Source organism: Salvia miltiorrhiza, chromosome 2, assembly GCF_028751815.1.
Source record: "Salvia miltiorrhiza cultivar Shanhuang (shh) chromosome 2, IMPLAD_Smil_shh, whole genome shotgun sequence".
Lineage (NCBI taxonomy): Eukaryota > Viridiplantae > Streptophyta > Magnoliopsida > Lamiales > Lamiaceae > Salvia > Salvia miltiorrhiza.
The window spans coordinates 59,712,349-59,773,395 of NC_080388.1; the positions used below are offsets into that span (position 1 = coordinate 59,712,349).

At 35.2% G+C, this 61,047-nt stretch overlaps 8 protein-coding genes and 1 pseudogene across 8 annotated transcripts; all 9 read right to left on the bottom strand.

Annotated features, from left to right (window-relative positions):
• Nucleotides 1-616: 616 nt before the first annotated feature.
• On the bottom strand, nucleotides 617-1,375 carry LOC131009820 (uncharacterized). The gene is made up of 2 exons (XM_057937227.1): nucleotides 919-1,375; nucleotides 617-819 (listed from the first exon to the last, which is right to left on the bottom strand). The coding sequence occupies exons 1-2, from the start codon at nucleotides 1,373-1,375 to the stop codon at nucleotides 617-619; spliced, it is 660 nt and encodes a 219-aa protein (XP_057793210.1).
• A 2,098-nt stretch (nucleotides 1,376-3,473) lies between these two features.
• LOC131010752 (uncharacterized) lies at nucleotides 3,474-5,972 on the bottom strand. The gene is made up of 3 exons (XM_057938416.1): nucleotides 5,439-5,972; nucleotides 4,313-4,651; nucleotides 3,474-4,234 (listed from the first exon to the last, which is right to left on the bottom strand). The coding sequence occupies exons 1-3, from the start codon at nucleotides 5,847-5,849 to the stop codon at nucleotides 3,623-3,625; spliced, it is 1,362 nt and encodes a 453-aa protein (XP_057794399.1). The 5' UTR covers nucleotides 5,850-5,972; the 3' UTR covers nucleotides 3,474-3,622.
• An 8,363-nt stretch (nucleotides 5,973-14,335) lies between these two features.
• On the bottom strand, nucleotides 14,336-15,117 carry LOC131010753 (uncharacterized). Its single transcript, XM_057938417.1, has one exon. It carries the CDS (start codon nucleotides 14,874-14,876, stop codon nucleotides 14,496-14,498), a length of 381 nt encoding a protein of 126 aa, XP_057794400.1. The 5' UTR covers nucleotides 14,877-15,117; the 3' UTR covers nucleotides 14,336-14,495.
• Nucleotides 15,118-23,247: 8,130 nt separating this feature from the next.
• LOC131010754 (peamaclein-like) lies at nucleotides 23,248-23,728 on the bottom strand. The gene is made up of 2 exons (XM_057938418.1): nucleotides 23,624-23,728; nucleotides 23,248-23,558 (listed from the first exon to the last, which is right to left on the bottom strand). Exons 1-2 carry the CDS (start codon nucleotides 23,688-23,690, stop codon nucleotides 23,374-23,376), a joined length of 252 nt encoding a protein of 83 aa, XP_057794401.1. The 5' UTR covers nucleotides 23,691-23,728; the 3' UTR covers nucleotides 23,248-23,373.
• Nucleotides 23,729-27,799: 4,071 nt separating this feature from the next.
• On the bottom strand, nucleotides 27,800-31,656 carry LOC131010755 (pumilio homolog 12-like). Its single transcript, XM_057938419.1, has 5 exons — nucleotides 30,711-31,656; nucleotides 30,460-30,622; nucleotides 29,305-29,468; nucleotides 28,953-29,208; nucleotides 27,800-27,949 (listed from the first exon to the last, which is right to left on the bottom strand). Exons 1-5 carry the CDS (start codon nucleotides 31,595-31,597, stop codon nucleotides 27,839-27,841), a joined length of 1,581 nt encoding a protein of 526 aa, XP_057794402.1. The 5' UTR covers nucleotides 31,598-31,656; the 3' UTR covers nucleotides 27,800-27,838.
• Nucleotides 31,657-41,532: 9,876 nt separating this feature from the next.
• Nucleotides 41,533-43,587, bottom strand: LOC131010756 (metal transporter Nramp3.1-like). The gene is made up of 4 exons (XM_057938420.1): nucleotides 42,882-43,587; nucleotides 42,641-42,777; nucleotides 41,908-42,560; nucleotides 41,533-41,842 (listed from the first exon to the last, which is right to left on the bottom strand). The coding sequence occupies exons 1-4, from the start codon at nucleotides 43,502-43,504 to the stop codon at nucleotides 41,633-41,635; spliced, it is 1,623 nt and encodes a 540-aa protein (XP_057794403.1). The 5' UTR covers nucleotides 43,505-43,587; the 3' UTR covers nucleotides 41,533-41,632.
• Nucleotides 43,588-44,829: 1,242 nt separating this feature from the next.
• Nucleotides 44,830-46,883, bottom strand: LOC131009821 (FCS-Like Zinc finger 13-like; annotated as a pseudogene).
• LOC131010757 (cytochrome P450 81Q32-like) lies at nucleotides 46,826-49,184 on the bottom strand. Its single transcript, XM_057938421.1, has 2 exons — nucleotides 48,161-49,184; nucleotides 46,826-47,625 (listed from the first exon to the last, which is right to left on the bottom strand). The coding sequence occupies exons 1-2, from the start codon at nucleotides 49,040-49,042 to the stop codon at nucleotides 47,011-47,013; spliced, it is 1,497 nt and encodes a 498-aa protein (XP_057794404.1). The 5' UTR covers nucleotides 49,043-49,184; the 3' UTR covers nucleotides 46,826-47,010.
• A 1,965-nt stretch (nucleotides 49,185-51,149) lies between these two features.
• LOC131010758 (cytochrome P450 81Q32-like) lies at nucleotides 51,150-54,318 on the bottom strand. Its single transcript, XM_057938422.1, has 2 exons — nucleotides 53,326-54,318; nucleotides 51,150-52,079 (listed from the first exon to the last, which is right to left on the bottom strand). Exons 1-2 carry the CDS (start codon nucleotides 54,226-54,228, stop codon nucleotides 51,459-51,461), a joined length of 1,524 nt encoding a protein of 507 aa, XP_057794405.1. The 5' UTR covers nucleotides 54,229-54,318; the 3' UTR covers nucleotides 51,150-51,458.
• Nucleotides 54,319-61,047: the final 6,729 nt, after the last annotated feature.

The following is a 61,047-nucleotide window of genomic DNA, read 5'->3' on the forward strand; positions in this document are numbered from 1 at the left end:
AAAATAAACAAGTAATACATATAGTCACATGAACTTAATTAAAATTTTAGAAAAAAAATCCACTAGACACTATCGTTATTACGCATTACGTATATCAACGGGAGAAACCGAACCGAAAAAAAAAAAGAAAAAGGGAGAAACCGACTACAAACACAAAGCCTCGACAAAAAGTTCTTATTATTCTTCTTTTCTTTGTAATTCCAAGTTATGTGGGCATTTTGCTCGTTTGAAACCCTTTTTGAATTAGGCTTGGGCTAAGGTTCAAGTGCTCAGAAATTAATTGAAGTTTAGGTTTCAAACTTCAAAAATGGGTTAAATATACGGATAACTGTCTATAATAAGAGCATCCACAATGCTTGCACCCATAGTGGGTGCAATACCATGGGTCCCACTTTTATTGCACCCACTCCCACAATGGTATTGCACCCACCCGGGTGCAATAGATTTTAATTTCATTTTCTCTTTACTTTTATTCATTTTTCAATTTAAATTAAACAACTTCAATTTTAACAACATAAAATTCATTCAATTAAAAATCCAAACATTACAAATAAAATTAAAAAAAAACAACAAATATTTAAAACATCCAATTTTCGAATAATTTAAAGCCGTCGAACTACGGGTCAACCGGACCAAAGCGTGCCCATATATGCTCAACCAAATCGTCGCGGAGGCGAGCATGCAATCGTGCATCCTTCAAGCTTGCATTCCGTGCCAAATAGGCGGCGAACTCCGGTGGTGCTCCGGAATTGAATTGTGTTTGAGGAGTAGAACTTGGTCCCTCGCCGTCGTCACCGTCGAAATTACTTGCATTTCCACCTTCTTCCTCAATGATCATGTTGTGCAATATGATGCATGCAAACATGATCGAACTCATTTGCTCCGACTTCCACAAACGTGACGGTCCCTTAATTATACCCCACCGAGCCTGAAGAACACCGAAAGCGCGTTCCACATCCTTCCTTGCAGCTTCTTGCATCACCTTGAACCTCCGCTTCTTCTCATCGTTCGGAAACTGGAAGCTCTTCACGAACACCGGCCAGTCCGGATAGATGCCGTCTGTTAAGTAGTATCCTCGAGTGTGGTGAGAATTGTTGGCGAGGAATTGCACAGCCGCTGCATGCCCCGCTAAAACATCGTTGAATAGCGTGGACTGGTGGAGCACGTTGATGTCGTTGTTGGACCCAGCGACTCCAAAGAATGCATGCCAGATCCATAAATCTTGTGAAGCAACGGCCTCTAATATAATTGTTGGCTCGCCTTGATCCCCTCGAGTGTAGGCGCCGTGCCAAGCAACGGGGCAATTCTTCCATCCCCAATGCATGCAGTCTAGGCTCCCCAACATTCCCGGGAACCCATGGCGGGCTTCGTGCATTGCAGTGATGCGTTGCACATCGGCAGTTGTTGGCCGGGCGTTGTGGAGGTGGATCGAACCGATATGAACTTGCTACTTGCATAAAATTCACAGCACATCTCATAAAAAATAAATCGGGGGCTTGAGTAGGATCGGGAAGAGGAGGAAGTTGTGCGGGATCAACATGAACTTCTTCTTCGGATGAAGAATTTGAAGAAGAATTATTGTTGGAAGAATTGGTGGATGAAGACATTTTTTAGGAGTTGAAGAGAATTGTTGGATGAATTGTGTTTGTGATTGAAGGGGATATATATAGGTGAAAAAGAAAAGAAAAAAAAATAAAAAAAAATAAAAAAATTCGGCCGAAGACCGTTGAGCAACGGTCTTTTGACCGTTAAAATTAAATTTTTTTTTTTTTTAATTTCGGAAAGGGGCGCGTGTTTACACGCCCCCTCCTTCGCTCCCACATTCGACGAGTGCGAGCGCTCGCCTCCCCTCCATCGCACCCGGGAGCAACAACGGTGGTGGGTGCGATAGGCCGGGTTCGATCCGGCCATCGCACCCACCATTGTGGATGCTTATAATTATAAAATTCACTTACATGACATAATTGATATTTGGACATAACTTTTTTGGTTTATATAATACACTTTGTTTTTCCCTTATAAAATTTACCTTGATTAATAAGTCATAAAATAGTAGTGCTAGCAGGCTACGAAGGAGTTAACCGCACAAATTGACCCATAAAGCTCATCGGGACTGATGAGTTGGAGCTAGCAGGCTAGTACAAGGCTTTCAACAAATTGAGGGCTTTAATCTGATCATTAATTAATGGTCTCTTGTGAGTTGAGATGTTTGTGGTTTCATCTTATCTGCATTATCAAAGCTTCGAATCCCTTTTCTTTACTTTTTTAAATTATTTTGTTGAAAAAGAATATGGGCAAATGAGTTGGACTGGATTGGCCCATGCTGGGATGGGCTAAAGTTTAGAGAGACCCGATCACTTTCGGGCCAAGCTGACCCAACCTTATTGTAGCGCAAGCCTGCAAGGTGTTTGTACACTACGCACGTTTTGGCAAATTTTCTGGAATCTCTTTTGATTCGATTGTGACGGCAGATTTTCATAAATACACATACTTTTTTTTTTGATGTTGTAAATACACATACTTAAATTATATATATATATATATATATAGGGGGCCGCTCCAATGAGACCCCCTAATTTTAGTGAGATCTAGGACATGATCTGATGCGTTTATTTTATCAATCCTATGGCTGATATTGTATCTGGAGGGTGATTATTTTTCGCAGGGTTCGAATCCTGGAGGGAGCAGAATATTTTAAATTTTGTTATTCATCAGTATATACTGCATTGTTCATCAGTATATACGGCCCTGTTCATCAGTATATATGTCTTATTCATTACGAATTTTTTAAATTTTATTTTTCATCAGTATATACATCTTGTTCATTAGATATACGTTTTGTTCATTAGTATTATATGTCTTATTCATTGTCCTAGTGTTTCACGAAAAATATGGGGTCTCACTGGAGCGCGCCCCTATATATATATATATATATATATATATATATATATATATATATATTTTTTTCAGAAAAAATTATTAAAAAAAAAAGATAAGAAGAAACATAGTGTTTTCTTAAGTTAAAATACAATATATTGGTAGCATAAAATATGAAATTTAGTAGTATGAAAATATAATAAAATTAATGTGCACAGCTCCAGACAAATAAAAAGGGTCATGCACTAGCGTAATAATTAATGAGCCATATTCATACACGCAATTAGAGATATAATTAGTTGATTGGAATACAGGGAGGAATTAAACATCATTCCCTCACAAATTTAAACAATATCTCAAAACTCCCTTTCTGCAGAAGCTCTCATTGCCATAATCATAACCACCCAACCACGCTTAATCATCATCCCACTCCTAGTTCCCAATTTTCACACACACAGCAAATGTCTAAACAATCATACAATTTTGTTTAATTCAAATCAGTATTACAGGTGCCATTAGATTTATATAAATAATAGGGGGGGGGGGGGGGGGAAAAAGTTAGACAATTATGGAGCTCCAGACAGGGAGAGAACCAATGACTCATTTCCAACATATATACAAATTAAGATAGATAAGAGAATCTATGGTACAAAAAGCTCCTCAAATTGGCAAAATTTTCCAACTTGACTACTTATCTCCGTTGGTCTGCCTAGGCTAATAATTTCCTTGAAATGAAAGCCCTGAGCTACACATTCATCCTGACCACAATGCCGTCGTGGGAGCTCCCCAGAGCGGCCACCTTGGCCCTATAAGCCGCGGCGGCCACGGCACTCTTCACCCTATCCTCCTGAGGGAGGTCACACGCCTCGCTCATGGAGGTGAACCTGAGCTCAGCAGGAGGGATGAAGCAGTCCATGGACAGCCCCGGCACGTTGAAGGCGACCTCCTCGATGGTCCACGCCTCCTCCATCCTGGTCTTGGTGTGGCTCATGGCCGTCTCACCGAACCTGAAGAGGGTGACCACGGAGCGCCCCGAGTGGGCGATCATGATCCCCTCGACGGGCTTGTAGTCGTCGAGGAAGGAGCTGATGGTGGTCTCCCAGTAGACGGCGTCCCCTCCATTGGTCTGAATCCGCGTCAAGTGCGAGTCCTCCAAGTGCACGAGGAGGCCCGTCTTCTGGCTGAAGTAGCCGAACAAGACGTGCCTGATGATCTCCGCGGGCCCCTCGCTCCTCGCCTTGAGCGTGTGGGGGTCTGCGCAGAGCTTCAGGGTGAAGCAATCCTCGCCGTTGATCTGCTTCTCCCCCGTGCATCTGGCGTTCACGAACATGCTCGCCGTCGTCCCCGGATCCAGCCCCTACAAATTAAAAATCCCATTCAAAATGAATCCCACTACGACCATCTACTCGAAACGTATATATTACAAAGCACACACCTGCAGGGCACGGCGAAGAGGCCTAACGGGGCCTTTGGCAGCGTGGGCGCCGAGCCAGGGGGTGTGGCGCCACACGAGGGTCCCGTTGCAGCCAGCGTGGACCTTGCTCCCTCCGAGGGCTAGCTCGACGTACCACATGTCGGGATTCATCTGCCACAGCACGAAGCTCCCCGACTCGGCCGAGTTCCTGCTCTTCAACACCTTGGTGGCCGTCTCTATGTCGGAGGTCACCATCTTCACACTCCCCATTGCATAAGCATTCTGAACTGAGCTCTGCACCTTCTGACCGCCGGATGCCGCCAGATACTGCTGTAATATGTACTGCGCCGACGAACATTCCTGCATTCATAAAACGACATTATATATTGGACCACCACCATGTGCTCTTCATCTTCATTCATTCATCAACAAACTAGCTGTCTACCAACCCAACGAATGTGTCTCACTCCTCAAATTAAACACCATTTATTTTCTACTACTTTTTTTTTATTGGCCTCATTAATGGATGCGAATATTCACCTACACATTAGTAAATTGCTTGTTACATTTAGTGAAGTTTTGGATGTACCATAAAATTGCACAAAAGTAAATATACATGGGCAATTGTGGAGTCATGGATGAGATCTAGTACAAATGGTAAAATTGAGGTGCAAAAGTTCCTCTTTACTAAAAAAAACGTTTTGGTTCAAGTCTCACCAATTTAAGTTGTATTTCCATTTTATTGGTAGCTAGAATTCTTTGTATTCTCTAGTTCCTTTAAAATAGTCTCGTTTTATTTTAAGATAATTCAGATTAAGAAAGTGAACCATAATTTGGAACATTCCAAAAACATAAAACTTAAAATATAGGCACCAAATTTCATGGGACGGAGGATAATATAGGTAAACTGTATCTAAAAAAAGATACTCCTACTTGTGGAGTCACAAAATTTTGGTATCATAAAACTTAATCACGTATGAAAATTAACTTTTTTTAAAACCAATTATAGCGAAAATAAATTCAGCAAATGAAGAATTTGAAGAAAATGAGTTTGATAGATAGCGAGTGGAGTTAAACATGAAGACAAATTAGAGTGATTTGAAAACAGCAAAAATCCAAAAACATAGGCAGAGAGAGAGGGACTAACAATGGGGGTATCTTTGATGCAGAGGTGAGGCAGAGGTTCGTTGTTGGTAACGTGCACGGGGCCGAGCGGCGCACCCAAAACGCCGAGAAGCAGCCGCAGATCGGAGCCGGCGGTGGAGACGGAAGGGGCGCGGCAGAGCCAATGGGCCCACCTCTCGCTCTTCGGGTCGGAAGAATCCGGGCCGCTTGGATCCGGGCCCTCCCTCAACGGCGAGAGGGCCTCAACCCCGGGCCTGAAACTGCCCGATCTCATCATGTATATATCTGGCGGGCCCAGGCTGCTGCCTCTCCTCCGACGGAGCAGGCCCGAAGCGGACGGCGACTGGCTCCGGCCACTCCTCGACCGCGCCGGCGAGAGCCCGCGAACCACCTCCTCCTTGAGAGCTGAGAAAAACCCCTGCTTTCGCTCCATGTTGGCAGCAATGCGAGGCGAATTACACAGCGCCGCTGCTGCTAGTATGTAATGTAAAAGGGAGGAGAGAGAAAGTGGAAAAGGAGAGAGAATGACGTTTGGAAGAAGCAGAGCATTTTTCTTTTTTGTTTCGCTCTTTATATACAGTGTCCAACTCAGAGAGTGAGAAACAGAGTAACCACTAACTACTGTCTTTTTTTTCCTTCTTTCCTTTTGTTTTATCTATTTTTGTAAATTCCAATCTAATGACTAATGGGAATGCTTATTTCTATGCATATTTTTTTTATTGCTTCATTCTTTAGTACTAGTAAATAGTAATATACTAATAATCTTATTTCTACTCACTCGTAGTATAATATTAATTATTATATGCATTCCTGGTCAAGAAAAATATTATATATATTCCAAACAATATTTATTACTACTATTAGATTAGTTAATCCAAGATCAAATTTGTCATTCTCACATGACACTTAAAAAAATTTAATTATAATTTTTTCGGATTACAACTCAAACACTCACACATCATGACATTATTTGAACATCTAACCTATTTAGAAAAGAAATATCTTATCAATTAAATTACACTTGCCGTCATATTATAATTATAATACTCCCCTCGTCCATCAAAAATATGCCACAATTTCCTTTTTCATCCGTCCACAAAAAATATGCCACATCTATTTTTAGTAATATGGTCCACATCATTCCACTCACATTTAAAGTGGGACCCTTACTCCACTATCAACTTCACTCACATTTTATTAAAATCCGTGCCGAAAGTAAAGTGGCATATTTTTTATGGACAGAGAGAGTATTACATTAGTCTTGTGCTTTATATGATGCCGATGCCATAAAGCACTATCATGATTATTGATAAAGCATATCACCCATTTGTGTGTATTTAGCATACATAAGTTTAAATTCCTTATCCAATAATTTTTTTGTATTTTATCGTGTTTGATTATTATTTTTATTACTTGAATATGTATAAAATTACAAGAGAAAATTATGTATGAATCATGATTAATATTATTACTTACTAAAAATATTTAAAAATTGGAATGTAATGAATCCCAAAGGATACACACACATGTACTTCCTCCGTCCTACAAATCTTGACACGCATTTCTTTTTGAGTCGTTCCACGAATCTTGACACATTTCCAAATAAGGTAATAATTAGTCCAAAAATAAGGGGTCTTAATTATATTTTCTCTCCTACTTTACTTTCTCTCTTCTACTTTATCAATTTTATAATTTATTACTTACACACTTAAAAACAAATACACTAATCTACAACTCCTTAATTCTTGTGCTGAAATCAAACGTGTCAAAATTCGTGGGACGGATGGACATTTTTAAATATTGTCAACAAAAGTCATACATTTAATTACTTAAATTGATCGTTAAGTCTCAAATGATGAAGGTTGACATCTTCACATCATGTCGGGCCCAAGGATTTTATTTAAGCTTCGTACGTTTTCACTAGTCACGGTTTGTACATACTTAATGAAGAATTCATTGGATTCAGTTATCCATTTAATGAGAAAGGTAACATAAATCACAAAATATTTTCCAAGATTATGGATAAATTTAATTTTCTTTTAAATTTTAATTACTAAAGAAAAAATAAACACTCACACACTAATTCTTTTTTCTTTTTTCTATTTTGAAAAGTACTCACACACTAATTCTTTTGAAGACTCAAACTTTAACTTATTAACTGGAGAATAAATATCTTATCAACATATTGCATTTTACCATCTATAGTAAATGTCCAAGCTCACTGCATGCCAATTGGGGGTTAAAAAGAAAAGGAGAGAAAATAAATTAAAATAATAAATGAAAAAGACTAAAGTCAAGGTCAACCGCTCCAATGAAGATTGAGATTCTCAAAAAAGAATCAAGTTAGATGGTTAAATGCCAAAGAGGAAAAACGGAGCAAGATCACATGCTCGCTTCAATATCCAACTCATTATTCCATTATATTGCGCCTTCTATTTCTAACAATAAAAAACGGCCAAATTTGATACAAATTGGACAAGTTAATTATGTTATTGAATTATTATTTACATCGATTGAGTCGTTTACAAAAGGCATTAACACTTAATTCAATGACCAATTACTCTCTCCCCATTATCTATCTTGGGATAAAAATTTTAGACACGATATTTTGAACACAAAATTAGCATGTTAGATGTGGTAAGTGAAAAATATAAAAAGATAAATAAAGTGTAAAACTTTTGTTAAATAAGCAAATGTCTCAAGATAGATGAGACGTCCAAAATAGAAATTGTCTCAAGATAGATGGAATGTGGGGAGTATTAAATTTTGATGATTTTACCGAGCGTTGAGAATCTATTACTCGGTTTACAGTCATACTATAATAACTAAATTTTTTTATTATTAAGGAATATTAGGGTGTATTCTCTTTTATTGATAAATTTATAATGGGATAAAGAGGGATAATAAAAAATTATCCCTTTAAATCTTATATTTATTTTTCTTCATTTTTTATAAAGAAGAATTTCACCATTTTTCATTAACCTTTTTCCACTTTAAGAAAGGATAATAAACAAAAAAATGAAGGGATAATATCATTCCTTTTTGTGAAAAGAATGAATAAAAAATTGTGATATTCACTTTTATATAAAATGAGGGGGAAAAATGGGGCATTTAAAGAAATAAATTTTTGTTATTTTTTATTTTCTCATGATAAATTAATTGAGAATACCCTTAATAGTTTTCCAATTTTTTTTCGATGGTGACTCAAAATTTCTATTAATTAAAAAAGAAACGTCTTCTCAATGAATTACACACCATTGCTCATATCTATTTGACTCTTGAACTCCTATGGTGACAATGTACAATTAGGTGGTCTTAATTTTATTTTATTTATTCTTGATATGTTTCCTTTTATTTATTTGTTTGAAGTTAAGTAGAAAATAAATAAATTGAAATATGTATTAATTTATTTAACTAATGATGATAATAATACTCCCTCCGTCCACTAAATATTGTCTTAAGGAAGGGAGACACAGATTTTAAGAAAAATTGTGTTGATTATTTATTGAGTGGAGAAATTAATGAACCTACAAATTATTACTAAAAATAGATTATGACAATTTTTTGTGGACGAATGGAGTACTTTTTATGCACTGGAACTAAAAATATATACATAATAAAAGGAATAAGAGTAATGCATAATAAACATTAGTAGTGCTCACGAAAAGTACACATACTTTAAAAAAAATACAAGAGGTATTTATTACACAATCAAATAAGTCACCCGCACACATGGGGAACCTCTAAACTATACATAGGTGAATCTAAGATTTCTCACCGACGAGAGTCTTTGAATGTCTCACTTTTGCAATTTGAGTTATGCTTGATTGACTAAAGTATCCATATTTTATTTTAAATCTTAGGAAGCTAATTTTTAAAATTCATGGTTTATTTGAAATGAAACACACTTGACACTACCTAACTAATCATGATGTAAAATTAGTCAAACTCCAAACTGACTTTGGTGGTAATTATAAGGAATACGAGTTTCTTCACACCATTTCGACTAAAGGTTTATTTATCGACTACGAAATTCGTGTTTGACAATAAATAAATAATAGTCATATAATGCTAGTTGTAAGATTAAATAATGAAAATCAATTAGAATATAAGTAGTATGTGAGAAAATCATGTCGGGCGGTGAGATAGTTGATGCCGCGGATGGCGGGGGTATAATTTACACTTGTTTTCTCTAAATCTATGCTTCAATAGTCTTTTTTGTCTTCTTGTTTGAAAATTTAAAGTTATTCAAATTATTGACCTTTTAACAAGAATGTCCCAAACTATTTATAATTATAATTGAGTAATGAACTATTGATCTTTTAACGAAAATGTCTTATATAAATTAAATATTCAATATATATATATATAGGGTCGCATTCAATGGAGACCATTTCTTATATAGAGAATGAAGACCAAATCAAGGCCATTCATCTCAATCCAATCAATGATCCAGATTAATTCATGATTTGATTTTTCATGTAATTAAATAATGGTTAATTACATTTATTTAATCCAGAAAGGGCAAAAACGTCCACTCAAATCTACTGAAATATGGGATCTCATTGAACAAATCCCGAAAATTCATCTTTTTCCATTCTGGGACCTAATCCGTCAATGAACATAATAGATGAACATTAGTATGTTCATTGTTTTCCTACGAACATTTCGAACATCAGTATGTTCATTGGTTTTTCTACGAACATATCGACGAATATCAGTATGTTCATTGGTTTTTCTACGAACATATCGACGAACATCAGTATGTTCATTGGTTTTCTACGAACATATTAACGAACATCAGAATGTTCATTGATATTTTCTACGAACACTTCATTGACGATATGCAGATCTGCAAATCCGGCGACGGCGCGGCACGACGGTGGAAGGGAGAATGGAGGGGATGGCAGCGGAGCAGAAGCGGCGGAGCAGCAGAGATGGGGAGGCGACGAAGCAACAGGGGATTGGGGGAGGCGGCGGGAGAGGGGGGAGAGTGATTGAGAGAGAGAGATAGAGAGAGAGCGTGAATGAGAGTGAGTGAGTGAGATTAGGGTTAAATAGAAAATGACATGCTTAACCTTTTGATTATAAAATAAATTAAAATTAATAAATTTAATCAATTAAATTACCACCATTAGATTAAGTTAAATCAAGGAACCAGATTTGGTCTTCATTCTCTATATAGGGGAGTGGTCTCCATTGAACTCTCCCCTATATATATATATATATATATATATAGGGGAAGACTAAAATAAGAACGCTTCTTAAAATATAAATTAGGAACCATTTTCAGCCCTTAGATCATCAATATCTACGGTTGATTCATCACCTTGTTGGATAAATTCATGGTCCTGAGTTCGAATCCCGAAGGTAGCAAAAAATTATTTTTCGCAATTCATGCCTTTATACAGTTTATTCATGCGTGTTATACATAAAATTCATGCATTTTTGCTGGTTCGTAATTCTTAAAATAAGGGTGGTTTATTGAATAACCGCCCCCTATATATATATATATATATATATATATATATATATATATATATATATATCACAAAATTAACAAAAATGTTCTGAAATTCAAATTTTGATTACGGAAAGATCACAGTGCTCATCAGAAATTATTAGTAGTATTTTTATTTTAAATTTTAGACAGAAAATGGTGTCTCTTTGATGTTAGCTCAAGTTTGAAATATATGTGCCAAAGTCCATGTGAGCATCTGAAGAGCTATGTAATATTTTCTTGACCAAACATTATTGGGGTATTTTTATAAGTTTTGTCGTATTTTGGGCATATAATTGCAATCTAGCTATATATACTTCGAGATATAGTTTTTCAAATGTCAATAATTCAGATAGTATTTAATTATAATTATGCATATATAGTTCATAATTTTTTCATAAATGTCAATAGTTTAAATATTAAAGTATATTTTCCCATTTCAATTTAAACCGGACAAAATACTATTGATGGGAAGTGATCGGCTCCGTTTAGTAGGGATAGAAAGTAGAAAGCAGTCTAGGAATTTTGGAATTGAAATTATAAATTGACTTAGGTGTTTGATTAGTCGTGTTGGTGCAGTAACAGTTGTTAATGTTGGCTTAGGAAATTTGGATTGGATTGACGATAGAAGTACGTCCCTTCGTAGATTAACTATTAGAAATTGAATTTTGATCATCATATTTAAGTTAAGTGGGACATGGTGTTGTGTTCACCTGCGAGACGTGACATAATATTTAAGTGTTGAACCTTCACGGTAATAATTTTTTTTTTCGGTTATTCGGTAATTTGATTTTGGTAAATTATGTGTATACCTTTACGTAATTAAAGCATAAAAGTAAATGTAATTTAGATTTTACTAAGCCGATTTTTACGGCGTTGAAGGCACTCATGCTTCTTAATGTGTGCGTGTATTGACCTAGGGGTAAAAAGTTAATGTTTAAAATCTGAGGTCTCTGGTTTGAGTCCTTCGTCGCGCGCTCTTAAAAATTTATTTATTTACTTATGTAATTTATTAAAAAAAATGGATGAATAGTGGGATTTTGCCATTCCAGATATAATCATCGTGTGTTGGAGTTTGGCCGTGTTCCTTCGATTGTTTTGTTTAGATTAGGAGTGATTGGTTTGAATTTTTTTCAAATTTTTGGTGCGTTAAAATCTTGTTTTGAATTGGTCTTGTTTCTTTGGTGGTTCTTTCATTCTTAAAGTTAGCTGTTTTTACGGCTGCTCTTTTTCTCATTCGTTGTTTTTGTTTTCTTATATTTTGTAGTAGATGGATATTCTTTTTCTTTTACCGGCGTTTTTCTCGGCTCTTACAGATTATCTTCTCTGTGCTATCAATGAGTTACTAATTTTTTTTCTTTTCTTTTTTTCAATAAAATTCTCAATTTAGCGGTGCATATAAAGCTTCTTGTTCGTTTACAATGTATAAATGTTCTCTTAATATCAATTTCCATCACAATTCTCAAAAAAAAAAATCCATTTCCATCACTAGACAATGAGCTGCATTTTGTTCGTCTTCAAACATAAAGATCGCTAATAATGTCTCAATATTTTAAATGGGTCCATATTAATAGCCCGACCCCGGGAAACATATTTGGGCTTCAATTTCCATACATGAGAGCCCAAAATACGCAACACTTGATACTCAGCTTACAAAACAACATTCCTTTCTCACAAATTACTCAAATAAACACAAGGATGAACGGAAAATGACACTTCACTCACTTAAACCCCAATTCCCAATTTATGTTATCTAGATTCGGTAAACACAAATTTATATTTGTAAATTTGAATTTTACAATCAAATTTTGGAATATAATTTTTTTTCTTTTTTTTCGATTTGATTCAGTTTTAATTCTTAAAATTTCAATTAATTTGGTTCATTTTGATATTTTTTTATAGCTAAATATAAATCTGATTTTGGTTTAATTTTAGCAAAAAACATAAATCGAATACACACCCTAAGCCCAACCAACCAAAGAAAGGAACAATTTAAATGTGAGCAAAGCTTTATAGAGTTGCGAGGGGAGTTTTGTGGTATTAAACCAATGAAGATCTATCAGCAGCCAGGTGAAGACAATCACCATCAAAACACAATATATAGAATTGTTAAATGAATGAATATAGATCATCAGCCGAGACAAGAGAATCAGTTTGAATTTTACACTTAACAAACGGACAATTTTGCTTATTAACACTTAAAGAAAACTAATTACCCCGCACAAGTTTTTTTATGATGTTTGTGCATATTTTGATTTCTAAATCTGCTAAAACTTATAGATATATGAAAAATAATACGATATGAATGCACGTCTCGTCCAAATTCAATTCTTTTATTTTGATTGAACTCAATTGAACAAGGCACCTTTCAAGTTAAACCAAACCATCTTTAGTATAATAAATATTCAAAAATCAAGCGTGTTATGAATGAAATGTGTGAATGTTCATACTTAAAAAAAGAAGCCATTAATCTTGCCTATAGGTTAGCATTATGTTATTCTCTATTTCAATAGTACGAAGAATTCTTATGTATAAATAGTGTTTAAAAAGAGAGTTGTTGTTCTAAGTTTTTGTTGCTTATTTATCTTCATCTTTATCTTTATCTTATAATAAGTTGTCAACACGAATTCTAACCAAATGAGAATATTTTTATGAGGTAAAAAAAAATAATCATTTTATTTAAAATAAAAAAAAATCATTTTATTAAAATAAAAAAAGGTTATACGCACTAGAAGCGAATCTTCATAGGAGCTGCATTGGGCTAGAGCCCAGTGTAAGTCCAAAATTTCGTCATATATATATTAAATATATTTAGTCCAATATCTACACAGTTCAACTCTTAGCCTAGTGCAATTTTCAAAAAAATATATAGAAGTGATTTTTTATATCCTTTCAATGTATATGTTATTGAATGAATAAAAAAAAATAATTAATCGGTAATCGAATTCGAATCCTAAGTCCATTCAAAATCTTAAAAATAAAAATAAACTATACGAATTATCCAAAAATTTGGCTCGAAAGCTATTGCCCAGGAACCCTGGTGCAATACCTTCATCTTCAATGTTTTAGCAAGTTCCAAGGCTACCTTCAGCTTCAATGCTTTGGCAAGTTTAGCCCCGATAAATTCTGGATCCGCTCCTCTGATACGCACTCTTATCAAAATGTCCTTTTGTTATTTTAACATAGAAATGATTTAAAATTTGAACATCTGAATTTTATTTTATAAAAATTACTCCCCCAGCGGGCCCAGCTCCCTCAGCAGCTTTGCTACCTAGACGGCCAGAGACAAGCTGACGCCGCTGCACAAGCAGCGTCGCCCTGCATCATTGCCGTCGACACCCACCATTTGCATCATTAATTCTCAAAATTCCCAAATAGAATCAAATAATTTCACAAACTCACACATATAAAAAACAAAATTAAATTAAAACTATAAATTGAAATTACCTGAACAAAGATATCAGTTCTTGAGATTTACATACGCATGTAAATATGATCGCACACGTGTAACTAAAAGTAAAAAATCTACCAAAAAAAAGAAAAAAGAAAAAAGAAGAGGCATTTACAGTAGAGAAATCATCAAGTCTGAGAAGTAACGAGCAAAGCTTTATTCTTGAACCTATACCTAGGGTTTCTAGGAATAGCCTGGCTCGGCCCGAAGCCGAATTGGCCGATGCCGTTGGTCAACGGAGGGCCGTCGTCGTAGATGTAGCCGACCAGCTTCCCGCAGCTATTGCACTTGATCTTGGTGCGCTTCCTCTGGATCCCCCAATAATTAAGCGTCTCGAAAAAGGGGCGGATCTTGTCCTCCTTCTCGAATCGGAACTTGGACGAATCCACGGCGGCGAAGGACAGGGTGTTCTTGTTGCCGGCCTCGAAGTAGAAGTCCGCCGAGAAGAGGTCGGCCGGCTGGAGGTTCAGATTCGCGCCGCACTCTCTGCAGCAGTAGATCGTTGCCATTATATTTATGTTTTGATTGAATTTGGAGGCGGTGGTGGTGGGCTGAGGTTTATGTATTTGAGGAAGAGAGAAGATCTAATAGCGCGTAAGGGTTAAAATTTCCGCCATTCTAGATCAATCTTGTGAAATTAAAATTGTTGAATTTTGAATCTGACTTGAAACTTGGAGGTGAAACAGGAGAGGATAGGACCATTAAATTTAATTGAATTTTTTGAGGAGATCTAAATTGAATTTGGCACTGGCCTATATCTAAAACTGTAAAACATTTATCAAATTGATACTAGTAGAAATTAGAGACAAATATTAAAATAATATTTTTATTTAAGTAAATATTAATTATACTAATATTAATTGTAGACACTATTACTAATTTTTCTTTTATTTTTGATTTAATATTAATTACTTATTACAATAAATAAATTGAGGGTTGTGTTTAGAATCACCTTTTATTTATTTATTTATTACTATAAAGCAAACCCATGGGCTTCTAGTTTTAGTTTCCTCATTGGGCTCAAGGCCCATATAATAACCCCAAATGTTACTGAACCAATCATGGAAGTTTTTTAGGATATGTTTACTGAATAAATTTATCATGAGAAAATCAGGGTTAATAAAAATTTATCCTTTTAAATATCTTATTTACTTCCTATATTTTATATAAAAGAGAAGTTCATCATTTTTTCTTTCTTATTTTCACTTCTTGGAGGGATAATATTATCCTTCTTGAAGTGAAAATAAGGAAGGAAAAATGGTGAACTTATCTTTTGTATAAAATAAAAGGGAAAAAAGGAGGCATTTAAAGTTATAAATTTTTGTTATCCCTCATTTTTCTATAATAAATTTATCCCTCAAAATAAACGCACATTTAATTCAATTCTTAGCCCCTATTTTAGTCTTTATAGCCATTATCTAAAATAATAATTAGAAATTTATCTTATATCTAAATATGAAACTATAAAAAATAAAATAGGGATTATGAATAGAATCACGCTTTTTTTAAAAGATTCATATTTTCTAAAGTTTACCCAACATCTCATGTGCATGCTTGCACACACTTCTCGTTTTGAAAGCAAAATTGTTCAAGTGTATCAACAAGCACTACAAAAAAATCGTTGATTACCGACGGCGAAATGCCGTCGGTAACAAAAGACGGTCGCCGGTAAAAAGTGTTACCGGCGGCGATAACGGCGGCAAGCTCCCGCCGTTAAACGGTTCGTCGGCAACGACATTAACGGCGGCGAACATCCGCCGTCGGTAGGTAAAGGCGGCGATGCCGCCGGAATTGTCGCCGTTAAACGGCGGAGCCTTGCCGGAGAATTAGCGGCGGTGTCTACCGCCGCTAGTTACCGAGGGCTATTTTGCCGTCGGTAGAGAGCCACCGGAGTCCGGCAGACCCTGCCGGAAACCTAGCGACGGCGATTGCCGCCGCTAGCTAGCGGCGGCAAAACGCCGTCGGTAACTGACTGCCGCCGTCCGGTGGTACTTCGCCGGAGGATGGGCGTTTTGCCCACGGTAATGTTTTTAATTTTATTTTTTAATTTTATTTTATTTTATTTTATTTATTTATTTATTTATTTATTTTATTGTATATTGTATATCCACAATTTATTTCCGTATTTATATGGTATTGCATACTTTAGACGAACTTCCCAGTCGGCGACCCGACTTCCCAGTGGGTCACCCATCTTGCTTGTGCTCTGTGTCAAGCACGCTTAACTTTGAAATTCTTTTCGAGTGATCACCAGTACAGAACACTCGTATTATTGATATATCTACATCTATTAATTCATATAAATGCTATATACTGACTCATATAATTATAATCTTTGAATATGTGGAGATAATACCTGAAATATGTTGTTAATTAGTGATCGAGTTCGTTTCGGTCTTTATTTTTATCGTCGGTTAATTATTTAATTAATATTTAATAATTAATTAATTAATTAATTTTTTTTTTTTTTACATTAATACACCAAAAGTCATGTTTTAATTTGGTTATTATAATGTGATTTGAATTTATTTGTTTATGTTAAATGCAATCATCATCATCATTGCCATAAATATATAAAACATATATAGTTTTAATAATTAAAGTACTTGAAATATATAGTTCAATAAAACATAAATTTGAAAAGAAAGTGCAAATGTAATTTTGTTTGAAAACATAAATATATAGTTTTAATAATTCTAAGCATCATCATCATCATCATCGGCATCAGGCCCTGGAGGTGGCTGAGCATTATACATCCTCATAAACGCCTCCAATTCCGCCATGCGGTCCTCCATCTGTTGGCGTTGTGCTTGCTCTGCCGCCATGCGGTCCTCCAGCGTGGAGATCCGTGTCTCATAAAGCTGCTGAGACACCGCAGAACTGCCCGTGTTGCGGATAGACCCCCTACTAGCCTGACTCTGCCCGGCACTTTCGACGCCGTAGATCCGTGACCTATCCGGATGCACCACCTCCAAATACACCTCGTCTAGCCGCTCATGTCGTCCTGTGGCAGCGGCCAGTCGATGAACCTCGGCCTAATTCATACATAACAATGCATAATTGTTAGAAAATAAATACATTCATTAAATATTTGAATAAACTTAAACACTTACGTCAATTCTTGCATCTCTCTCCGACGTATAACTTCCGTCGGCGTACATGTGGAGGCGGAGGAAGGTGGCATAGTTCGGTGCATCCTGGGGAGTACCAGGATCCAAGCTCTGTAGATGCATTTATATAAGATAAATAAGTTATATTAGTCAATATATTAATTTAATTTATATACTTAATTATTTGTTAATTACATACCATATACTGCTGCAGGATACGAGTCGACTGGGACCCGCCCACGTGCCTACTGATCCCTGTACCCTCCCCATCGGGCTCGGACATCCGGTTGGCACGTGCTCGATTTGAAACAGCCTTAACCTCGGGCTGATGCCAGTAATCCCGGAGTCCAGTCCAAAAATCGGGAGTCATCCAAACGGGCCTAGACATCTCTCTCCCTTGGCGGATACACTGCTTGAGATCTGTCTTGTAGTCGCTCATCATGTCGGAGTACCTTTTGCGGCCTTTTGTCTCCCACATTTTCCTCACGTCACGCTCATCATCGGACTGCCACATAAACTCTTTCTGTTGAAAGAAAGAGAATTAATTTAATATCAAACATTTTAACAATTTAATATGATATATTTATATGTATTATAAATTTAATTGTACCTGTAATTCATCAAAAAATTTCTCCTTCATCGCCGGGGGCGTCAACTTCCATGTGTACCCGCCTGAGTTATCAAACATCTTAAATGTGCGCGTGCAAGCTTTGGACAAGCCAGTGGGCTCCAACAAAACACTGTGTACAAGTAATTTTATCACTTAATCATGGTGTACGAGAAACAGTAATTTTAACTAAAATACTTACCCAGTCGTAGGATGCCTCTGAAATACCGTCCTCCCATCAGGTGCCTTAACCTCTCTCTCTCTGATAGCGGCAGCTGTAGGGCCCCTAGGCCTTCTAGCCCGTGAACTACTAGAAGCCTGGGGAGTCTCGGGAGTCCCAGAAATATGCGTCCCAGACCCATCAGATGTATCTGCTGTAGCTTCTGGCGCATTAACGCCAGATCGCCTCCCAAATCCCAAGAAACCTCGAGAGGTAGACATGATGCCTGTTGCATACAATTAAATTAACAAATATATAGCGAAACATAACATTAACAATAACTAACAAACATAACAAATTTTCAATCAAATTCAACCAAAATGTGCATTTACATTTATTCATAAGCATCACTACTATCATCATCACTATCGTTAGATGTCAACGGGGAATCATCGTCTTCTGCTTCATCGTCATCTTCAATCTCAACGACTCCACCGAGGGGATGAAGGAGAAGTGGTTGTTCAATGCCTACACTTGTGTGAGTAGGCATAATAGTAACCACTTCTTCTTGAAATGGTTGATCTAATGTTGATGTAGATGCTGCAGTAGACACTTCAACCTTTGATCTTGCGTTGACTTTGCATGCTGACCACCAATTTTTCTTTGATTGGTTCGTACTGGGATAGGGACGGTAAAACACTTGAACTACTTGACTCGCCAAAATAAAGGGATCATACTTCTTATATCTTCGTGTGTGGTTCAGTGAAACTAACTTGAAGTCTGTATCAATAGAAGTTCCCTGAGCCGACAAGTCAAACCATTCACAGTTGAACAAGACTGTCTGCTTAATTGGATACCCCGGATACTCCAGCACGCAAACCTCTTGCAGACGGCCATAAAAGTCTAGCACATCTCTATCACTACCATAGACCGAGCCTTTTATGCAAACGCCACTGTTCACAGTCGCACATAACATTTAATTTAACAAAATTATCCAACATATATAAATTATTCTAACAAACAATTCTTAAACTAATTGATTAAAATTAATATAATTTAAAATTAATCATGCTTCATAATTTAAAATTAATCATGCTTCATAATTTAAAATTAAACTAACAACATATATTAAATAGATTAATATAATTTAAAATTAATCATGCTTCATATAATTTAGTTATAAACAAAATCAATTATAAATTAATTAACTATATATAACAAATAAATCTATTTAATTAATATATAATTAAATACATAAATAAATTCATAATTAAATAAATAAATAAATAAGAGAGCGTACGGTGGTGGTTTCCGGTGGGTGTCGTGAAGAAGGCGGTGAAACGAGGTCGTCGAACTACAATAAATAATACTATAAGTGAAAATTATATAATTATATATATAATTAAAATTAATGAGATATATATATATATATATATATATATATATATATATATAGATATAGAGAGAGAGAGAGAGAGAGATACCTGCTTGGGCGGCGGCGGGCGGCGGCGGCGGCGGCGAAGCAGCAGCAGGCAGGGGAGGGGGGGTGGATTTTCGTGTGTGTGTGCGGCGCAGAAACTGAAAAAAGAAGGAACCCGCTGCCCTATATTTAAACGGTTACCGACGGTAGCGGCGGCAACTTTGCCGCCGTTAATTCTATAAAATAAATTATTTAATGCGTATTTTAACATTAACGGCGGCGTCGCCGCCGCTAGCTAACGGCGGGGAATTTGCCGTCGGTAGATGGCCGGTAAATTCGAAAGTTCGGGTCGCCTGGACTGCCGCCGCCGTGCCGCCGTTAGCTACTGACGGCAAAATAGCCGCCGGTAGTTTTCGCCGGTAAAAACGCGTTTTTTTGTAGTGAAGATAGAATGTCAAAATTAAGAATAAAATCGCAAAAACAGTTATAATTAAGTAAAAGGGCTTTGTAAAATAAAATCTTTAACTAATTTTTTTTTTACACAGGATCATCATTATATCTTAAGAAAAAGGTAAATGATAATATAAATAATCTGTCACGTAATCGTTGTTAGAGCCGATAATTATCGATTGGCCACATCGCAGGAGTCATTGTTTCTACACATTTTTTAGTTAATTAATAATCAATAAATAGATTCAAACTTCACCGCTCCCCTTCTCTCCAAAATAATAATAATAATTAGGTGACGCACATATAAAAAATACATAATCATATTGGCTAAGTTTATTTTAAAAAGCTTATAAGTTCCAACAACTTATAATATGTTTTAAAAGTTTTTAAGATGTAATTTTTAAAAAGCTTTTTAATTGTCAAAGTGTTTGATAATTGAGCTTATAAGTTAGAGATAGAAAATATTTGTTAGATAGAGAAAATCGAAAAGATGTGAACTAGAAATGATATATAATGAAAATAATAAATTATAGTAGAATAATATTGGTCAATGTTCTCCTTGCGCAGGTAGCAACGACACTTGGATTTGGCTGGCTGCACCGGACGGGATTTTCAGTACCAAGTCGGCATACACAACGATCAAAACCAGAAGCAGCGAACCAATTAGGCAGTTCATTGACGCAAAGATCCTCAATTCTGTTTGGAAGGCTAAAACTCCACATAAAGCCACGATGACGGCATGGAGAATGCTGAAAAATCGACTCCCGACATGCGATAACTTGAGGAAAAGGAATTCCGGTGAGCGAGGAAGAATCGAAGTGTGGAGAGTGCGGTGGGGTCGAAGAATCGATCAACCACCTCTTTCTTCTCTGCGCAAAGACGGAGGAGGTGTGGAATGAAATTCAAAAATGGCTAGGCATCACAACAGCTAGGCCATTTTCGATCGACAAGCATCTTGGTATGTTTACGAGTTTCAGAAATGATAAGAAGATTCAAAATTTACTCTTGGCTATTTGGGTGGGATGCATTTGAATTTTGTGGAAAAAAAGAAATGAGAGACGTTTTCATAGTCAAGATTGGGTGACAAAAACTTTTGTTTGGGAGATTAAGACTAGAGTGTGGTGTTGGAATAGGATTTTGAAGATCGTTGACAAAGAGATCGAGTTGGACTCATGGTGTTCCAACGATTTAATTTGTAAACTGTTGTAAGCCCTTCTTGGTACTGCTGGTACATTCCTTAATATTATCTCTTTTTCTGATAAAAAAAAAAAGTAGAATAATATTTATAAAATAATTATTGCATATAAAATAACGAAAAAATCAATTGGGATATATGAACTTAATTTTTGGAGAGCTTATAAGTTTTGAGAGCTTATTTTTAAGATTTATAAACTGTTTAAAAGTTTATTTTGTCAAACATCTTGAAAGAGTTTATAAGATTCTAAACAACTTATAAATTATTTAAAAGAGCTTTATAAGCTCAACCAAACACCCCCTCAATTGAGAAAGCCAAAAAATCCCTAACATTTCATGTGTAGATGTTGGTGGTGTCCACAGAAAGTTGACATAAACATATATAGTACGTCCTTGAAAAATGAAATTACTATATACTCCCTCCGTCCACCAAAAATATGCCACAATTTCATTTTTCGTCCGTCCACAAAAAATATGTCACATCTATTTTTGGTAGTATAGGGTTCACACCATTCCACTCACATTTAAAGTGGGACCTTTATTCCACTACCAACTTCACTCATATTTTATTAAAACTCGTGCCGAAAGTAAAGTGGCATATTTTTGGTGGACGGATGGAGTATATCATAATCATCATCATCAACAACAAAATCATGCGTTGGTGACCTTTTATCACCAACAATATCATTGTACCTCAAAATAGCATCTCACAATTTAAATTATTGAGACGTATAATTGAGATCTGCGACGTCTATGCAATATGTTTATCCCAAAATATGCTCACTTTCGTCCTCCTCCTATTGGTATTAATTACTAAATTTTTTGTTATTGTTCATCTTGTATAGTAAAGAAACGATATAATCAAGTCATTTTAATTTTAAAGTAGTACTGCTATGAAAATCACAATCTTTGCACTTAGTTGTATCACGATTTTTAACGTAGTCTCAATTGTGACACCACATTTCGATTCTCGACAATTGCGTTGTTTCCTCATAACAATATTAACAATATTGGACAAACTAAATTGGAGAAAATTTAAACTATTACAAACAAAAAAATGGTTGTAACTGAAACATTTTAAACATATATATCGATAAAAACTGACGTTTGTGTTTCAAATTATATAAACTCATGAGTCATCAACAAGTTTTTCAATCAACCTAATAAAATCTACTCTTTTCTCCCCCCCCACCCCCCCACCCCCACAAACTTATACTATAAGGGAACTAATTGATAAAATAGGACCGTAACTTTCAGTATTTTTAGAAAGATATGTTATGAAATTTGAATGAGGACTATAGCTGTCATTTTTTTACATTTACATTCATATTTAACACATCAAAATGATGATTATAGTTTCCGTCATGGCCCAAAATAGGAGTACAAATATAAAAAATGAAAGCTATAGTCCTCATTTTCAAATTCTGCAAATATAATACTTAAACACTACGGTCATTTTTAACAATTAAGTGGATACAAGTAGTGGAATAATACCACAAATTAAATGAGGTCTGAAAATCAGCCGTAAAAATCATCAATATACAGGCGTATTTTTCTTCACGTTATTTAATAGATGTACTTTCATTGCATGTGGATTTTGTTTCGGTTCCAAGGGCAAATGATTTTATAACACATACCTCTTTTTTGTTGTACTAATCATCATAATAATATCTTAATTGATTATATAAAAAAAAATTGATTAGGTTGAGAGAAATAATAGTGTAGGATCCTTCACAGAACTAAAAAGAAAAGTGTACATCCAAATTCACTTTAAATCTTTTCTCACAGAAAGATTAAAGTGTTAGTTTTGTCAGATTATTAAGGTTTATATCTTCCATAAGTAATGAGGCATACCAGACCAGACCAGCATAGACTTATTGGGAATATTAATTAATTTCAACCTAATAATCAAAGTTTTGGGCCAAAAAAGGAGAGTAAATTAGTAACAATATAAGAAACTCATAGATATTAATCGCAGTAGGAGCGTACATCAGATCAAGGCCATCTATATTATAGGATTTGCAACAACACAAATATATATAATATTGTAGGTAATTAGTAGAATTCAAGGGCATTTAGGTTTGCCTTTGGAGTTGGTCTTGTCTCTATAGCAAGGGCACTCATGCTTGTTCCCGAAGGTTCCAGAAGGCACACATTTGCAGTCGGCGCAGCAGATGCCGCAGTATTTCAAGCAGCGGTCTTTGACGCCCGCCTTGGCGCATCGATCCCCGCATTTCGACTCGCAGTAGCCTACTGTTTTATTTTTCATTAATATAATAAATAAAAGCAATTATATTACTATTAGGGTGACTTACTTGAATCTGCCATTGCCATTGTGGCGAGAAAGAGGGTCAGTAGGAGCAATGCTGGAAGCAGCTTCATCTTAATTATGTCAGCTGAGAGAGACAGGAAAGAATGAAGAAGGTATATATATAGAGAGGAATAGTGGTTGGGAGGTAGTGAATTAATGCCGTCAAAATAAGGTAGGTCAGGAAATAGAGGAATACAGCTGTCAGGTGATTTCTGTTTATCCAAATGCTTAATTATACTTAATTGCTGATTTGCGTCATATCATATCAAAGTCTCCGCCATTCCCTCCCTCCAACATGGAATTAATATACCACACTTTATGTCTCACTTTGTGTCCCGCTTTTAATTTTATTTAATTTTTTATGTAATTTTTTTTTTCATTTTCAACTTTATATGCTTTAGTTTAATTTTGTGATTATTAATTAGGATTTATTCCATCAATTTAGGGTATATAATTATTTTTTATCATTTAATTTCACTTTTATTAACTAATAATAGATTGATAAATTCAAAGTCATGGTATATACTTTTTAAAAAAATTTATTTTTTGAAATAAAACTTCAATATAATTCATAGTATTATAATAAATTTTATTTTTATAAAAAATATTTTTAAAATAATAGATATAAGCATGAGACATAGTGACACACATAAAATTGTGGGACACTGGATCTCATCTCCCCTCCACATACTCAACAATTATACCATCGTCTAATATAGGGCTATAAAATCAGGTTGCAGGTATCGGGTATACCCTCACCCGCCCCGATACTCGCGCGAATATCGGGTACCCGATACCCGCAAATTTAAAGAGGAGGGTCAGGTGCGGGTAGCATATTCTCAAAAATCGCGGGTAGAGGGTACATGCGGGTATACCCGAGGGTACCCGCAATATAATATTTAAAAATTAAAATTAAATAATTTTATTTAGGAATTTTAGGAATTAAAATTCCCAAAACCTCCAAGCCCTAATCATTTTCGTTCGTCTCTCTCTCTCTCTCATCTAATTTTATTTAGGAATTTTAGGAATAATTTTGATTGTTGTGCTTGTTTGTCACCTGTTTATTTATTATTTATTCGTCACAGGTTTTATGGATAATCGATGAAATAGAAATGATATTTTCAATTTTTTTATGAAATGCGGGACAAAATACCCTCTCGCGGGATAAAATACCCTTCAGCGGGACCAAAAACCCGCAAAATTACAATTAAAAAAAAAATTACGGGACTGTGAGGGTATACCCACTGCAGGTATTCAGGTACCTGCAGTATGCAGGAGGGTCGGGTAAGAGTGGGGATTTCGACGAATTTTGTCCCGCGGGTACCCGAATTTACAGCCCTAGTCTAATCCAACTTAGCTCACCTCAATACTGTCTTACCCAATTAACTTACTTCATTTATCAATATCATGCTCAACCACAATCAATAATCCCAATGTCAAATTCTTTCTCCACAATTAATACATTCAACAATCTTTACCAAAAAAAATCCTGCATAATTTTAGGGGAGGAGGGAATAGTATTTATTTAGTTAAAAAAAATATATTTAGTTATATCAAATAAAGTTAATTAGAGATTAGATATAACTATATATTACTTACTATAATATATAAATTTAAATTGTATCTATCTAATAATTTTATATATATTTTAAGTAAAAGTATTTAACGAGTTAATTAAATAAGTTGAATATTATATATTAAGCTCAAGCTTGATTAATTTAGCTAATAGCATCCATATATATGGGTCTTACATAAACTCCAACACGTTTAAAGTTAGTGGAATTGTTATTGATGTGCACATGGGTTTGATCTTTGTCGGAGCTGATTGAAGTTTTGATGGGATAAGATTTAATCGACTATAAAGTTCGGTGCACCTAATAGTTATCCATAGCCATGAAAATGCGATACTAAGACTATATGCCGACCTAATGGATGGTAGATTGAAAAACAAAAAAATGTAGCTAAAAATTGTGAGATCGATTTTTTTAGAAAATAAAGTGTTATTACATTAGAAGTTGTGACCTAATACCTTATTTAGATCAGATTGACGCCAACATGAGTCGTGGTCATTGTTTCCCCCTTATGGGTTCGTAGCAATTACGAAAAATATTAGGCTGCGTTTATTTTGATGAATAAATTTATTCATAGAAAATGATAGATAACACAAATTTATGTCTTTAAATGTCTTCTTCCTTTTCTAATATTTGACACAAAAGATATGCTCACCATTTTTGTTTTCTTATTTTCACTTCAAAGATGAATCCCTTCATTTTTGGTGTGATAATATTATCCATCCTTGAAGTTAAAATAAGGAAAAAAAAAATGATGAACATCTCTTTTGTGTCAAATATTGAAAAAGAAATGAGACATTTATATTATTCAATATTTTTCATGAATAAATTTATCCATAAAAGTAAACGCAGCCATACTCTCTAACTAGCTATAGTATTGGAGCATGTACCCTCATGAAATTTGAAGAAGTTAGTTCCAACTACAAAAGATACTACCATCTATCAATTGTGAGCATGTGATAATGTGTCTATTAATGATACGACACGCCATACTAATTATTCTCCCATTCTCATAGAAATAATTTAATATTATTTCTCTTTTGTTTGTCCTGAAAAATTATACTCTTGCTCTCTTAGTATGTGATTTAAATTTTCTTTTTTCATATATATACACATTCATAGCTAAATCAAATTTAAAATTATAAAATATTATTTTTTTTATAAGTAAATAAGAGAATAATATGATATTTGAATGTCCCTTCACTAATACATTAAGTGCTCGTTTATGCGATATGGGATAAGGTGTGATATGTTTGACTGAGATGTCTTTTAGTAATATCATATTTGGTAGAATGTATTAAAATATCTATAAAATATAAAGGGTGTTCTTAGCACATTTTTTTAGTATTAATAATCGTAAAAGGGCGTGTTCTCCTTGATGGAAAATATATATTTATTATTTTTTCACTTTTTCACATATTATGAATATATTTCCCTAAGCAGCATGGAAGAAATTAAAATCCAAGCATCCATTTTTTCATCTTTTTACTCTAATCATGATAATATTACCTTGAGCATTTGTGTAATAATATTTTCACCATAGAGAATATGAGATAAAAAAGTGTGGAATGATAAAATTTTCTATATTTTCTGATTATCTTATCTTCTTATAATATACTCCCTCCGTCCCAGCTTAAATGTCCTGTTTCTTTTCGGCACGGAGATTAAGAAATGTGTATAAAATAGATAAAGTGGGTTGGTGGAAATTATTTAAATATTAAGTATAGAGAGAGAGTGTATAGCCAAAAAAGGAAACAAGACATTTCAAGTGGGACAACCCAAAAAGGAAAGCAGGACATTTCAGCTGGGACAGAGGGAGTATTTGCAATTAAAGAGAAAGCACCATAAAGAGCTAAAAATAACTATAAACCCAAATATGAACCCTAATATTAATATCAACCATAAAATAAAACTTAATTATTAACAACTATAAACTATTTTCAACCCCGAATCATGAGCATGATATATATTAGAGGAAAATATCATCGGGAAGTATATCCAACTTTTATGAGAAACACTATATGGAGAAGGGGAAAAAAAACAATATATGGAGATACACTGATATATGCATAATTTAGTTGGATATACTTTAACGAGGCATCGCCAAAATCCCGATAGTTATGGGATTGGAACAAAAACTTCTGAATAATATAATTAGGAAATTAATATGAAAAAAAGAAATAAGCCAAATGAGTTAGCACTTACATATATTATTCGTAATGTAGCCTAGCAAATCGCAAGTTCAATGCTTGGCTTAATTACTTATTATCAAAGTAAGGAAATCATAGAATGTAACTCAACATACAAAGATGGGGAAAAACCATAATGAATGTGCAAACTTCAGCTATAGTAACTGAGTTAATAATACGTGTAGCTGCTTCAAATTTACAATTTATGTACAACACTCTCTACATTGCTTAGCTTAGTTGAATCCGAAGGGCTACTTCAAAAATATGCAGTTGGATGGAAATACCTATGAATTAGACAAACAATTAAACAAGTAGAAAAACAACAAAATATACACCACCATCTTTATAATGTAAGAAGCTAGCTAGAGGCATTTTAAGGCTTCTTCTTGTCAAACCAAGCAAGGATCTTTTTCCTATACACCACCATCTTTATAATGTAAGAAGCTAGCTAGAGGCATTTTAAGGCTTCTTCTTGTCAAACCAAGCAAGGATCTTTTTCCCATAAAGATTGCTTTGCATGGATGCTGCATTAACTTGGATCAATTTCACCAAAGAATCAAAGACTCTTCCCTGTGTAAATTAGGAACAAACGAGACATATGCATTACGAAAACCCCGTGTATTAAGGCTGAACAGTTCACATCCATTGAAAATATTGGAAGGCGTTTATGCTGATATCTATTCAAATTTCAACTTCAAGAAATCCCAGTAAAATTGGTACATTCAAGTCATTAGGCAATGGCAAATAGAAATTCATGATAGCTTCTCTCGCTAAGACCTTAAACAAGGGCATATCTGGTTATCCAGCTATAGTTACTTGACCAATTATATATCCAGCCACAATGAAATTAATAGGATTTTCCTATAAAATATTCTGGCTAGGGTCATCAAGGATACTACTTTTTATTTAAGCATGCAATATCTTTATCTATTTATGTGTTACTTGTATTGTTAAGGGGCGTTTACTAAATACTCCCTCCGTCCACCAAATGAGTACTCATTTCCTTTTTTAGTAAGTGTACCTCACACAGCCCACTCACAATAAAAATGGGCCTTTTTATTCCACTTACACACACTTAATCAATTCTTAAAACTCGTGTCACTCCCAAATGGGTACTCATTTCATGGACGGAGGGAGTAGATTAAAATAGTACTATATGCTAATCTATTGTTTATTAAGATGGATTAGAAACTATGATAATCTATTGTTTATTAAGATAGATTAGAAACCTGAGATATCCTAAGGCCCTTGATAATTTCTAGAATTTGGGATAACTTGCTGGAGTCATATCCAATTGAAAGGGGTAGGATTGGAGACATCCTAATAATTATGATAAAGATACTCAACAATGTATATTGTGAATCCTGAATAGTAAACACCCTCCTTAGAGTAGTAATATGTTGATCTCCGAGGCCCGAGTAATTTTAGTGCTATAGAGCACAAATAAATGTTATTGGGGATGAAGATGAACTCATGCACAATTTAAGGACTAGCAGAGTGAATGGTTCCAAGATACGAAACTATAGAAACCTAAAGCAAAAAAAACATTGAAACGCAAAGTGGGATATCTCACCTTTGTTGCCGACAATGCATTTTGAATGACAAAATTTCCAAAGGGATCTACTAAAAGCATCGAGGCATTTGGGCTTCTCAGCAGTTCCAAGACAATAGTTGCAGAAACCACTTCTCCCGATTGTAAGAGCTTCTCCACTACATTGCTGGCATACTTGTTGCAGGAAAGAGACACAAAACAGCCTTGGAACTGTCTCAGAAGATATATCGTGACTTTTTGCATCTTCATCCCGAGAAGATGTTGCACCACATAGTTTCTACATGTCAAAAGAATGAACAATAAAATGATTCAATAATGCTGCAGATATTAGTTGAGCCTCAATGAAATAAATCAGATAGGTTTGGAATCATACCCATAAGGATCTTCAGCAAGCTGCACAGCATTCTCTATTATCTCACTTACTAATCTTTCTCTTGTTTCTCCACGAGAATTTTCCACGCATGATTGTATCACACAACATCCACTTTTATTAGTTGCAATTCTAAAGCAGTTTTCTGCAATCACTTTCAGAAGGTGCTGCCATTTAAAATTCAATATTAGATATATGATTGAGCCGCACAGTGACATAATAATAGATCAATAAAATATCCACCATTTCTAGGTCTATCTAAAAAAACACTACAATTCCCAGGGAAGATTCATTACTGTATGCTGAGAAGCACGAAAAAAAAAAAAAGATAACAACAAAAACAAGATTCAAGTTGTTTCACACGAGGACATATAGGAATGGGAAGTTTTCTTTACAAAATAAATAAAATCCGATTATGGACCAAGTTACATGGAATTGCATTCCACCTCTAAGTTCGGTCATAGTTTACTGATTGATCTGAGAGACCATAATGCGAAGTCAGTTGGGAAATGGTAGGAGTAGGAAATTAGGTATTGAATGATATTTTGTGTGTGAAATGAAGGACTTTACTTTTACTGTATAGCTAGATTAAAGTAAGGCCTAAAAGCACCCTACATTAGACATTCAAGAGTTCTAAGATAAAGCTCCAGATGGTCGAGTATATAATAAGAAAAGTTGTCGTGACATTCGCAATGCTTTGCGTGTTTAACATGACAAAAGTTTCCTAGAAGCATCAGTCTACCACAAGCTTTAGCACAAACAAGCACGAGCCTCGTTTATATAAGACCATCACTATTGACCACTAAAACATCAAAACGAGTAATTAAATCTTCAACTTCTCCCCTGTATAAAGGCTGCTTAGACCAATACTAGTTCATATATAGGATACAACATTGATCCCAAGAATTGGCAAGTTATTAACCCTATGTACTTTGTAATCAGAACCAAAGGATAGAATCCCTAAAACTTAACAGGAAATGAGACAACTAGACAATTACTAGTACTCAAACAATTAACTGAGGAGCATTTGAACACATAGAATCTTCAAGTAAACACAATAATTGAACAAGTCAAACCAAGTAATCCCATGCATAATGGGCCAAATTGTACATGACAATCAATAGTTCAAAGTAAATTAATATTTTCTTTGTCTACTACCTTTGTATATTCCCCAGGAAAACGCTTAACACAGAAGTGTATGATATGTTGACCATTGCAGTCGGTGGCTAAGACAAAGGCATCAGGAATTAAAGAAGCCACAACTAATGATATTTGCTGAGGCGTATTCAGCTTCTCCAACAACTTCTGTATTGCTTTAGCCCTGTATATGAATCACCCACATCACAACTTTATAAATTAATATGCAAATTATTACAAACAAACAAACAAAAAAGTCATTTTGTTCATACCCAGAAGGGTTGAGACAAATTGAAGTGAGAACTCTGGTGAGGGCCATGATGATCCTAGTCCTCTGATCCTCATTGCACACCGCGAAAAGCTTATGCACAAATTGGCTACCAAACTGATTTCTCAACAAATCATCACAAGACTCCATAACTTCCAACACAATCATCTCGATTTCATTATCACTCATCCCCACCTCCAATTTCAAAATCAAGACGCTGCTCCAAACTAGGTCTTTGGCCAAGGACACAATTTTCCCAATCATGTTTTCAATAGTTAGATGGTGCGCCAACTTATACAACTGCTGATCAGTATACAAAGAATTTGCAAAAGAATTATTCTTTCGAGTAAAAGGTACAACCGGAACGTTGTACCTTCGGGATTCCTTGCCATGCAAGATATGGTAGTCAAAATCATCGGAGTTGTTAGCATCACAAAAATCCAGTCTTTGATAACAGTTTATCAATTGATTATGAATATGACCACCTGCATGAACGTATGGGCCCCCACCCGAGAAACTGGAGCCCACATTGATATTCTGGCGGGCCCCAGGGAGGCCGAGAGGCCCATTGACGCTGGAAGCCTGAGCCCAATTTAAAGCCTGCTGCTGCTGGCTTCCCCCGTAAGCCATTGGTGGCGGAATTGATGCTGCTCCGCCTACGTCGACGGCGGCGGGATGGCCGTGGAACGACGCCTCCTGGGACCGGAATCGGACATTGGTGGCGAGGTTGAGCCTGGAAAAGGCTGATTCGATTGTTTGGTCGGACTCGGTGATCAGAGGGGTTTGGCGATGGTTTGCGGCGGGGAAAAAGCGGTACGCCTCCGGGGTGAAGAAATCCTCAGGCGGTTGGAAGGGCGAAGAGCATAGATTTTCAAAGATATGTGGCTCCATCGCCGTTTTGCGAGTGTGTGTGTGTTTTTGGGTTGAAGATTTTGTAGGGAGGGGTTTACTCAGGGGTTTTATTTATAGGGGAGGGAGGGTAGGGACACTCCTTTTACCTTCTCTTTATTTTTTTCATTTTTTTTATATATACATCTATCTTCTTCTGCTTCGATTTCTTTTGGAACTTCCTTAGTTTAATGAGTATTTTGTGAAATTATAGTACTAATTTAATATTTTTATCACGAAACGAATAAAAATATTCCAAAATTCAATAATCGGCCACGATTCTGCTTCATAATTTATCATCTCACATTCTCGCTACATCTCATAGTTATCAACAACTACCCCAATCACACTCTACTAGTCTCTTCAATATTTAATTAATTTTTTTCTCTCTTCCATATCATTATATCCATCCTATCCAACCACATTTATATTGAATATATCGTTTATCGATTACCACTCCAATCACTCAATCACAATATTTTATACAATTATTTTGTTATCATTTTTAATCATAATATTTTAAATTGTATTAAATACTAATTAAGATAATATTAATAAATTAAGAGAGAATGATGAAGTTTTAATAGTGAAAATTGATGTTATATATACAGAAAATAATATAGTTATATTATATGTACAACTATAACAAGATGAGTGTCTATTTACATAGAATAGATGTTTTTAATTTTTTTATTTTGATATAATATACCAAATATATTAAACAGTTAACTTAATATCAATATAAAAATTTATAAACTAATAACAAATTGACACTTATCATAAAAGAAGTGGAGAAACTTTGTGGTCTATTGAGGATGGGTCGTCGACCATGGTTGGTTGAGGAGACGGATTTTCTTTTTTTGTTAATTAATTGATGAGGTGGTGGTCGAGCATTCATCAAACTAGTATTTGCACGAAAAATATTTTTATATTTTATTATATCTAAAATTGATTATTTGATTATTATATAAAAATTCTAAATATAATTAAAAATACTATAATTTAAGATAAATATATTTTAGTTTAATATAAAAATAATAGAGAATAATTCATATTAATAAAAAATGATATTTTAAAAAATGAAAACAATATAAGCTAAAAGATAATTGAAAAAATTAATAGATTTATTCAAAAAAAAAGAGGAGAGAAAAGAGAGAATTTTCTTAAGTCTTAATCTTTAAATAAATATAATTTTTATATTTTAAATTCAATATTTACATAACATATATCAAATTAAAGCTCTTGTCATGATCTTTAATTTGATATGCACATCAAATATTTTATAATTAGTCGAATTTCACAATTTAAAAAAAAAAAATAGAAAAATAAGAAGTTAAAGAAAAGGAAAAAAAAAAAAGATGTATAGCTTATATATAAACCTTCAATTTTATTCTAACTACAAAATTGTCACTCAATTTTGAAATTGAAAACTCCTTTTTAATATAGTATAGTTGGTCATTGTTATTTGTAGTCTAAAAACATGTAGTATATTTTATTTTTAAATATTACTCTATAATAAATTTATTAAAATATATTTTCATTTTTTCAATTTAGTCACAATTTTATCACATATATCACCAATCAAAAAAAGAATTATCTCTATGATCGTAACATTACAATAAAAATAGATTTATTTCTCCACTCATTTACTTAATATATTTATCAAAACTCGTGTCAAAATTTGGTATACATATTCTTTCTTAACAGAGGAGTATTATTTTAAAAAATTTAAAAACGAAACAACAATAGATGCTCCTCAATATTAAAATATTTATGTTTAAATCCAAATTAACGTCAGACTAACCAGTAAACTTATGAACAATACAAAAATTTAGTTCTGGTATTTAAATGGTACTTTTCAAGATATTTTCGTTAAAGGGTCAATTATTCGATTGTTAAAATGTAATTTCTCCTTACTTATTTGAGTATTAAAAAGTGACTTTTCTAAGTATATATCTTGAAGTTTAAGCGCAAGCCGAGTAGCACGAAGTTACTTACCCACCAAAAAAGCAAAAAAACTTTATAATATAATATTCAAATCGCAGAAATATTATTATTATTATTATTATTATTATTATTATTATTATTATTATTATTATTATTATTATTATTCAAAATAATAATTTGTAAAATATGTGCCTACCTAAGATTGTTTGTGACGAAGGAACAAAAGTATTACAATTTTACATTTAAGATATGTTTATTTTAAGTGATAGGATAAAGGGTTAATTGACTATAAATTCATACATTATATATAGTCAAATTTTGGTTTTTCTCATAAATTATACTCCTTCCGTCCACTAATTCAAAGCCTACTAGCCTTTTTAGTCTGTCCACCAATTCAAGACCTATCTATTTTTAGTAACTTTTTATTTATTTTTTAATTGGCGGGTCTCAATAAACAATATGCTTTTTATCCACTCAACTAATTAACAATACACTTTGTGGGTTCCTTTCTCCACTCAACTAATAAAAATATATTTTTTCTTAAAATTCGTGTTTTGCCTCCTAGACCTTGAATTAGTGGATGAATGGAGTAATTTAAAAAAAAAAAAAACTATCTTATTTGCTGCATTATCATTGATACCTTCAAGTCGCCGTGCGGCTTTCAGTTGTGGCCCATTGAATTTCTTTTTATTTTTTAATTTAAAAAAATCAAAACGTCACATCAATTTTAATTTTACCACATAAGCTTTGATTTGGAAAAAAAATGTAATTTATGGAAAATTCGAACAAACATTAATTTCATAATGTATGGGAAAAAAACCAAATTAAATTTAACTATAATGTTAATTTTTAATTTGTACCAAAATAAATAATGCTAGTTATGTAAAATTTTCCAACGACTGAACAAGAAATTGAAGGATTCTTCTCAAACTGCCTTAATCCCCAAATCTTCCGATATACTTTTAAAAACTAAATTGAATCTTCCGATACAGTTTTAGAAATAAAATTGAGTCAAAGTTGACGAAGCTTTTGACACTCAACCTCCAATAAAAGTTAAACCATTCAGTTACAGGTTTCTAATTGTAGTTAAATTCAAAGATTACCTCTCCTCAAAAAAAAAATTCAAAGATTACCTTTAATTAAGTTGGTCAATACCGTGTCTTCTCCAAATGACAGTCCAACTTATAATTCGTTTTTTCTTCTTCAAACCGTGTCCAGAGTGATACCCACATATGATATATATGCATGCTATCATGAATAATACTCCCTCCGTCCCATAATAAGTGGCCACATTCTTTTCGGCACGGAGATTAAGAAATTGAGTGTTATATGTTTTAATAGAGTGTGGCCTACAATTGTTGACCAAATTAGTGAGTAATTGTTGACTTAATTAAAGTAATTTTGGCATTTGTAGAAAGTGGCCTACAATTGTTGACCAAATTAGTGAGTAATTGTTGACTTAATTAAAGTAAACTTTTGCCATTTTTAGAAAGTAGCCACTTATAGTGGGACAGACGAAAAAGGAAATGTGGCCACTTATTATGGGACGGAGGGAGTATTTAGTATTTTTCTTTCATCAGTATGAATCATGATCATAACTAATTTTGTTTTATTTAAAATCATTGATTTTATAAAAATAGTATCATCTCTGTTTTTTTTATATTGTCTAAATTAAAAGGCAATGTGGAAAATGGAAATTAAGTTGCATGCAATTGTATGGAAATTATAAAATTATTTCATGCATACATTACTCTCCAATGCCAGTGGCAGTATGAGTGACGTGGACGCGGCGGCTGGTAATTTCGACCATCTCTTCCATCCTAATTTCCGCGCAGCTGCTCACATTTATTTTATTCCCAATTCGACCCATATTTGTTTGTGTGAATATCAATTATTGTCGAAAAGGTACCTATTGTTGGAAACGAGTAATAAATAAGTATTCTTTTCGGTTGGTTCACGTAACATCTTCTTAATTTTTTAATTTAATTCGTACACAAAATATCTAATTATTTAATTTTTAATTTTTAATTTTATTAACCCATATCCTTAAAATCACCACATTTTTATACATATTGTTATTAATAAATGCAAGTCTAGTTTGGATCCACATGTATAATAAGAGTGAACTCATAAAGATTTTTGTCTAAGTCCGATTACCACACTTGAATAAATTAATTAATATTAAGGCACATTCCAAGCATTTCAAACAATATTTTCAATTGACACTACTTTCTTGTTTAATAGAGAAAGACTTTAATTTATTTTTTCCCAGTTCAATAAATTGGCACAAAAAATATTTTATAAAAGTACCAATTATTCTAAATAAAAAAAAATGAAAAAAAAAATTAGTGATTCCAAAAAAATAAAAATTTCGCCGCTTACAAGATTCGAAGTTTGGATCACTAGTTCAAAGTGATAAATCCATTATAAATTTTTATTTTTTAAAAAACTTTTATCACGAAAAATATATATTTTTAATAAAAGTGACTATTGTTTTAAATAAGAATGTCCGTTGTTTTCAAAAAAAGAAAAAAGAATGTCTTAGGGTAATTCAATTATTGACTTAGTGCCTCACTGCCTCTTTCCTTAATTATTTGTCTTTCTCCGAGCCAAAGTTAGATGTGCTATAAACAGCACAATTGATCTAATGAAAGACCTTTAGAAATGGAGTATAAAAGTATTGGATAATTTATAATGTGACCGCGATGCAGTAATTAATGGGATTTCTGTTCACATATATATTAAATTACATGACTTTAAGAGGGTGTTTGGCTAAGCTTATTTTAAAGATCTTATAAGCTCTTGAAGCTTATAAGATGTTTTAAGAGCTTATAAGATGTAATTTTTAAGAGCTTATAAGTTGTTGAAGTGTTTAGATAATTGAGCTTATAAGCTAGAGAGATAATTTTTTGTTAGAGAGAGAAAATCGAAGAAAAATGAACTTAAATGATATATAATGAAAATAATAAATTATAGTTGAAAAATAATTGTTGCATATGAGATTATAAAAAAATAAGTTGGGGTAAAGGAACTTATTTTTTGGGGAGCTTAAGCTCTTGAAGCTTATTTTTGGAACTTATAAGTTGTTTGGGAGCTTATTTTACCAAACACTTTAAAAGAGCTTATAAGCTCAGCCAAAGGCGGCCAAAGAAACTTAAGTGACCTTGATACCTTTTTACCATATTTTGACATTTGACATCTTTCTACTCGTGTGTTAAAATTTTATTTTAAACATATTTTACAAGTATAATTTTTATAAAATTTTATTATACTTCTTATTGATTCCCCCCCCCCCTTAAATAGAGCTTAATTTTGTTATATTTTCACAAGAAAATTAAACCTCTCTTTTTCCTAATAATACTTTATTTTCCCTGTTTTTTTTCATTTTATAGTCTAATCTGTAAATTTTATTTATTTTTAGTATGAATATTGCAAAGTAAAAAAAAGTTACTGTATTTTTAAATATAACATAAAATTATTATACACAATAGATAATTAAAAAGAAAACATATGTTAGGTTTTCGGTGTCAATATTAATGGAAAACAGATTATATTAAGTTGTGGGTTGTGTATAAGGATGAAAGAGAAATGAATATTTTATTAAAAAGTTAAATTAGATTGGGTTAGATGAGGGTTTTTCCCGTGAAAAAAAAAAGATGAGGGTCGCGACTTTGAATAGTCTTAGCACTTTATCACGCGGCTCTAAGATAAGTCTGGTAGAAAATAAAATACATTTATGCCAATTTATTGAATGATAAAAAGTAAAAAGCTCTATGTTTGTTTGTCAATGAAGTAATATTAATTGATAATGTCCTAGGAAAATAATTCATAGAAAATTGATTCTTAATGGTTTAAATAAAAATAAAAATGGGTCTTAACAAACTCCTTATCATGTGTTTGAAAATACCAATAAATTAAAACTGTTAATTAAGCTTATGGGTTTGTATTCATTAATTAAATTAATCAACTAATAATACAATAATCAAATTAACATGAACAAAATAATCATAATCACTTTTATAGTAACAACAATGTATTGTTAAGATACGTATCACATGACTCATAATTCTAAAATCAAACTAAGATTAGTTTAATAATAATAATAATGCAAAACACTACTTAATAAAAATTAGTATGTGTTTCAATCAAACAATATTTAAACACCCCTAACTATGTAAAAATCCTAAGAATTGAGAAAAATACATATAAGAAAATTAGTTAGAGAATCCTGAGGAGTTACACTACTTTTCTTAGGGTTAAACACAGCCTCTAATTTTCTCACTATAGCCCCTTATTTAAAAAAATAATAAAAACAATTATGATTGTACTATTATACCCTTACAGCTTCTATTTTAAATCAGTAATAATATAAATAAATAAGAATGTACCATTATATCCTTAAAATCCCTATTTTTTTTTATAATAAATTAAACTCTAAAAAAATGATTGATCTATATAGCTCCTCCGTTAACCACTGTTATCTGCAAAACTTTTTGAGTTAATATATAAAACTATCCACTTTCATATTGTAAAGATAAAAATTGTCCACCAAGATAAAAATAATAAAAACTGTCCACTTTTGGATTGAAAAGACGGAAATACCCTCCTTTAAAAATATTACTCTCTCTCTTTCCAGTACGTCTCCTCTCTCATTTTCTTCTTTCTCTCTCTCCACTCTCTTCTCCCTCACGGCCTTCCCCCTTCTCTCTCTCTCCCTCCCTCCCTCCCTTCGAGCTCAGATCGCTGGCGGAGCGCCGCCGCCTCGGCCTCGTCGCCTTCGCCATCTCCTGCTTCGCCCTCCGCCGCGAAGCGCCGCAGTCCCCGGCCTCGTCGCCTCCGCCATCTCTCTCTCTCTCTCTCTTTCTCTCTCTCGCCACAGCGCTCCACCCAATCCCTACAGCCACCGTAGAGCCCTCCACCACCGAGGCTAGCCGTGACAACCACCACCACGGAACCCCCCAAAACTCAGCCCCTCGCGCCGCCTAGGGTTTCATTCCCTTATAGCGGCACCGCCTCTGCTCACCTTCCGGCCGAACAATGCAGCGCCAGCAGACATCCCCAGCCACGGCAACTTTCGGCGAGCCTTCTCCCCAGGCAAAATCGCCGGTCAAAAAAAAGAAGGAGCGCGAACGCGACGCCACTGCTCTCTGCCTCCACACGATCTGCACCGCCAGACGCGGCGGCGTCTTCGATTCTCCTCCGATACCGAGTTCTGCAGCCCCGATGAATTCGAAGATGCTTAAATCTGTGTACTGTGTTGTAGATCTATAATCTCTCTCCTTATTTCGCTCTCTCTCTCTCCTTGTAAAAGTAGATCTGGAATTTTGTTTGTGACTATTGCAAATCTGCTTGAACTTTTGTTTGTGAATTTTGTTGGCTGTTTGTAGAAGATTTGGTGTGAGGAGGGTGATTAGTCAAATTAATATTCTTGGTTTGATGTTTGGAGATTTTGTTGGTTTGATGTTTTTGATTATTATGTACGAAGAACTTTGTATGTATGAAGAACTTTTTGATTAGTTTTTGTTAGTATGTACGAAGATTTTTTGTATGAGATGAAAAAACTTTTGTGTTAAGAACTTGATCCTCAGCAGCATAGCTTTTGTGTTAAGAACTTTTGTATTTTGGTGTTGTACAATAATTTGATCGAACTGTATGATTATTTTTTTAATGTTCTTAAATTCACAATCAAATTTATGAATTCACAACTTAATATTTTTGAATTCACGATCACATCTATAAATTCACAATTTAATATTTTTGAATTCACAACTAGATCTATGAATTCACAACTTAATGTTCTTGAATTTTCAAATAACTTGATAAATTCACAATTTAATATTCTTAAATTCACAACTAAAATTCGAATTCGCAAAAAAAAAAATTCTAGTTTTAATTGTCAATTCAAACTTTAAAAACTTAATTTCACAACTACTTGAATTCACAAGCAAAATAAATTCTGATTGTGAATTAAATTTTGGTTGTGAATTCACACTCAGTCGAATTCACAACAAAAAAATTCTGATTGTGAATTAAATTTTTGTTGTGAATTTGATTAGTTGTGAATTCACAATCAAAAAATTCTTATTGTGAATTAAATTTAGGTTGTGAATTCGACTGGTTGTGAATTCACAACCAAAAAAATCTGGCTGTGAATTAAATTTTCGTTGTGAATTCGACTGGTTTTGAATTCACAACCAAAAAATTCTTATTGTGAATTAAATTTAGGTTGTGAATTCACAACCAAAAAAATCTGGTTGTGAATTAAATTTTGATTGTGAATTCGACTGGTTGTGAATTCACAAACAAAAAATTCTGATTGTGAATTCGATTGGTTGTGAATTGCGGGATTTTTTAAAGGGGTGATGTAAAGTGGACATTTTTTTAATTTTTAATGTGAAGGGTATTTTGGTAACAGTGGACATTTTTTAAGTTTTTTATTTTAGTGGACATTTTTTATCTTTACAATATGAAAGTGGCCATTTTAAAAATCCACTCAAACTTTTTTTTTTTTTTTAATTTGAAGTGTGAAGAAGATGGAATATGATAGCCACTTTGAATCGAAACTATTGATATCTGCAATTCTTTTTTTATTTTTAATTTGAAGTGTGAAGAAGGTGGAATACGAAGCTCTTTTTCTTAACAAGTTGCCGGATAATGCTTTCAACTGCTGGACTTTGTCTGGTGTTGCCGAGGCATACGAATAGCACAGAAAATGATCTTAAATGTTCTTCTCACCTACACGTTGTCGTATGAGGCAGTCGACAGCTTCAGAGCCATTGATGCGATTCTCGTAAGTTTTATAGATATTTTGGATGTTAAGTTAAATTAATATTTGATAGAAATGGTTGGAATTTGGGGGATGGGTGAAGCATTTTCATGTCTGGTGACGAGTGAAGAAGATGAAGGTTCTTGAAGATGAAGATCCTTCTCACATCAAATATATATATTTTGCAAATTTTAGTGATTAGCGGAGGGGCTATACACATCTTTCATATTTTTTGAGTTTAATTCATTATAAGAAATTAGGGGTTATAACTTACAAGGATGTAATAGTACATTTATATTTATTTATATTATTATTTTAAATTCACTACAAGAATTCAGCTTATAGACAACACAATATAAATGACATATTTCAAAACCTGTTATAGATGACGGTTTCAAAAACGTGTTGTTTATATGGGCGGCAATAGACGACAATCACAAAAAAGCGTCATCTATTAAGGAATAGATGACGCTTCCAAAGACATGTTGTCTATAATAGCGGTGACGACGCTCATAATTAAGAAACCGTCATCTATTGAAACATAGATGACATCTTTTTGAGGCTGTCGTCCGCCCAATATAGATTACCCGCTTACAACAGCGTCATCTATTAATGTATTAAACAACAATGCAACATCACGTCGTCTATTCATCTCTTCTTCTTTTCTTTTTTTTTTTCTTGTACGCAGCGTTATTTCTCTCCCTCCCTCTCTCTGCGTTAACTCTCGCTCCATTGTCTCTCCCTCTCTCGTCCGGTGACGTCGCTGGTTCTCGCCGTCTCTGGAGCAACGAAACCGGCGCCTCTTCTTCCTCCTCCTCTCCTTCCCTATTTCTTCCCAAAATAAAATCCCCAATTTCTAGGGCTTTTGGTGAAATTTCTGAGTAAAATGGAGGCTGTGAATAAAATTACCCATTTTCTTATTTTAGATATTTTATTACTTTTCTTGTTTGATAAAAATTCAATCAAACACATGAATTTAATTTTTTTAAATTATACTAATATTACTTCTGATATCAAGAACAAAATTTATGCCAAACAAACAAGAGTAAACTGCAATATAGTTTGGATGCAAGATAGCTCTCCTTGAGCTCATTCAAAATAAAGGAATTAATTAATTACATCAAGAGATTTTGATATGCACTACCAGTTACACATACAACAAGTCAACACATCTTACAAAGTATACTAATCAAATCATATATAAAATTTACATAAACTAGTTGACGAAGAAAACACTGTAGTGTATAATAATAGAATGCATGAATCGGCAATTAATTAATATACATATATGTAATCTGGTGTTAGAGTTGAAGTTATTGGTTTAATTATTGAGGTAAGAAATGAAACCCATGAAAGCGTGGTGTGATGAGGAGAGTGCGGCGTAAAATGAGATAGAAAAGGAAAGCTGTGTAAGAAGCTGCTACCAAACACACCAGCGTTCCATACATGAAGCCATGAACTTGTGATATGAAAAAGTCCACCAATACATATCCATTTATGGCTATCACGATTCCAGCCACGCACCATGATATCCTCTGCCATTCAAAACAAATTAATTCAAAATCTCAAATAATTATTAGTGTAAAATGTATTAGCTTACCTCAATAGTAGTTCCAACAACAAAGCTCCCCATAATGTGCTCATCGGAGACTAAATGCAGCAGCGGAATGACGGCAAACGGAATCTGCAAGGCCTGAAGCACATTGAGCCATTCATTGAGCTCATCAAACAGCTCCTCCGATCTATTGAACAGCACCGCCACGAGCACCGTGGGCAGGATGGCGCAGCTCCTGGTGATCACCGATCTCAGCCACTTCTTGATGGGGAGGTCCAGGAAGCCGCCCATGATGAACTGGCCGGCGTAGGTGCCCGTGATGGTGCTGCTCTGCCCAGCCGCCAGCAGCCCTATCCCCCAAATGTAGAGGATGGGCAGCAGGCCGCCGCCGTATCTGCGCTCCAGATAATCGCCGGCGTTGACGAGGCCGAGATTGTGGGCCAGCGGGGTCCCGTAGAAGCCCTTGGCGAAGACGGCCGTGACAAAGAGGTTGATGAAGAAGGAGATGAAGACGGCGACGAATGACTCGATGGTGTAGTAGTTGAGAGCCTCTTGAACTCTCCCTTTCTTCTTTAGGTCGATTTTTCTGGACTGGACTAGGGCGGAGTAGAGGAACACGTTGTATGGAGTTATCACGCACCCTATCACTCCCACTGCTTTCGGAATTGTCTCTGCATTAAGCCTAGGTACCAGTATTCCTGCACCACAAACAATCATCTACCTACCAAAATACACAATGAGTGATGACATTTTATAAAAATCAAAATTGGGTGGGAACCGTCTAAGAGTTCTTTGCCGCCGGGTTTTGCATCCACAAACATCCATGCGAAAGAGATGGCCATGCTTGTGATAAGAACTCCGAAAAAGGCTTCCAGCTTTCTGATTCCGTAGTTCTCAAGGAATAAGAAGATGAAACTGTTCAACAAAAAACAGTGTATATGCATGGTCTAGCAAAGATGAATTTACGTTCCATTTGCACTTAAATACATGCAATGAATATTAGAAGAAAACAAACAGACCAATCAGAAGCAGTTATGATGACACCAGCCCAGAGAGGAAAGAAGCCATTGCTGAGAATCTTGATGGCAATGGCGCTGCCGATGACCTCTTGAATATCGGCAGCGATGAGCGCCAGCTCCGCCATGAACCACAGCATGAGGCCGGCCCAAAAAGGATACTCCTGCCTGCAAATCTCGGCGAGGTGGCGGCCGGTGGCGACGCCGAGGCGGAGAGCGAGCAGCTGGATGAGAAGGCCCATGAGCGTGGCCCACAGCAACAACCATAGCAGCGAATAGCCGGCGATGGCGCCGGATTGGAGATCGCCCTCCAGGTTTCCGGGATCGAGGAAGGCAACGCTCATCAGGAACCCGGGACCGGTGAATTTCCAGAGCTTCTTCCACGAGAACGGCGGCACCGCCACGCCGGGGGAGTCGCTGCTCTCGATCTCCACGCTGTGGAGGAGAATGCTTGATTCGTGGGCGACGTGGGGCGGGATCGGTAGCGGCGCGGCGGACGAGGGGAGGAGGGGATTGGAGTCGGCATGGCGGTGGTGGTGGTTGTGGTGGTGGCGGGGAGAGAATGAAGTGGGACTGTTGGGAGAAGAGGTCATCGGATTTATGAGAATCAGATTATTAATTTGCATGTGTTTGTTATTTTTTCGACCAATTTTGCGTTGACCGTGAAAGATGAGGTTGCTGTTTTTTTCTTTTTCTTTTTGACGATATACTTATGTTTAAATATAGGGATTTAAAAAAAAAAAAAGTTTAGGTTTGTTTGTATTCTAAGATTGGATTTTAAAACATTGGTCATAGATATGTTTCATGTTTGGTTACTAAGAATATACTAATAAACTCTCCGCAGCGAACACAAGGTTATTTTGAATTTTTGACAGACAAATCTATCAGCACTTTTGAATAGTAACTTGAGTTTGTTAGTGGATGATAAGTTATGATTTTTGCAAGAGTATCCCAAAAAGATAAAAGTCAAAATTTGCAAGGGTGTAGCTTTTTGAACTGGTTTCTGATTTCACCACCCATTATATGGTTTAATTTTTTTATCAAAGGATACAACATTTCATATGAATTCTGATCGATCCCATTTTTCGGTATTATACATGTGTATTGCTACTAATTTTTCAAGTTTGTTTTTCTATTTCCTGGTGTTTTAGATATATCTTCAAATTATTGATTAGGGTTGATTATTATATTCAATTAAGGTTTAGTATTACTTTTTTTGTTTTTAAATAATTAATTATTAGGTATGTTTATGTCATAATTAGGATTTATAGTTTTCTTTTTAGTTCTTAATTAATAAATACTCCATAGGGAGCGCTCCAATGAGATCCCCTATTTTTAGTGAGATCTTAGATACGATCTCGTGCGTTTATTTTATCAATCCTATGACTGATATTGTACCTAAAGGGCGAATTTTTTTCTCAGGGTTCGAATCTTGAAGGGAACAAAATATTTTAAATTTCGTTATTCATCAGTACATATTGTATTGTTCATCAGTATATATGTCTTATTCATTACCATTTTTTTAAATTTCGTTATTCATCAGTATATACTGCCTTGTTCATAAGTATATGTGTCTTATTCATTAAAAAATAAAAGTCTCACGAAAAATAAGATCTCACTGGAGCACACACCAATACTCCATTAATTAAGTATTGGTTTGGTGTGGTACACATCCGGATTCTTTCTTACTGGGGATGATCCTTCATCTTCTCCTCATTTGATGGATCGCTTCCAAGACAAGTGAAGTGTAATACTAGACGGCCGAGATAAATTGGGTTAAGTATCAAATAAGCCCCTAACATAGTGACCCTTTTCACGTTGGGCTCCATATAGTCGAAGTTGGGCCAACTAAACCCTCAAACTGTCTAATATCGAACAATTGGGCCCTCGCCACTAACGGTAAGTTAACACCGTTAACTATTTTTTTTTATTTTGCAGGTGGTGGTGGGATCCACGCCTTCTTCCTCGCCAAAGTCATCGGAAACTCGCCGGAAACACGCTCTGCGGCGGTTTGAGGCATCTTTAGCCCCCCCTCTCTCTCTCCAAAGCCCGGAACCACCGTGAAAGCCACCCTGACCCCGCATCACCACCTCCGAAAGCCCCCTCTCTCTCTCTCTCTATTTCACGTGTCAGAAATCTATATAGCCAGAATCCCGGCGGTGAACATCTGGCCGTTAGCGTACGGCGAGCCTGCAACTTCCGCCGCCACCGCGGGCTTCGACGCTTCCGAGCTGCACTTTTCCTTCCGCTCATCCATCACCATCTGCGTATACCTGCAATCTGCGCTGCAGAATGCTTTCTCTCCCCTGCAATGTCCAAATCACAGACTTAATCGCGTGGAAGACGGCGGCGCGATTGTGTGGAAGACGGCGGTGCGATTGCTCTCCTCCAAACTATCCATCTCCATCTCCTCCGCCTCTCTCCTACTCCTACAACAATTCTTCGGAGAATTCACCGGAATCGGACTCGATCGCGTCAAATTCCGGCCGAACAACGCCGGAATACCATCCCTACCATCGCCGAATTTTTCGAGAGCCGCCACTATCCCTAACCCCACGGCGCCGAGATCCAGGCTCTTGAGCCCCCTCGGAGACTGAATCTGACTCCTCGGGCTTCCGGCGCAGGGGTGGAAGGGTGGGAGGGGAAGGAGGCGATAAAGGTGGGGCCCACCGCCGATTAAAAAAAGAAAGAAAAAATAATAATACGGACGGCGTTTATCAGCCGTTAGGGCTAGGGGCCCAATTATTCAATTTTTTGGACTACAGGGGTTTAGTTGGCCCAACTTCGACTATAGGGAGCCCAACGTGAAAAGGGCCACTATGATAGGGGCTTAATTGATACTTAACCCAGATAAATTTAACTATGATAACTAAAATCATGATTTTTTTTAATATATACATCCAAGTTATCTAATTTCATTTCCCTCGTTTTAGTTGAGGATTTCAATTTTATACACACTTGATAGTTTTTTTTTATATAAATTTATAATATTAAATAAAGAAATTAAAAGGTCACATCACATGGAACTCGAACTCAAGATCTTTGACCTTAGGCATTAAACTCCTTACTGCTTAGTTAGGGATGTCAATGCAGCCCGAAATCCGTGGGCCGACCCGAATAACCCGACAAAATTAGAGGGTTAGGGTTGAAAAATCGCAACCCGAAAAAATCTCCAGCCCGATTAGCCCGCACCCGACTAACCCGGAACCCGATAGGGCTAGCCCGAAAACCCGATGGGCTGGCCCGGTGGGCTGACGGAATTGTGACTGATGCATCCAGTTACAACTTCTGCTATATTTAGATCTATGATATTTGCTTAAATATATATATGTAGCATCATTAAAAAAAGTGAAATTAATTAGTTAGAATATATGTGTGTGTGTGTGTGCAATCTCATTAAAAAAAGTGAAATTAATTACGGATTTTTTGTAGAAATTGATTATTAGTATCTCACTAGTTAGAAATTAATTATTAGTATCTCATTTTAAAGTGATATCATTTTTTTTTTGTCAATGAGACGTGCATGGCAAATCCACTAATTATTCAGTAATAATCCAGATTGATTCTAGTGCATTGATACATGTTAAATTTTATTACCTCATTTTAATATAATTTTGTTTATGTAATCTTGAATATCTTATATTTTTGCATTTCATGCTTTGCTATATAATTTACTCCATATCTTTAATATCTATGTATATTTTATACATTATACATTAGATCATTAGGAATAATAAAATATAAATGATAATTTTATTTTTACGCCTTTAACTTGATTAGCCCGATGGGCTAGCCCGAAACCCGAAAGTTTAGGGTTAGGGTTGAAGATTTTCAACCCGAAAAAATCTCCAACCCGATTAGCCCGCACCCGACTAACCCGGAACCCGATAGGGCTAGCCCAAAAACCCGATGAGCTGGCCCGATTGACATACTAAGCCTTAGTCAACTCACACAAACTATCTACGCACTTGATAGTTGATAGCTTTTGGGGGACCATCGGTCCATCACTACGTACCGTCCACAATTCTTTCTTGGCATAGGCCCTAATCTATCCTCTCTCCAATAACCTATCCCAAAGAAAAGAAAAAGAAAAAAGAAGTTATGAAATAGAAAATACATTACTCTGTAATAGTCATATAGTGGAAAGAAGATGAGCAGCATGAGAGCGGGGTGTGCAATAAGCCATCAACGGCGCGGCTCTGGGCAGCGACACCCCCACGCCCTCGCTCATATCAACCAACTCCTCCCCATCTCTCTCCCAATCAAAGCACTGAACAATCGAGCCCAGCGCCAGCCCCAAAATACGCGCCGCCAGCCCTTCGCCGGGGCACCTCCGCCTCCCGGACCCGAACGGGATCATTTTGCAGCCGTGGCGCTCTGAACCCTCGAACCTCTCCGGCTTGAACTCTGCCGCGTCCTCCCAGTATCTGCTGTCGTTCTGTATGGCCCACGTGTTCACCATCAGCATGGTGCCGCCGGGGACGCGGTAACCCCCGACACTGCACTCCTCCGAGGACTCGTGCGGGACAAGCAGCGGCGCCGCCGGATACATGCGCAGCGTCTCGCTGATGATGCACCGCAGGTACGGCAGCTCGCCCGCGTCGCCCTCGCAGACCAGACGCCCGTGTCCGACCACGGCATCGATCTCCGCCTGGGCCTTCTTCAGCACGTGCGGGTTGTTCAGGAGGAGAGAGAGGGCCCACTCCATTGTGCCGGAGGATGTATCCGTGCCGGCGATTACCAGACTCTGCAGTTAAACAACATGGATTAATAGCTCAAAAATTCACCAACCTTCACCATTTTCATTTTCGATAAATTGTTACAATAATAACTAGGGATCTCTATGGATCGGTAAAATTTGTCAAATCGCAAATACAACTGAATTGGAGTTGTTTTCACCGAATTGTACATACAATTTTTTCAATAAACCTATTTTTATCTCAATTTCTAAGCATAAGCATCATAAATTTTTAAAACATCACAAATATCCAATAAAATAATAGTACTATATTAATTTTTTTTATGTGCTTTAATAATATACTAAATATGTTATTATTGTATTTTAAAAAATAGTTATTTTTTTGTCATTTTGGGACGTGGACGCAAATTAATTTCTCTTCATTTTTAAAAACTTTCAGACGGTGGATCCCTTCCATTTATAAAATGTGTCGAAGACTAAAATCAAGATAAAATATGTACTCCAGTAGTAAATATTTTAGCAATTATACCCAAAAATAGTAATACTAATATGAAAGAAATTGCGGGTTAGAGAAGATATTCACCAGCATGAGACTTCTAATGAGCTCATCTGTATAATACTCCGGCTCCTTATCTTGCAAGGCGAGCAACATCTCAATCATGGTTTTGGTCTCGCCGTCGCCATAACTCCGACGTTTTATCTTACACTCTTCCACGAGCTCCTGCATAAAATCGTCCCTGTTCCTATGCAGCTCCACCATCCGTTTCTCCACGCCGCCATCTCCCAACCACGGCAAATAATCCCCCATATTCGACGCCGCCATGAGCCGCATCGTCTCCGCCACGATCTCCCTAAACCGCCGCCCCTCCTCCGCCTTCTCCACGTTCCCTCCGTAGTACGCCTTCCCGCCGATCATCCTCATCACCACGTTCATCGTCATCTCGAAGAACATCGCTTTCATGTCCACCAGCTTCCGCTCGCCCGAGGCTCGGCTCAGAGCCCGAACCATGGCCCGAACCTCATCAACCCTAATTCCTTGCAGAGTCTGCAATCTGTGAGCCGACAGAACTTCAACGGACGAAACTTTCCTCAGATTTCGCCAGTGATCGCCGTAGGATGACCAGACCAAGGAGGTGTGATTGTAGCCGAGGTGCTTGCCGACAAGGAGGCGGGGGCGGTTGGCGAAGACGGCGTCATTCTTGGAGAGGCAGTCCTCGGCCGCGGAGGGGGAGGAGACGAGGAGGACGCGGCGGGAGCCGAGGTGGAGGAGGACCACCGGGCCGTGGCGGCGGGAGATGACGGCGAGGGAGCGGTGAAGGGGTTTTTGGAGGAGGTGTAGGTGGCCGAGGAAGGGGAAGCGGAGGAGAGGAGTAGGAGGGAGGTTTTGGAGTTTGTGGAGGATGTGCTTGATGAAGATGAAAAGGGCAAGTATGAGAGGAATGTAGATGAGAATATGTGAATCCATTTCTCCACTAGTACTACTGATGTTTTTTTCGTAAGTTGTTGGTTGAATTTATGAGAGATTATAAAGCTAATGATATGGTGAAAATCAAGTGTATCGTAGTATGTTTAATTGAAATGAAAAACATGATTTAAGTATCTTTCTTGAATTTCATACCACATATTCCCTCCGTCTTATAAAAACATGAACATTAATGTTTTTGTTTTGAAGCGTTTTACAAAAACATGAACATTTCTATTTTTGTACACTACTCCACCACAATCTCTTTACTTTTTATATCTATTTTTATAAAGTGGGACCCATTTTTCACTCTCAATTTTTATCTAATATTTCTTAAAACTCGTGCTACGTACTTACAAATATTCATGTTTTTGTGAGACGGATGGAGTACAACTCTGAGAACGAGATTTAACGTTTCATTTTATCAATTTTAAAATTTGTTAGACCATTATTTTAAGGTGATTTACAAAAACAAGTCATAATTTTTTGAGTTTGTATATTTAGGACAATGATTTGTATGTGAGGCGTGAGTGCTTTCACAGTTTGAAAATTTGAAAATTTTATTTTATTAATACACACGTACAGTGAACACTTACCACTTGATTTGAAAATTTCTCCCCAACAACCCCAATTAAACACTTACATCGAAAATTTGTCCCCAAGAACCCTAACTCGAAAATTCCCCAAATTAAATCCCTTTAACCTTCAATTTCCCGCGAAAGCTTGAAAAATCGTCGTGTCGCTCTTCAATCTTCTTAACATCAAATACTTGTGAATGAAGTTCTCGAAAATGGTGAAGGTGAGTAATGCCTAATATTTGAATCAGCCACATCCTATGATAGTAAGAGGAGGTTTATTTTGTATGATTGATAAAATGGATGATTGAGTATTTTATCCTCGAGAATAGGATTACTCCAATCCCATCCGTTTGATGGGATAAGAATCAAACAAAATAAAATTAAATGATAAAAATAATCAAGAGCATTGGGATATCCCAAAGTTTCAATCCAACAAAGTAAATAAGGGATTAGCCTTGCTATTTTTATCAATCAAGGCTAATCCTTCAAAGAAACGTCTCCTAAGTAATTCGAGATTAATTATAATTTGTGTATTTTATGAACATTAATTAAAACATGTTTTTTAAGTTCGCGTGCTTGGTTAATTATTGTTTGTGGTCCTGAGTTTTTTGAGGCTATAATAATATGGTTTTGAAGTGTGGTCCTAAATGGGTGTGGTGTGTTTTGTTTTGTTTTGTTTTTTGGTTTTTTTTTTATATATAAGTATGAGTTATATTGAGAATGCTATTTTTCGTGAGAAATGACAATCATTCTCATTTCAAATGAGAATGATTGCATAAGTCAATATATAGTGTTGCATCGTATAATATTAGATAAATTTTTTACCTAGGTTCGAATCCTGGAGGGGGCAAAAAATTTATCTAATTAATTGAATTTCGTTATGCAGTCATTAATTACAAGCATTTTATGCAACATATATACGGGTTTATGCAATCATTCTCCATTCTCACCACATTTGTCTCATTCGATGATCTTTTCCCTATATATATATATATATATATATATATATATATATATATAATTTATTCTTATGGATGAGCTACAAGTATTTTATTAATATTTCATCTGTGCCAGTGAAACTGAGTCATATTCCTTTTCAGGCCGTCCCAACAAAAATGTGTCGTTTCTATTATGGGATATATTATTATAAGAGAAATTTAAAATTTAATTAGCAAAACTAATTGTACCCTTATTTTTTCTTAATTTAAATAAATTTGTCTTCTCTCATTCTCTCCTCTCAATTTTTGAGACACTCCTCCTTTCCTCCTCACCTTCTTCTCTCGCCGATGACTCTCCCATACCACATAAGGCACACGCACATTCATTGATCCTGCGCTGACTCTCTCCTCCTTCAACCGTTGCCGCTCCAACCCTGCTCCGGGGACAACACAGTCAACAGGCCGCGCCTCCGCCTCTCTCTCTATCTCTACCATTCAATTCCAACCGCCGTCCCTAGTTTATCTATAAATTATAGAGTATTTAATTTCGGGGGTTATGAATTATATAGAATTTTTAATTATGGAATTATGGACTATAGAATAAATAATAAATTTATAATTATTTTAAATAGAAGACTAGAGTGAGTACACCAATGATTTGAACAAAATCACTAGAAATAAATGCTAGCTCAAGTAAAAAAACACAAAAATATAGTAATGAACACGAATGTGTATGTATATATATATATATATAGCCACTCTTCACTAATATACTACTTGGATTCTCTAATCTCGCAAGTGGAGAAAGAGTATCCATATTTCTACCGGTGATATATATTATCATTCTTGTGTGACTCGCAGACTATTGCACATAATTAGGAGTAATGATTGAGTGTGCAGTATTTAGATAGTAGCGAGAAGGCCGGCCGCAGCAGGCCGGGCTCTGCAATACGCCATCAACGGCGTGGCCCTGGGCATCGACAACCCCGCGCCCTCACTCATATCAACCAGCTCCTTACCGAGCCTCTCCCAATCGAAGCACTGAATAAGCGTCCCCAGCCCCAACCCCACCATGCGCACGGCCAGGGGCTCCCCGGGGCAGCCGCGCCTTCCGGCGCCAAACGGCATGAGCCTGAACCCGTCGCGGTAGCCGTCGAGCTTCTCGAACCGCTCCGGCCTGAACTCGCGGGGCTCGTCCCAGTTCTTGGGGTCGTTGTGCATGGCCCACGCGTTCACCAGCAGCATCGTGCCGGCGGGAACGCGGTAGCCCCCGACCACGCACTCGTCCGAGGACTCGTGCGGGATCAGCAGCGGGCCGGCGGGGAACATGCGCAGCGTCTCGTTGATGACGCACCGGAGGTACGGGAGCTCCGCGATGTCGGCCTCGTCGAGGAGGCGGCCGTGGCCCACGCGGTCGTCGATCTCGGCTTGGGCCCTGCGGAGGGCGTGGGGGTTGTTGAGGAGGAGAGACAGAGCCCATTCCATCGTTCCGGCGGATGTGTCGGTGCCGGCGATTAGCATCACCTACAGAGTTCGGTGGGCAGACAAGATTAGAGGCCAACAAGTTTTCAATTACAAAAATTAATTATATCGGAAAAAAAATAAACTGTAAATAAAGTTTTTGGCCCAACATACTTTAGTTTTATTTGATGTGTTACGTTTATAAGATTATTTGACGTGGTTTAATCTATGAATTTTGGTAACTAAGAATATGATATAACATAAAATTTGTTAGAATAAGTTGCTGTCAAGCTTAATTAGTTTTGGTTTGATCTGCTTAACTTACAACACTCTAATATATGTTATGCATATATACAAGATATTTTAATAAACTCAAATTACTACTTCATGCACCATATTTGATTTGGCAATCGAATTGTTTCACTTGGTTTCACATATTTCTTTTTAGGATAATTACAATTGAACATATTTGTTTAGGTAATTATTTTGTGCTACATTTTTAATAAACATACATGTTTTCAGATTACAAATTTACCTTTCTAAATGATTGTATTTAAAAAAAACGTCAAATTACATCAGTTGACACGAAGATAATATTTTCTCTTAAACTAGAAGTCTTAGTCGGGTCAACTGGGCCTTCAATTTGGGCCTGCCTGATAGCCCAAAATATCAGATGTTGGCAAGCGGATGGACTGCGATAGTAGGTATTTCGACAAGGCTTACGTGAAAATGATCCGATTAATTTTCGGCCCACTTAGTAGACCAAAATTTCTAGAAATCTATACCTAGCGTGCTAGTATTATGTAGGCATCACGCCTACCAAACATAAGAACAAAATTATTTTAATTTGAGTGATTAGTGGATCATGATTCTTTATTTTTTGGTAGGTAGAGGATCTAGATTCTTTTTTTACTATAATTCCTTCTTTTGTAGTGTTTTTCCTCCAGTGGGTCCCCCCACTTTGACTAGCATATCCAAAAAGTCAAAGACAGAAAAAGTTATTCAAATCTAATTTCCGACTAGAGTCAATTCGATCACTCGATGCATGTGCTACAGGTATAAAATAAATGACACTATATATCATTTAATATTATATTATGCCGTGTTCAAGACTGTAGTTTCACATCTATATCACTTACACACAACTGCTATGCATTTATTATGCTTCAAGGAAGCAAACAAGAGTAATTTAAGAACAAACTAACAAACGCAACAGGCAATAATGCGGAAAAGCATTATAATTAGCACTTGAATTTAGAAAAATGAAGATATATAAATTTAGATGAAACGATAGAATTGAATTAATTACCAGCATTAAGCTTCTAATGACAGCATCAGTGTAATAGTCAGGCTCCTTCTCCTGCAATGCGAGCAGCATTTCAATCATCGTCTTCATCCTCCCTTCCTCCTCGGCGGCGGCGCCGTAACTCCTGAAGCTCCTCTTCCGCTCCTCCACGAGCTCCTGCATAAACACATTCCTCTTCCGCTGCAGCTCCACCATCCCCTCCTCCACGCGGCCCACCCGCAGCCACCGCAGCAGCGGCACGAAGTCCCCCACGTGCGACGTGGCGAGGCGCAGCGTCTCCCTGACGATCTCCCTGAAGCGGCGCGCCTCCTCCACGTCGTCCACGTTCTCGCCGTAGTACCTCTTCCCGGCGATCATCCGCATCATGACGTTCATGGTGAGCTCGAAGAAGGTGGCCTTCATGTCGACGGGCCTCCGCTCCGCCGCGGCCCGCCCCAGGGCCCGAACCATGGTCCGAACCTCATCAGCCCTAATTCCGTGCAGCAGCTGCAGCCTGTGAGCTGACAGAACTTCAATGGATGAAACCTTGCGCAGGTTTCGCCAGTGGTCGCCGTAGGAGGTCCAGGCGAGGGAGGTGTAGTTGTAGCCGATGTGTTTGCCGGCCAGGAGGCGGGGGCGGTTGGCGAAGACGACGTCGTTCTTGGAGAGGCAGTCCTCGGCGGCGGAGGGGGAGGAGACGACGAGGACGCGGCGGGAGCCGAACTGGAGGAGGACGACCGGGCCGTAGGAGGCGGAGATGCGGGCCAGGGAGCGGTAGAGGGGCTTTTTGAGGAGGGGGAGGTGGCCGAGGAGGGGGAGGGAGAGGAGGGGGGTGGGGGGAAGCTTTTGGAGCTTGTGGAATAAGTGTTTTGTCAAAATGTAGAGGGCGTATATGAGTGGGAGATATACCAGATTTAATGTCTCCATGAGGAAGAGGAAGAGGAAGAGGAAGTGGGGCGATTCTAATCTTTTTTGGTGTGGATGGGAGTATTTATTTAGGTTATAAGGATGTGTGTGACCCCGATTGATGGGAGTGGTTGGCTATACATTTTAAATATACATGTACAGTGTATGTATGTGTTTTACACTTCATGATATCCTACATCCATCAAGCTCCGATGCATTCATCATAAATCTTGCGTTCTCATTTTGAATAAAAGTTTTCATTTGAACCTTCTCCAATATACAAACACTAGTATGTTCATTTGTTCTGTGAATGCATTATTCACGTAACAAACGGATATTCCATAAATAAAAGATTTCATTAGATATATTTAGTGCAATAATTACATACCTACGTACCTTTATTAAATAAAATAACCAAAAATTAATAATCTTAATCAGTTGAATGATCACCATTAGATTAAGCAAAATCGACGCACAAGATTTGGTCTTTATTCTTTGTTTAAGGAAGTGGTCTCCATTGAACTCTCCCATATATATATATAGAACCGATCACCTACCCACCGTGGGCAGACATAATGTGCCCACCATTGATGTGATAATCTTAATTAGAGTAAGATAATTTTAATTATAATAAGATATGTTAATTATCTTTCCAAATTAAAATTGCCAGATCAGTGATGTGGACACATTATGCTTACCCACGGTGGGTAGGTGATCGGTTATATATATATATATATATATATATATATATATATATATATATATATAGGGTTAGGTTCAATGAAAAAGGCCTAAATGTAAGAAAGAATAGAGAAGTAATCTTATCCGTTGATCTTATCTAATCTAACGGACATGATTTATTCATGCCATGTTCAACGGATTTTTTCGTTGAACATTCGTGAATATATACAATATTTTTGGGGGTTCTGGGTTTCGACCCCCCATATGTTCAACGAAAAAATCCGTTGAACATGGCGTGAACAAATCATGTCCGTTAGATTAGATAAAATCAACGGATGAGATTACTTCTCTCTTCTTTCTTACATTTAGGCCTTCTTCATTGAACCTTGGCCTATATATATATATATATATATATATATATATATATATATATATATATAGGGTTGAGCTATAATAAAAACACATCTTTTTGTAAAAACTAAAAACGGCTGAATTATATGTAGAACACGTATGAATTGACTGTGTAACTGTATGAATTGCGAAATGTATGAATTCTATGTAGAACACGTATGAATTTTGCAATTCATACAGTTACACAACTAATTCATACTACGTGTTCTACATAGAATTCATACATTTTAGCCGTTTTTAGTTTTTACAAAAAGATGTGTTTTTATTATAGCTCATCCCTATATATATATATATATATATATATATATATATATATATATAGGGTGTGGTTCTAGAGAGAACTACATTATTTGTGAGAACGTGAGAAACATCAAATCTAATGCATTCACTGTAAAAATTAATGCATTCGTTGTTAAAATTAATGCACTCAAAAAAATAAAAAAAATTGCTCCCTTTAGGATTCGGACCCAGGATCTGCATTCATCCAACAAGATGATACATCAACCGTAGATTTTGATAATCGAATGGCTGAAAATGGTTCTCCGCTCTTTTTTTATTTATGATTCTTTCTTGAACCTCTCCCTATATATATATACAGTAGATCATAAATATAAGTTGTACCTATTAATAATTTATATTTTTCAAGCTAAATTACTCAACGAACGTGTTTACGAGCTAACGAGTCAAATACTATATTAAGCTCAAGTTTGATTTATTTATTTATCGAATTTCTCTAAATAATTAGAACAAATTTTGTTTAGTCAAGATCTGAATAATATGCGAGCGGCTTGATTTTTTTTTACAGTCCTAGATTAGATTTATTGTGCTCGATTGGAGTGTGGTGTGGTGCTTGTGACAAATATCTTAAGAGGTCGATTCTATCACACAATTCTAATATCGCCTTTACTTAATTTACAAATTGTTACACGTAGATGAGATTTATCGAAAACGCATTTTGAATAGCGATGTCACCGTCTAGAAAGGAAAAAAAGAAGAAAGAAGAAGAAATTACAAGAAATAGTTACATGTTCAACAACATAGTGCTAGATATCTTATTTAATTATCTTTTTAGTTTAAAAAAAAAAGATTTGTTATCTGTTGATGAGATAAATGCTAGTTGTATTTATCTTAATTAATTTAATAAACAGTTTTTTTTTTCTTCTTTTTGTTGAAGTAGTTCCCCATTATAATTATAAATAAATGCTCCAAAACTAGGAAAGATTAGGCTAAGCGCCAAGAAGTATAGTAGGAGCAGCGGGCAAGAGATATCAAGGCAAATTATGTGTGGACACCCACAAGGGCCACAAATCTACTCTTCAGAAGTCTAGAAACTAATTGTTGAGGATTAATCACCATTTCGGGTTTAATTTTAATTTATGACACTTTTTTTATTACATTTTAGAAAATGTAGAATCTTTGTAGAAAAAGTATATATTAAGATACTCCACATGTCTTATGACATTGGTACCTATTTATTCGCAAGTTCATATTGACTACAACCTATATAATATTTGTATGTGGTATCTCATCTTTTATATATTTGCAACGCCAATTTAATTTCGTCAATTAACTTTCAATTTGCCAAATAAATAGTTATATTCATATTAAAAATTAATTCAATTTATCTAATATTACTTTGGCTATAATTATATTTAATGAATAATGTGAGTTGATATATTAAAATAATGATGTAATACATTGCATTTTTCATATGTTATTTATATTTGTTAAATATTATATTTAAAAAGGATCAAATAATTTAGCTTTGTTATTTCCTATAATATTAAATCAACCAACTATAGTACAAATTATTATTATTGAATTTTTAAAAACTAAATATGCTACTTAGTTTGATTGGATTAATTAATAATCGGATTGAAAAATTCAATTATTTGATATATGTTTAAGGAAAATGTAGTTTGGTGTAGATGAGAAAACTCTAAATTTTTAGTTATCTAATTCAATTTTAAAAAATGACGAGTTTACAACAATATTAACATTGAGAAAGCTGAAAATTATAATTGTGCATTAAGATGATTTTCTAATCACTAACATTTATATAAATAAACTAAAATATAGTAAATTTTGGCTTAATATATTTAAAACTAATTTATCTTGATATGTCTGCATAAGTTTTTTATTTATTCAACGTAGAAAATTGTCAATTGTACTAAATTAGTGATAATACAAATTGATTAATTTATTTATAAGCATTTTCGCTTGGTATATGTTTTTGTATAGCTCTAAACAAGATGATTCTTAAAATTCACTTTTGATCTTTCAAACTCCGAGTGAAAGATAATGTTAAAAAATCAGAGATGGTCTATCAAACTTCATTTGAGATGTACTCAAAACTCAATTTTGGCTCCAAACAATATGATGCTCATAAGTTATAAGTGCTTTGTCAAACTCCAAAGGAGATGATGTTTATAACTAAATTTTGGTCCTTTAAGATTCAAATAAGATAATTCTTAGTACTCATCTGCGGTCCTTCAAGCTCCAAATGACTGATGCTTAGAACTCACTTCAATCTATCAAACTATGAACGAGATGATGCTTACAAATCAATTATATAGTCTTTCAAGTTCTACACGAGATGATGCTTACAAGTCAGTTATAGTCTTACAAGTATTTTGGGTTCTAACAATATGATGCTCACAAATTAGATATAGTTTGTCAAGTTCCAAACAAAATGATGTTCACAACTTAATTTCGGCCTTTGAAGCTTTAAATGAGATAATGGTTAGCACTCAGCTCCAGCCTTTCAAGCTCCAAGTGAGTAATGCTAAGCTCTGTCTATCAAACTATAGACGAGATGATGTTCACAAATCAGTTATGGTCTTTCAAGCTCCACACAAGAAGATGCTCACAAGTTAGTTATAGTATTTCAAGCTTCGCACGAGATGATGCTCACAAATCAGTTATGGTATTATGAGCTCCAAATGAGATGTTGCTTACGAGTTAAGTTTTATCTTTTCAAGAATAAGATGAGATGATACCCATAAGCCAAATCTCATATAACAAGCTTAAAAAAAGATAATGATTAGAAGTTCAATGTACAAACTTTAATGTGATATTTCAAGCTACAGATAAGATGATGTTCAAAAGTTTTGTAAGGTTCCGATGAGATGATATTCATATATAAGACATGGTCTTAAATTTTGTCTATCAATTTATAAAAATTACACTCCTGAAAATTAGTAATTTTTTTATATATAATTAACAAAAAAAATACGATGTGTCAATTCTTCATCATATATTATGTCAAATAGACCTAAATCTTTTTTCTTATTATTTTTTAAAATCGTCAAGCTTACATCAACTTTTTATGAAATTTCATCAAATAATGTATAAAAAGACAATCTATTTTAACTCTCAATAAAAACTATAACTAGCCAAAAGGCTGATCTATATTAGCAATTTATTTTGATAAAATAAAATAAAATTTTTAAATAATTTATATAAAAATTATTTATATGTTGTAATAAAAAAATGTGCAATAATAATTACAACATAAAGTGGCTCCCCGTCGAATTTCGACGGGTTACACACTAGTTATAATTATAAATAAATGCTCCAAAACTAGGAAAGATTAGGCTAAGCGCCAAGAAGTATAGTAGGAGCAGCGGGCAAGAGATATCAAGGCAAATTATGTGTGGACACCCACAAGGGCCACAAATCTACTCTTCAGAAGTCTAGAAACTAATTGTTGAGGATTAATCACCATTTCGGGTTTAATTTTAATTGATGACAAATTAAACTGACTCATGTAATGATTTTTTTTGGGGGGGGGGGGGACTGAATCCTACACATAGAGAAAGTCTTTATCATTTGGATGACTCTAAAGTGACGTTTTTTTTTTTTTTTGCGTGATTGAGTATTTTTTATCCTCAAGAACAAGATTTTTTCAATTTCACATTTTTAATGAAATAAGAATAAAATGAAATTAATTTAAACGATAAAAATAATCAAGAACGTTGGAATATCCCAAAGTTTCAATTTATTAAAATAGACAAAGAATTAATCTGACTATTATTATCTATCAAGGTCAACGCTTCAACGTAAATGCCCCCTAAAGGATCATATTCATGTATTATTTGTCGTTATAAAAATTAGATAAGCTTTACTTGATTAAAAATAATTATTTGAGTACTTTCACACTATCACAAGAGTGTTTGACTGAATTTATAAGTTTTTTCAAAGTGTTTGGCAAAATAAGCTCATAAATAATTTATAAACTCTAAAAGTGAGCTCCAAAAGCTTATAAGCTCCCTAAAAAATAATTTTTTCTACACCCAACTTATTTTTTCATAATCTTATATGTAACAATTATTTTATAAATATTATTCAACTATTTTTTATTATTTTATCATATGTGCTCACAAGTTCATCTCTCTTTGATTTGTTCTATCTAACAAAGATTCTCTCTCTTTAACTAAAAGTTCTCTCTCTAGTTTATAAGCTTAATTATCAAATACTTTGACAGTTTATAAACTCTTAAAAAATTATATATTATTAGTTCATTAAAATAAATACACTTATATATATTATTTTATTGATCGATATATGGTGTCTCTCTACCGATGTATACATGTATTATGTTTGTTAAAAAAACAAGTTTTTTGCTAACTATTTTCTAGAAGCTTGAATTATGAAATTATGCGGAGTTGATAACATACAGTCTTGAATTCATATTAATTTTATTTTGAACGTTTTATTGTTCAAAGCAGTAGCCATCAATAAGAAGTCCGAGAATATAAGATAGGATTACCTATACTCGGAGACTCTGATATTTGAAATTTCTAGTCAATCATCTAGAAGAATTTATTTGTTCTTTTTCCTCGAAGGTGTAGAAAAGTATTTCAAGAGGTACAAATATTCCAACACCAAGACAAAATAATAAAAAAATGAAAGAAAGAAACTTAATACGTTCTGGAAGACGTAATTGATGGGAAATTAACGTGGCTTAGAATCTACTTAGACGTGCGCCTAGGGATCATGATAATCGATTTGTAATTTAGATTAATTTTTTTAAGACCTCAACTTTATAAAAATTGAACCTAAATCTAAATTATTTTTAAGATTTTTGGATCTGAATTTAAAGGAAAACTTCTGAGACTCAAATTCGATTCAAACTCGATCCGCGGATTCAATTATATATAAAGAATTTTATAATTTTATTTTATTCTTATCTAATTTTACTCTAAAGATCTATGTTAATCTATACATCTTTTTTCATAAATAATACTTCCTCCATCTTTATAAAAAGTATTTATTTGAAAATGATACGGGTGGAGTAAGGGTCTCATTTTATTGCGAGCGAGTGAAAAACTTATCAAAAATATACTGAATACATTTTATAAAGACGGATGAAAATGACAAATTGAATACTCCCTTCCACTTTTTTATATGTCATTCCAAGCTCAAGCACGTAAATTAATAAAAGATTTTTTTAAAAAATAACCTCAATTAATGATAATTTATAATTCGGCTAAAACTCTACGATCTCTACTTGAATGGAAGGGGACTCTCAAAATCTTCTTCTATTGAATTAAATGATGAGGTATATTTTGGTAAAAGAAAATAAAACGTCATATATTAAAAAAATTAATCTTTACCCTAAAAAGACATATAATTAAAATGAGAGGGAGTACATTTTATGAGGACGGAGGGCGTATATAATTCTATTAAAAGGCAATATTTTACTTTTATATTCATTTATATTTTAGTTATTAATTCATCCGTCCC

Coding starts and splice junctions, on each gene's coding strand:
- LOC131009820 (XM_057937227.1), bottom strand. CDS start 1,375: ATGCACGAAGCCCGCCATGGGTTCCCGGGAATGTTGGGGAGCCTAGAC. Junction 820..918: donor TGTTCTTCAGGCTCGGTGGG/GTATAATTAAGG, acceptor TTGAGGAAGAAG/GTGGAAATGCAAGTAATTTC.
- LOC131010752 (XM_057938416.1), bottom strand. CDS start 5,849: ATGGAGCGAAAGCAGGGGTTTTTCTCAGCTCTCAAGGAGGAGGTGGTT. Junction 4,652..5,438: donor GCATCAAAGATACCCCCATT/GTTAGTCCCTCT, acceptor TTATGAATGCAG/GAATGTTCGTCGGCGCAGTA. Junction 4,235..4,312: donor CTCTTCGCCGTGCCCTGCAG/GTGTGTGCTTTG, acceptor TTTAATTTGTAG/GGGCTGGATCCGGGGACGAC.
- LOC131010753 (XM_057938417.1), bottom strand. CDS start 14,876: ATGGCAACGATCTACTGCTGCAGAGAGTGCGGCGCGAATCTGAACCTC.
- LOC131010754 (XM_057938418.1), bottom strand. CDS start 23,690: ATGAAGCTGCTTCCAGCATTGCTCCTACTGACCCTCTTTCTCGCCACA. Junction 23,559..23,623: donor AATGGCAATGGCAGATTCAA/GTAAGTCACCCT, acceptor ATAAAACAGTAG/GCTACTGCGAGTCGAAATGC.
- LOC131010755 (XM_057938419.1), bottom strand. CDS start 31,597: ATGGAGCCACATATCTTTGAAAATCTATGCTCTTCGCCCTTCCAACCG. Junction 30,623..30,710: donor ATTTGTCTCAACCCTTCTGG/GTATGAACAAAA, acceptor ATTCATATACAG/GGCTAAAGCAATACAGAAGT. Junction 29,209..29,304: donor CTTGCTGAAGATCCTTATGG/GTATGATTCCAA, acceptor TTTGACATGTAG/AAACTATGTGGTGCAACATC.
- LOC131010756 (XM_057938420.1), bottom strand. CDS start 43,504: ATGCAAATTAATAATCTGATTCTCATAAATCCGATGACCTCTTCTCCC. Junction 42,778..42,881: donor ATCATAACTGCTTCTGATTG/GTCTGTTTGTTT, acceptor TTTGTTGAACAG/TTTCATCTTCTTATTCCTTG. Junction 41,843..41,907: donor TTGTTGGAACTACTATTGAG/GTAAGCTAATAC, acceptor TTTGAATGGCAG/AGGATATCATGGTGCGTGGC.
- LOC131010757 (XM_057938421.1), bottom strand. CDS start 49,042: ATGGATTCACATATTCTCATCTACATTCCTCTCATACTTGCCCTTTTC. Junction 47,626..48,160: donor TCATTAGAAGTCTCATGCTG/GTGAATATCTTC, acceptor GTTTAACTGCAG/AGTCTGGTAATCGCCGGCAC.
- LOC131010758 (XM_057938422.1), bottom strand. CDS start 54,228: ATGGAGACATTAAATCTGGTATATCTCCCACTCATATACGCCCTCTAC. Junction 52,080..53,325: donor TCATTAGAAGCTTAATGCTG/GTAATTAATTCA, acceptor CGAACTCTGTAG/GTGATGCTAATCGCCGGCAC.